At 40.8% G+C, this 72089-nt stretch overlaps 4 protein-coding genes across 4 annotated transcripts; 3 read left to right on the forward strand and 1 right to left on the reverse strand.

Moving 5' to 3' along the window:
* The first annotated feature begins 2069 nt into the window (after positions 1–2069).
* On the forward strand, positions 2070–5411 carry si:ch73-167i17.6 (regulator of G-protein signaling 9-binding protein). The gene has a single exon (XM_035157788.2). It carries the CDS (start codon positions 2764–2766, stop codon positions 3505–3507), a length of 744 nt encoding a protein of 247 aa, XP_035013679.1. The 5' UTR covers positions 2070–2763; the 3' UTR covers positions 3508–5411.
* A 4413-nt stretch (positions 5412–9824) lies between these two features.
* On the reverse strand, positions 9825–12898 carry nudt19 (nudix (nucleoside diphosphate linked moiety X)-type motif 19). The gene is made up of 3 exons (XM_035164244.1): positions 11993–12898; positions 10416–10623; positions 9825–10250 (listed from the first exon to the last, which is right to left on the reverse strand). The coding sequence occupies exons 1-3, from the start codon at positions 12770–12772 to the stop codon at positions 10033–10035; spliced, it is 1206 nt and encodes a 401-aa protein (XP_035020135.1). The 5' UTR covers positions 12773–12898; the 3' UTR covers positions 9825–10032.
* A 3113-nt stretch (positions 12899–16011) lies between these two features.
* Positions 16012–29237, forward strand: slc7a9 (solute carrier family 7 member 9). Its single transcript, XM_035153860.2, has 13 exons — positions 16012–16113; positions 16936–17058; positions 19935–20082; positions 22328–22570; positions 22947–23072; positions 23149–23248; positions 24988–25032; positions 25292–25415; positions 26216–26319; positions 26704–26800; positions 26911–27060; positions 27473–27647; positions 27843–29237. The coding sequence occupies exons 1-13, from the start codon at positions 16033–16035 to the stop codon at positions 27902–27904; spliced, it is 1578 nt and encodes a 525-aa protein (XP_035009751.1). The 5' UTR covers positions 16012–16032; the 3' UTR covers positions 27905–29237.
* Positions 29238–38854: 9617 nt separating this feature from the next.
* LOC118105946 (AN1-type zinc finger protein 3) lies at positions 38855–55923 on the forward strand. Its single transcript, XM_035154009.1, has 6 exons — positions 38855–39237; positions 45342–45382; positions 46059–46253; positions 48267–48332; positions 49727–49942; positions 53827–55923. Exons 1-6 carry the CDS (start codon positions 39155–39157, stop codon positions 53979–53981), a joined length of 756 nt encoding a protein of 251 aa, XP_035009900.1. The 5' UTR covers positions 38855–39154; the 3' UTR covers positions 53982–55923.
* Positions 55924–72089: the final 16166 nt, after the last annotated feature.

Consider the following 72089-nt stretch of genomic DNA (forward strand, 5'->3'; position numbering starts at 1 on the left):
AAGGATGGGATGTGAACCAAGGAAGAACCCAGTGAATCTTCCCAGAGAATAATTCATGGATCTTGATGAGAACAATCAGGCTCATTTAAGGACCTGATATCTGAGTGTGGGAAATCTGGGGCAGCTTGAATGAATTTAAGAGGACTGTTGGTCCTTGGTGGTGTAATGCACTGTAGTTCCTCCTTTGTTTGAATTCAAACTTATTTGATGTGTGATCGGAGTCTTGCACATTTTAAGATTTCATTTTTGGGCAAAGAGTAAAGAAAGTGTTTGGCTGGGTAAACCTTTATCTTAAATTTAACTGTGTAAAAGTCAAATGTATTTAAATAGCCCAATACCAGCCTCGATTTGGATAAGGCCTAGCAGCTATTTTCTTGACAGTTTCCAGGAATTTCACATCTTTTAATTTCACAGTCACAGTGTCAGGTCATTCTTTTCAGTGTAGCAGAAAACCATTGTGAGCCTCTGCAGGGGAACAGAAACATTTTTTTCCATGATGGGTTCACTCTGAGTGCAATCACAACACATCATGTCTGCCTCACCCGGACACTGGAATCTATCACACCAGTTTATTAGCAATCTTATTACAGGAACACAGACAAACAGACACCACGGACAACTGTACGATAAAGTCCTGTCATATAGCCCTGCCTTTATATCATCACAAGTCCAGACTGAAAATACATTTAAGTCCAAATTTGGAATGGATCGTCTCTAAATTAAGAATTAAAACAACCGGTGGCAGTTTTCTATTTTTGTAAAAAATATCTCATCACATATATACACCACATTCATAAATGCTAAATAAATGTAAATTGGGTAGAAATTCAAACCATATCATTTCCAAACCTCACTGGAAATCAATTAAGACACTAGTTTTCAAAAGACCCCTGGGAAACATCTAGTCATTCGCTTTGTTTTTCAACTCTATCCAACTGCCTGTCAGGAATTTGTCTGTTGTCAGATGCTAAGACGTGAGGCAAAATACAACACACTGACTGCTGAGTTCCTACACCATCAGTAATTGAATACCTTGTGGAGAATAACTGAAGAGTGCTTTGCCGAGAGGTGAGCGGTTGCTGTGGAAACATATTCAAAGAAGAAGTGAGATCTTAACAAAACATCTGACTCAGCCCAGATACTTGCTATATTAGTCTGACATCACTGTCATCGTTGGCTGCAGTTCAAATGTGGAGTTCACTTCACAGTACAATGGACATACAGAGATTACATTCACCTTATAAAATGTGGAGTTTTAATTATAAGCTATCATAAGTAACCATACACAAGATTATGGAGTTAGTCATAATGTTTTAGTGATTGAAACAGATTATTTTTTTCAAGCTGAAATGAAATGTAATAAAAGAAATTAATCTTTATAACTGAGCCCCTTCCCTCAGATCCTTTGACCTCCAGTCAATTCAATACATTGACGCTTTACCCAGCAGTCTCTGCATCATTAGGCCTCATTCGCTTCAATAATGCAAAAAGAGCAAAGCAGAGCAAACACCACACACCTTATCTCCCTGTCACCTCTCAACACAGCAGGAGCTGGGTAAACAACACATTACCCAGTCGATGGTGTGTGCAACTAACTGGCATCCTCTCTGCTTTAATCCCCATCAACTGTGCAGGGAACAAATGAATATGTGAGTTGTCAGTTGTGCACACATGTGAAACTTATCCAATGTCTGCCCCATTAATAAAATCAAGTGAGTTAAAATGAGGAGAGTTGTAACTGCTCTTAAACCCCCTTGATCCCGCTGCAGAGCTGCATCTCAAAATCACATCAGCCTGGTTAAGATCTGGTCAGTCATCGACCACGGCACTGTGGCTGGAAGGCAGGCGGGGATCGTGCTGACAAACGGCAGATAAAGTGGCAGATAGTGGCTTTGTGATCTGACATCACCGGCTGATGGGCATCAAGGCCCTGCCAGCTTTATAGACCAGCCAATGACAGGGTGCGTTTACTGTGAGACAGGACCAATGGGAGCGGAGCGGCTGTGTTTTTCCCTGCCCTGCCTCTCCGCCTGTCGATGAATGGCTCTGTTTTTGTGCGCGCATGTGACCACAGATGGCGCTCGCTGGTATTTAAACACCATCATCGATTGGGTGCTGAAGTGGACAGCTCCCCCACAAACACACGCACACACACACACACGAACACACACACAGGAACCCAAACCAAATCACAATGGCTCGCTTGGCTCCTCGTGGAGGATGGTCTCCCTCCCTTGTTTTTAAACTCTGACTGAAGATCTCCATTTTTCTCCTGGCGCGCAAAAACATCGCTCCAACATCCACGGGCTGCTGGACGAGAGAACGGCGCCGTTTCGCTCCACACAAACAGCAGTTAGGCGGATGTTTTCACACCTGTGGCTGAATCGGGATCATTATTCGGATTCTAAAAACAGGCGAGGTTGGATGTTTCGCATCCATTCGCATGCGTCCTGCAGGAGAGGTCCTCCGGCGCTGTGTGATCCCGAGTGGTGAAAGCGCAAAGGTACCTAAAGCCATTTACGGACGCATTAATTTAAGCCGCTCTCTGTGGCTGCTCGCAGACAGGAAAGAGCATGGATAGAGAGGAATTCGCTCTGACTGGTGCGTTGAGGGGATTTGCAGAGCTGGGGATGTGCTCCCGTGGAAACTAAACTAAGGACCAAAGCGCTGTTAGCCCTGCACTAACAGCTCGCCATTTCTCCTCAAGCCTCCTCTGGTTGTTGTTTCACCATTCTGACGAGGATATAAGTTTTCCAATCAGCCATGGGGAAAGAGGAGTGCAAAACAATGCTGGACGCTTTGAACAAAGTGACCGCCTGCTACAGGCATCTGGTCATCGCCCTGGGAAGCACCTCGGACTCCCAGAACCTGCGAGAGGAGCTGAAGAGGACCCGCAACAAGGCCCAGGAGCTGGCCGTGGCCAACAGGACTAAACTGACCTCTCTGCTCAAAGACAAGACCATCAGCAAGGAGGACCGGACCGAGTACGAGCGCCTATGGGTGCTGTTCTCCAGCAGCATGGAGCTCCTGGAGGTGGACATGAAAAGGTCCCTGGAGATAGGGCAGGACTTCCCCCTCAAGGTGCCGACGCGGCACCTCATCCAGACGGGCATGACCGGCAGCACCACCACGGTGGCGGCGCGGGCCATGAGCGTGCAGAACATGAAGTACGAGGCGGACAGCAACATCGACACGGCGGACCTGCGGGAACTGCGCTCCGAGATCACCCAGGTGAGCCAGATGATGGAGGAGATGGAGATGAAGGTGCAGGTGGCGCCGTGGGCCGTGGAGGCGAAGCAGGAGGCGGGCGCGGAGCTCAAATCCAACATGAGCTTGGGGAATTCCTCCGTGGGAGTCATCTCCATCTGCGAGGAGGAGCCCAAAGAGGAGGACGGCGGCGGCGGCAGCAGGGATGCTGGGATCGCCACGATCTGCGCCGTGGTCGGATTCTTTATCATCGTCATTGTCGCCGCGGTTCTAGGATACCTGGTCATCAACATGTCCTGAACCGTCCTGCGCCCACAGCCCACCCTGGCGATGGACGGACACCCTGCCGAGGCTGCCCACGGGGCGAGCGTCGCAGTGGGTGTAAGAGCCTGCAGCTCCACATGAAAGGGACCGAGCATTTTTATGTGGACAAGTTATTAATCTGGATTTGTGAATGTAATCGGGGGAGTTTGAGGAGTTGCACTAGATGAAAATGTAGAACAGTAGAGCCATTGTGTGTCACTCTGGGAGAATGGACGATGCACAGATAAAAAAAAAAAAAAAGTCCTTTTCAGGGGCCAAGGGTTACTTTTTGGAGGAAATGGGGGTGCGGGGAAGACATACCATTACGTGACAGTGTCTGGCCATCAGGATGATACAAGCAACACGTAATCCAAGTGGATTAGTGCAAAGCTCAAGCATAAATGTAGCCTACTGTTAAGTATCCCCCCTTGATGTTCAGCTGATTGATGCTTTGAGTTTATGACTTTATTTTCAAGCAAAGAGAAGCAGGGGGGAACCCTATAGTCAGAGAAATTATAGAAACTAAGTGAGCCAAATGTTACAGTTAACCTTTGGATGTAAACAACACTGCACTGTTCCACAGTTTGAATACAACACAGAGATCTTTAGTACAGCCAGATGTGTAGTCGGCCTGCATCTTATACTTCATTGCATCAAATCACAACGTGCTACATGAGGGACCTGAGAGACGTCCACAGTCTTTTTAATAATGCACCCGTTCACTGTAAGCCTGTTCATGTTCCGTCACAGGGTTTATTCTTCTGTTGCAATCAGTGTTGAATGTATACATTACAACATGTGAATAGACGGGTTTGTATACAGTCTACTGCTTTGTCAGATAATGTACATACAATTAAGTATATTTATTATAATAAAATCGTTTAAAATGCACTTCAAAACATTCTCTTAGTTTCGGGAAAAAGTCGCAAAAGCATTCTTTTTGTATGAATGCAAGAAGTGAATGATACTTTTTTACAAGCGAGTTCTTGGAATATGTATTTTGACTTAGAGCTAATGGTTTTAGCCCAGTTTGTAATGAATGCAAGGCCAGATAAGTGCACAGGATATTTTAAGCTGAGGATTATAGACGTAACCAGCCCCAGGTTCAAAATAGTGTTCGATTTAAAATGGAAAGCAAACACTTTAACTCCCTAATGGTTTTAGTTGTAAGAGTCTTTGAAGGTAATCCTAAGAATTGCACACAGGTGGAGTGAAGCCTGAAGGCTGCCAATTCCAAAGCCTCTGGCATGAAGAGGAGGGCTGGAGTAGTTGTCATGAAGAGCTACTACAGAACAGTTTGGGATTACCTTAACAGTTTTAAATTAGAAATTACAATCAGTTGCCAATAAAGACCTACGACCGGCTGATAGCTCAAAAACATCTAAAGATAAAGAGATGAGTGTGACTGCTTTTGGTATTTAACTTCTCAAACATTGGATGGTTTCGTGAAATAAAAAACAACAAATTGAAACGTAAAATGATGTGCAATGGATGATGGATGCATATTTTTTCCATTTGTGAGAAACGTCTGGCTAAAATCAAGATACACTTTCAATGGGCAGATGAGTACATTTGGTTGTAGCCTGACTTCATTTCACTTTATTTCTCTAACTTTCTTTCATCCAGCGCCATTTTCAGGACATTTTTTTCCATTTCTCACAGTAAAACTAATACGCTCCTACAATAATGTAATAAAGAAAAATTATATTATCCAGTCAAAATAATTACGGTTGGTAAAAATGTTGTTTCCCCTGTATCTGTAAGGATTCTGTCTGTGTTCTGTTAGACCAGCAGCACAGAGTGACCTCAGGATAACGTGTATCACCATCTACAGCACAGCTGTTGACAGACATCAGCAACTCGTCATCATCATTATTTCATAAAAGTATAATTTTTTATTACTATTGCTCTGTTGTGATATCTAATGAAAAGTCTGTTGTAATATGGCTCAACAGCTGCACATCAAATTAGCTATATACCGACTCTAACGATCACCTCCTCTATTCTTAAGGAGGTTCGCTTATAATTGTATACGATAAGTACACCCCTGGCATTTAACAACTATTCAGCCTTAGTTACAGGCTGTGTAGGCAGAAATCTCACAGGATCGAATTTGATTACGGCTGCCCTCCTCCTCCTCCTCCGAGGCCAGGCCTGACTCCTTGTGGGAGCAATGCATTCACTGCAGCACGATTACATTTTTCCTATATTTATAAAACTGTTAAATAATATTCAAGCTGCAGAAAAGGGCAGCATTTGTGATATTTCTTTGGTCAGCAGATACACTGAAATGTCTTTATCCGCTGTGTTTTATCTCCTCTCTTCCTGTCTGTCTCTCCTCGACCACTTGAGGTTCAAAACCATTAATGGAACATTGTGAAAACGCTAACTCGACTCCTAAAAGCATTGAGGTCACACAGCTGAGAGCAATTTTTTTTTTGGCAGGACTTTGATGCACGAAAAATCAGTGGCACGTCATGCTCACATCCATTCACAAAAAGGCTTTCAGACAACTTGTTTATCCGTTGTGTCATCCCGCATGGGCATTAACCTCCGTTAACAGAGAGTCAGAGACGTCTTGAAGTTCACAACAGACTAACATTGTCATCTCCAGAGATCCAAAAATATAGAGTCTATTAAATAAACATGCATGGGGAAGAAAGGAGGGTGAGAGACTAAAATAGTGGATGATAAAGCCTCCAGAAACTCTGCACTTAAAAAATGTGTCCCTCACGTTTTGCTCGTGCAACAATCCCAGATGAATGCAACTTTTGAGACTGTTTCCTGCTGAAATGATTGTGTTGCAATCTCCGTTATGCAAGCCACTGCTTAAAATAGCCACAGCATTAAAGTTTCAGAGTATGTGCTTCATTAGGTATACAAATGTACCCTATACAGGTGAGTAAATCCACTTTCTCTGCAGGTGTTTGGAGGCAATTTATTTCCACTTGTGCATTTAAGAGCCTTGTGTTCGCTTCACTCTGTCACCTGTAAAATAATAAACTAAGCAGACTGGTTCACTGGGAGGGTACACACACACACACACACACACACACACACACACACACACACGCTACACAGAGACAGACCCCTGCATCATAACCTCATCTGGATGAAGCTAGTGGGTTTCTACGGCTGTGGGTTGCCATAGAAACCCTCAACGGACTCTCCAGCGCAAACAGCTTGGAAGATTGAGCAGTGTTATTTCAACTCACCCCCTCTCTGACACCACCATCCCACACACACACGCACACACACGTACCCACACAAGAACATGCGGTGTGAGGACAGCGGCCACGAGACAAAACATCAGCATGTTTTCTCACACTGACAGAAATGTGTTTGAAAGCATGCTAGTCACAGTGATTTTATCTCAAATCCCAAATCAATAGATTTCCACTGAAATAACTAACTATCATGAGACAAATCATTTTTGATTTAACACGTAAGATCAACACAGACACATTGGGTGTACATTATACCACCTACATTGTTTAAAGAAGCAAACATAGGCCAAGATACTGAAAACAGAAAGCTGATTATGAGGACATTTGAAAACTGTGATGGTGTAAGTATTATGTTTGCATTTACACAGTTACCAAGGCCCAACACTCCCCTTATGAAACTACATTTAAATATCTTACTATCTAAATATTTAAATAATTATCGCAGCACAATTTGTATCTATATCAATATGAAAAAAGTCCAATATATATAAATATGATTATGCATTGTGTAAACACAGTGAAGAAGTATAACACACTTCATCGACCTCAGATTTGTAAAATGTTGTCAAGTGTTTGTCATTCTCTGCTAATGAAGAGTTTAAAACCACAACCTTCACTCAGGAGCAAAAATCAGCCTTTAAACCTAAAATAATTAATAATGGGACATTAATCATAACAATTATCGACTGAAGTGACATTTTTTATCTTGATGTGTGATAGTAGACAAGAACAGTTGTCAAGCCTTCACATGTAATCAACAAACCATCATAAAATGTATCACAAATCCGCCAAAGCAGTTTGAGATGTTAGTGAAACAATCAAATGAATAATGAATGAACTTGCGTTCAATAATAAATCAATTTATGAATGGCATACACAGGGTACAACCAATATGACAGAGATTATTCCTTATGAGTCATTAATTTGCCATGGGCCCAGCTGTAAGCAGGGAAGACAGCCACAGGAGAGAGGGTGAAGCCCTGCAGAGCCTCCACCGCTGACATGAGCACTCTTACTGAGAGGGACCACACCAACACGTCACCTATGGGCTGCAGGTGTCGTCTCTAAAACCCTTTTCAGATATTTAGTAGACAACCTGTTTCTATGGTTACAAGCTAAATTTGGGCAGAATAAAACCGTTACATAATCATTTTTTCTTTGTAGCGAGAAGGAATGTTAGAACAATTCTGACCAGAAAACAACGTGAAATCCATGTGAGACTTCACTCTTGACATTTCACGATACGGCGATAGGGGGGGGTCGACCACAGCTTCAACACAGAAAACAATAACAACAACAACAACAACATGAGATCTGACTGTCACGTTTGAGCTCCTTTAATCAAACAAAAACATTTTTTTTTATGAACAAACCCATCAGTATCTGGGTAAAACCTTAGATTAGAGGTCCTGTGTACAGTAAGGCACATAAACACAAGCATATAAACTGTGTGTCAATCTGTTTCTTTATATTTCTCCTCCCTGCCCTGTCAGGCTCTCTGTGCTGGACCATCAGAGAACCTGGAACTTCTCTCCCTCTCCAGATCCTGACATATAAATAATAAAAAAGGCAATAGATCGTTTTATAGATCAGTGGAATCATTTCACTGTTCCGCACTTCCCATGTGCCCACTCTGGTTGTAAAACAGAGAGCGTTTATCCTACTTAGATGAATACAGCCTACATTTTATTGCTTCATTTTAACTGAACAAAGATACTTTAATCATGACAGGATTGACACTTATAGATGAACATTGCAGAGGGAATTTCTTCATTGCACATTGCCCATGCCCATTTTACCACAAGTTGATATGGTTCCTTGGGGTCTTAATGAAATGTCTGTAACATACTTTGGTCAAAATACCACAAGGATCATTTCAAACAGCACCCTTTTTATCCTGTCTAAAACAGCCCTCCACAGAGTGACCTGTTTTGAGTGCCTGTTCCTTTAAATGCTAATGAGCCAGCTCCCCCCTCTCCCCCCATGATTTTAAACGATATAAATTACATATTTTATATGATATAAATTATCAAATATGCATCCCATACTTTGTATTCCCCTTCTGTTATCCTGGAGTTTTAATTTTCCCAATCACATAATTAAATGTCCCCCTCTGCCCATCCACTACAAGCACACAAGCAGATAGACAGAGAGAGAAAGAGAGGTGGGGGGGGCTATGAAGACCATCATTTACCCCAGAACCCCGATATTCAACGGGTACAACAACAAGCGGAGAAAGCAGAATCGCGGGCTGACCTTATATATACAGTCTATGGGGCTGACCAGCGCGGAGAAATGCACGTCCTGTGTGAACAGCCAGGCGGCTGCGGCGAGAACGACGCTGCTGCTGCTCGCAGCGGCATTCGGTCCGGTGTAAACCCGGTGTAACCAGTGGGGGCTCTGTGTGTTTGTGCCAGTGTTACAGTAGTGCTGAACACTGCGAAGTCTTCCACACTGCTGGCTGTGTGGAGTTGACACAAATTCCAGCTCACGCATGGGAGAGCGGCGGTCGCGCCCGAGCAACTGCTGCAGCCTCCCAGTCCCAACGATCCAGACAAATGCCACATGTGAGTGAATCGCGGGCTGACCAGCGGAGAAATGCTCGTCCCGTGTGAACAGCCAGGCGGCTGCGTGGCTGGGAACGGCGCTGCGCTGCCTCGCAGCCTCGCTGCGTCCGGTGTAAAACCGGAGTAGCAAGTGTGGGGGACGGGGGATGAGGTGGGGGTGGGCCAAGGCCATGTGGGGAGACTTCCAGTGCTGTTACGACACAAAACCCAGGAAGCTCAATCGAGTCGCTCAAGCATGACGTTTCTGACTTAGAGGAACTATAACAAAACGCGCGAGTGTTTTTTTCCCCGAGTTTTTGGGTTGGTAGACATGCCAGATACCCACATTAACATGTAGAAGCACTAACAAAGTGGAATTTGCATGCTATGTCCCCTTTAATACTTCTCTTCTCCCCTTACCTTTGCTTTGGCACAAAAATCAGTTATCAATCAACTGATCAATTCTTCTCATATCATATTAAGGTCTTTTGATAACGAGGATCAAAGTACAGGTCAGGTCAGTGAAACCAGACGAATGAAAGACATACAGGGGGTTCTTCGTTTATCAATGAGATGGAAAAACCAACAGAACCAGATTAAAAGAAACACATTACAATCTAATGCAACAATTAGGAACACTTGAGGTTGACAGTGTAAATGAAAAAGCGTAACAATAAAAATATTAAACCTGTTTTGTTTCATTAAAGTTTCTTGTCATTATACTGTGCACAGACGGGCGTCAGCACAAGTCAAAGCTGACTTTGAGCATCATGAGCCGAGGTTGGCTTGATGACTGGCAGCAGGTGGTTGTACTTGGGTTTGATGGTGATCTGTACAGTTGTAGAATATGGATTCAATATCACCATACGGTGCAGTGCAGTATTGTCCTGAGGTTCCTCCAGCTGAGGGTCTGTGCTTGTTTCCACCTGAGTCGTTCCTGAAGTGTCCAATGGGTAAAGTTTGTCACCTAGAAAGACAGGAGAGCCCAGGAGAGTTATACAAAGTAAGAAAATAGCCCAAAAGATGAATCTAACCAGTGACCATCTCATAAAACTAATACCTAATAACCTTATGATTCATAACACAACCTCACAGTTATTCATTATTAATAAAACAACACCAACTGAAGTACCTGGAAGCACTGATATGTGGTGTTCATCTTCTTGGACAACTACGGGCAGCCAATGCTCGCAGCCCTTAGTGGCACGTTGGCTGGAAAAGTTGTGGAGGTCATTCAGCGAGGGGAAGCGACACATGCGGCTCAGCTCGTAGAACTGTGGAGGGGGGATCCAAACCTCCTGTGCCTGGTAGCTCTGCAGGACTTCTGATGGCGTGGACCACTGAGACACACAGAAAAACAGGTTGTGTTTTATAACTGTACGACTGTTTTAGTTCAGTGCGTCAAATGGAAATCAATTCTTAGGTGTCCATATTTGTGTTCAGCTGTAATTAGGAACAAACACTGAACAACTCTACTGTAATTGACCCCTCAAAGAGTTTTGATATGTTTAAATTTCATAACAGCCACTGAAACAGTCCATCTTTAAACTTCAATTTCAGCAGCAGAACAGTCACTGTTGAACTTTATAACTGGAAGCTTGTTCACACTGAGCTCTCTGGGATCTGTCGATGATTTGTTCAAGTATTGAACACATCCTTGTACTTCAGCTTACATAGTCAGTGAACCATTTCATTCCCTAAAGGCTGTCACATACTGTCTGTATAGATGATCGCAACAGGGCAGTTTGTTGGAAGTGCTCACATGATCACAAAGCAAGATTGAGTAATTTGGGAAAATGAATGTATTACTTTTAATTTCAAAGACATACTCAATCATGTACTGACTTAATACTTCTCTGAATTGATACTAACACTAGAGCCAGACCGATTTACCTGTTAGCCAATAAAAATCTGTTTGTGTTTTCTTTTTATTTCCAGCAAGTTGATAGTTAGACTGTAAAATATCAAAGCCTCAATTACATTTATTTGTCATATAGACAAAGAAATGACATATTGGGAATCATACATTTTTGATATACATATATTGGCAGATATATCAGAATTATATTTCCTGCAAATATTGTGAAATTAGCCCCTGAAAATCCATATCATTCAGGCTCTAACCAATTCTATCGGTCTCTTTGGTTAGCAACACACAAAAAAGAAATTAAGCATCTTTTGTGAGCTGATCAATTCAATTCAAGCTTGTGATCATTTACATAGACCCATTTGTTTCAATTCACTAAACCTATGCTTTTAGATCCTGTGGTAAAAACGATGGTTTTATAGGAGCTTTTGAATATCAAAAACTACATAACTGACTATTAACTACTACATGACTACATAGTTGCTTTACTTGTTTTCTTCAGGACTTATTATATCGGCAACTGGTCTCACTTCTGGTTGTGTTCAGTTGCCTTTGCACACGCACAAGTCCTGAAGATACAATGACCTGGATGTCTGATTACTCGTCACAGATATTTCCTCAAAACATTTTCTTTAGGATGGTTTTAAGGGATGTTGTTTGGTTTTTTATATTCTATTTTGCTATGTTTCTTTTTGTATTGTTTTGTTATCTGTTGTTTTATTCCCATGTACTTTGACAAGTGCTATAGACTTAAGTTGATTATTTCTTTTCATTTTTCCTGATTTGACAGTAGCCTGTTCTTGAAACAGATCTCTGTAAAGCAACATGTGATCCTGCATCACCTGGCAGCGCACGATCTCCCTCTCGTCCTGCAGGGTCTGTGGGGTCTCGTGCAGGCAGCAGATGAAGAAAGCGGTGTCAAACCTCGCGGCGCTGTATCCGGCCACAGGAGTCAGCCAGTTGCTCCATTCGTGCAGAGCCCAGATGTTGGGCAGCAGCTGCAGCTCCCTGCACATCCTGAGGAAGTTGGAGGAGTTCTGCATCACCAGAGTCCTCCACCTGCTCAGTTCGCTGCTGCTGCTGCACAACCCGTGCACTTCACTTGTTGCCCTCGTGGCCTCTGTGCCTTTTAGTAATACGCCTTTCTCGTCCTGTTTGGACACAGCCAGCAGCACCCCGCACTCCTCGAACGTCTCCCTCAGGGCGCAGATCCTGAAGGCCACCTCTCCCGGGACAGGAGAGCCCAGGCTCAGTCGGTCCGTGGCGAACATCGGGGGTCTGCTCTCCGCCGGTTGGGTGACGCTTCTCAGACCGAAGCTGGGAGAGTCCCCGAAGGACTTGAAGATGTCGAGCCATTCGCCGGAGAAGTCCGAGGAGTCCACCTTGCCGCCGGGAAACACGTACGCGTTGGGCATGAATCCGCTTTTACTGCTTCGTTTCAGCAGCAACACGTCGTAGTCGAAGGCGGACGTGTGCGGCAGGTGTGACCGTCCACAGCTGCTGGCCAGCGGGGAGCCTGGAGCCTCCGGGGTCCTGGATGTCAAACCGGCCGGAGCGAGCCGGCGGCCTGCGGCTAAGATGAGCGTGGCCGCCTCCTTCCAGTGCCTCAGGGTCGTGTTCATCCTGAAACTCCAAGAGCGTCTTTTTTTTAAATGTCTCCAAACGCTTCTGAAAGTTGTTGTTGCTCATTCACCTGGTCCCTGTCCCCTGTTGTTGTGGTGGAAATGATGTAGTTCTACACAGACATGAGCTGCTATCGCCCCCTGCAGGCTGGATGACCGACAGTGCTGCACAGTTACAAGTCCTGCAAAAACACAATTTCTGTAATTCTTCCCTTTCTTTCGCTGTCTTGTAGAGAAATGTTATAATAATAATGAACAGTTATTTCAGTTTTATTGAATCAGGAATCACCGAAATACCAGCAGCTGTTGAGTTAACATTGGTCAACAGGTAGGCAGCATTAAAGAGATAGTTCACCCCCAAAATGTAGTGTTTGAGTCCACAAAAGACTTTTGGAATTTCAGGGGTAAACAACGTTGCAGCCAAATCCAATACAATTGAAATAACTGGTGACCAATTCTTTAAACTTTAAAAAAAGAAAATGCCTCCGTTCTGCTCCTGTGGTGTCATCTAAGTGTCCACCAGCCCAGACGTCCAAATTCGACTCGAAACATCGCATTTACACCATCTTTTTAGCATAAATGTCCTCTGTTATCCTCAGCCTGGAGCCGTGTTCATGTTCGCATGCGCACACACTTCACAAGCTCCATGCTCTCTATCAGTGACAACTCGATGCCCTCGGAACTAGTGATGCTACTGGTACATTTGTACTGGTACTTATCGTGAGTTCACGCTGATCTCGTCTTGGGCATTTCAACAGCTGACATGGGACCCTACCCCATATCAACAATAACAATAACATGAAAGAGAATAAAAATCAAGGATTCAAGTTGATTTGCATATATAATGGGATATTTTTGGACTTTAACTTAAACTTATACTTTAACATCATGGACAGCTCAAGATAGGTTAGAAATAATCCAAACATCTTCCTTAATTATAAAATTGAAAAAAAACATCTTTCATTAAAATGAGGCGAGGCTTCATTTGTCTCAGCAAAACTATCCTCCATTCAATAGACCTATGTGTTATGTACCAGTTAACATACAAACAGCTTTAAAAAATCACTCAAATTCCATTAAAACAAAGCCAATACTGTGATTAAAATAAATCTTTATTTAAGTGAATGGGTGTTCGACATTTCAATAATGGCAAATCTCTGTATGTTAATCGATTTTTCTGTTTTTCAGTCTCAGCTGTTTACAAACCTGTCGAGCTGAAGCATCACAGTACAGTAAATAGATATAGCCTATGGTAGATTTTTGTTTTCTCACAAAATATTTTCATAATATATGAAGACCCGCTTTCTCCTGTGTTCGTTTTTTGCAGCACTGGAATAACACAGTCATACGAGTCTAAATTTGAGGCTGTCAATGCACTGTGATGGAAATCTGGAAATACAAGAGGCTGGAAACACCAAAGTTATCTACGTGTACTTTAATAGGGGCTTTCTGCAGAAAGGATCAACACAGAGAGTCACAAGGATCTCAGAGTGAAGATGGAGAACAGCCAAATACAAGGATCTTATATAGGAGAACTGAGGGCTGTCTCTCTGAACCAATCCAGACTGGTTCTGTAGGCGCAGCTAGAGAGAGGAATCTAAACACAAACAACTGATTTACATGTGTTTCCTAAGGAGATAAGCAGACATACATTCCGTTCTTTGGAGGGTAAATAAGTGGCTAAAGGGTCTGGCAGTATTCAGGTCATAAACAGTTCAGACCATAAAACAACTCAGGTCATAAAAGTCTTTAGACAGGGCTGCAAAAACTTACACTCAACTACAAAATAGTTTTCAACCACACTTAGTTAATTTTTCCAATACAGCACTTAGTCAGATCCTAAGCCCCGGTGAACGTGTCTGAAACTTGCACCCTGGTATTGGTCATAAGTTCCTGTGCAGGGTGACTGAGTTCATATGAAAATTTGTTCTTGTATTAGCAGATTACCATGAGCAGGCGAGGCTGTCTGTCTGCAGCAACTGTGTCTGCAGCAAATGCCTCAGCGAACAGCAGTCACCACAGGAAGTCAGTGTGTACTAACAATGACTGTGTTAGAAAGACAAACTATCAGACTGTTATCCGTTGGTTACTGGTGGATGAACTGTTAGAATGAATGTTTGAATGAACTTCAGCCAGACGTACATTTGCTTTTACTTAGTAATAATATAAATGATGATAACAACAATAATAATATAATAACAACATAGTACTGTGCAAACCTGTAGTGTGTATCTATGTGTCATTGAGAATATATTAAACTGCACTCTGCACATTCATCAAACCATTTGACTTTTGAAGACTGAATTACTGAAATGATTTCGACATTTAGGTATTTAATCAGACATTCAACAAGCTTTTAGCTTCAACACAATTTGTGCTGAAAATCCATAGAAAACAATCCACAAATCGGCACTTTTAAAGCAAAGTGTTAATCTTTCTCTTCTTTTGTCAAAACATATAGAGGCATTCTTTTCATATTTAGCTCGACCCCTTCTCATTTGGAAGGTTACAACTTAAAGCTGGAGCTTACACACACAAACACACAGAAGCAGAGTCAACACATGGATTAACACTTCAGAAGCTTTACTCTTAAACAAAATCCAATGCTTTAGTGTAAAAGTTTGTGGTAACCCCTGATAATATACTGATAAACATTGCAGCATAATATGAAACATCTCTGGCAGTAAAGGAATGGTAAAGGGAAGTATTGAGGGGAAGGAGGGACAGAGTAGAAGGGGAATGTGACACACAAACACAACCACACACAAATGTGCATGGGCACACATGCAGGGGTGTCACATATCCGTATCAAAGAAGCATTGTGAATAAAGTCTAGTGAGCTCAGAGCGGAAGAAGGGTCGAAGAAGAGATGAAATGTCTCGTATATATTATGAGTCCCAGTTGCATTTTAAAGGGATTGATTGGCTGAATCTGAAACAACAGATGATGATATGAATGTTCATTGGGATCTGATATTGTTGAATTACTTTATAACTTGGTTTTGTTACAGTAAAACCTAAAATCCCCCCAAATAACACGTCAGCTCTGAGCTCTGATCAGTGGATTTCATTAACTCTAAACTAAACTATCTTTCCTTTATTCTCCTTCACTGTCTTCACCAACCTCCCTTTTCCTCCAGGAGGTCCAATCAGAACCCGGGATCCTCCCACCGGAGGGGCGTGCTCAGGTTTTCATTTGCACCACACATTCCTGCTTTCCTTCATTTAACTTGGCTCAGTATCAATAGAGGGGTCAAATCAATGTACCTGGGCTTGAAAAAAACAAACAAAACATCTAAAGTTCATGGAGCATCACTGAAGTGGCTTCAGTCCGACATACATGTAAGTGAAACATCTGCTGAAATACTTATTTATTCATTTGTTATTATATATCAAGTGGCTCGTTAAAAGAGTGATTTTCAAATTTAATTCAGTTTTTTATTATATCAAAAAATCATATCTTTCTTGACAAGACAGTGTGTTTGTCATGTTACAAGATGGTAATGATAAACTTCCCTTTCTTTAGTATTAAGGTCATTTTTATCTCACCCGCAATTCACAACAAATGTTACGTAACACACATGGAACAATAATAGCCCTGTGATCCATGCCCTGAGTGAAATTTGCAGTGATTTGATTTAAATTCTGTGTGTGTGTCAAATTTATGGTTGTCCTTTTATGGTATAAAATAAGAATGCAAAAGCTGCTTTTAAGTTGTACAATGTGTTTCTAAAAGGTAAAACACCTAAATCCTAAATCTTATTATTGTAATATATCGCCTGCTGTGGCTCAGAACCACTGTTCATTAGTAAAAGCTGAAGAAAAACTGTGCAAAGTCAAAAATCTGGGCAGCAGATCTGGATCAGCACCTTGTAGTGGAACAAAACACCCGTGAGATCAGAGGATTAACAATGTAAATAAATTTGCGTTGGAGTGGATTTTCTCTGGGTACTTCTGCTTGTGTGAGCCTCATTGTTTGACCAGAAGAGAGGGAATGCTGGGGCCGCTGGCAGCAGGGCACAGTGTTCCCCTCTAAATCTTATCACCCTGGGTGATGACCTTATAAAGACAGCCAAGATAAGATTTTCTAACTTTTGCAACCTACATGTGATATAAAAGTAAATGAAACTGTAATATTTTAATGCATTTTGGTTGGTTTACCAGACAGAAATGGATGACGACAGCATTAGGAAGGGGAAGGAGTCGCAGAATGGCTCCACTGACCGCAGCATGGACGCTCATACCAAAGAAAAGCAGCCCGTTAAGGCCACTGTGCTTCAGAAAGATGTGAGTGTGTGTGTGTGTATCTGTTTGACTGTCCTTGATATGTCCGGCTGTTCCTGAGAATGTGTCTCATTAGTTGTTCACACACCAGGATCAGCCCCACCAGTACATTTTCACAGAGATGGGGGTTGGGACAGAGTACCAGGCAGTACCACTGCAACCATCTGCACACATTAGCTCCGCAGTGATCCACTCACTGGTGCTTTCCTGGCCCCATAAACCCCACAGGCCATGAGGTGAATTTACATATCAGGTTAGCTGAGAAGGAAAAAGGAACTCATCATGATTAAATCTGTGTCACATGTATGTGTGGGGGATGGATTTTGATTGGAAGCATCCATTCAAAGTAAAAATGAGTAAGACACTCAGATAAACAAGAGTCTACAGAAAACACTTAGAGGATTTTCATGCACAACAACCCTTTGAGCAAAATTCAAACATGCTAACTTGTACTGACCATATTTACATTTTGATGCAGGGATGCAATACTTATGTTTCCCGTCTTAGTCTAATGTGTAAGTCTGCCAATGTGTGTTAATTACCTCTCCCAAGGATGTTGTGTTTTTGTCTGTGTTGGTTTTTTGTCTGTTAGTTAGCAGGATTATGACTAAACTACTGGACACATTTCCACAAAATGTGGTGGACGGATGCAGGCATGGGTCGGGGGGAGGATACCATTACATTTTGGTGCAGATCCGTGTAAGGGGGTTAGGGCCAAGGGTCCAGGATAACGTTTTCCAACATTTTTATTGATTCTCAGAGAATAATTCCTGGGTCTTGATGAAAAAATGAAGAGACTGATATTTATGAGGCAATTTGGTGAAGATCCAAATAAAAATGTGGATCTAGTAAATTAAAATGTGGTTTCATACGGAAACTGTTCAGCCTTGTTGGAGGTGTGTGCTCTAAAGAGTGCCCTTCTAGTTAGCGATAAAACAAAAATAATTGCAGAATAATGTCATTAGTTTTGTTATTATTGTGTCTTAAACAAAAATATTGGACAATTGTTGACCTATAGATGAAAAGATACCAAAGTCATTAGCATTAAGGATCTTGAGTTCATGAATCTCTGTACAAATTGTCATGCCAATCCATCCAACAGTTGTTGAGGCATTTGAGTATAGAGCAAATTGTTTGCCACACGGTTAATGGGTCTAGAAGCCAAATCAAGCATCAGTTATTAATCAATTAAATAAGAAACAGTTACACATGTATCAAGAGATGCACATGACCTGAAATATTTCTGTAAACACATCTTCTTGAACATTTCAGGCAGAGCAGAACAATGTTTTTCTGCTTTATATTAAGTAACTCATTAAACCTAAAATTAAAGATTCTCTCTCCTCTTGATACACATCCAATTTTTCCTCCCCTTGTTGTCTTTTTTCTCTGAGTGAACATTTTTATACTATGTTCACCAAGAAGTTGCTTACTCTGTCTTTCTGCGGTTTGGGTCTGGACAGTTGACATACAGGTGATTTCTAAGAGTTTTAAATAAAGTTGTTGGTTGTGGCCAAAAACATTGTGAAACAAAACAATGATGTTGTTGCTGTAAAACCAAATTTGTTTATTGGTTAGGGCTGCTTCAAAGTTTCATATGAGTGATATATTAATTTATATTAATGATTAATATCAGGGGCATTTCAGGGACTTTGAGGGGCCCGGGTGAAAGGGACCTGGGGGCATTGAACCAAATGCTACCAAACCAGATCATTTCAATCAAAGGATTATTTTTTCATCAAAATTATAAAGAATGTGTAAACTGTGCCTACACATAAGTAATAAGGTTGAAGTACAAACCTCCAGCACCATCACAGACACATCATACACATGTTTAGAGTCTAAACTAGACTGTCTAAACTTAAGATTAAACTTTGGTCTTTTTGCAGTCTCCATAGCTGATCATACAATTTAATGGTTCCCTGTCAAATTTCGTGCCGCCCCCCAACAAAATTCTACTACAGTGGAAACTGCTTATCGTGATCACGTCCAGATCAAATTCATCACTATAAGCAGGTGATAACAATAAACGATTTAAGTAGCTTCTTTATGATAGTCCCGAAATTTGTGGGAAAGGTAACAGCGCCACACACACACACACACACACACACCCATACATACACACACTGACCTTGTGCACACTTCTTTCACTCTCTTTCGCTGACACACTCACACACACTCAAACAGTATCATCGGACACGTGTAAAAACAATAGAATTTTTTATCTTAGACAATAAATGGAGAGGTGGAGGAGGTGGTGGGACACGCTCAGTTTGGCTCAATTTGGTTGGCAGTGCACAGTGCGAATGATAGAGACACAGAGAGGAGCAGTAAATTACTGACAGGGCTGGTAAAAACTGTAAGAAAAGACCCAAAATGAACACTGTCAGCAGCCGTGCATGGCTCCCTTTGGTAAAGGGTGGGGGGTGACGACTCTGTACCCCTCCGGCGTAATTTTCGGCCAGAAAAAAACATGACATCATCCCCAAATAATCATACACAGGGCAGCTTTAATGAAAAGCAAAAAGTCAAACAAACTTAAAGCTGCCATGAGTGATTTCTAACTTCTGGCTCATCAAGTGCATGTGGTTGAGGTGTTTATAACATAGAAACCCAGTCTATCTCCAATCTGTCCACATGACGTGTTGAGTTTGGTGAACTGGTGTGAATGTGAGTCTGATCTTCACTTGCCTTATGGCTCTGGTTTGTTCTCCACCAACTCAAGAGAGAGTTGATGAATATAATACAAAATCACAGCATCAATCCCAGAATATTGGAAAATGATTTCTGCTGAAATTCACTAAATATATAACAATCAAGAGAGCTCAAATATGAGCATTTAATAACATTTTCCTTTTGCTCTGTGTGTGCTTGGTCAGGTTGGACTGCTGAGTGGCATCTGTCTGATTGTTGGGACGATGATCGGCTCTGGGATCTTCATTTCTCCGAAGTCTGTTCTGCTGTACTCTGGAGCTGTGGGGCCCTGCCTCCTCATCTGGGCTGCCTGTGGCGTGTTAGCCACTGTGGGTGAGAACACACTGCAAATCAATACATCACTTAAATACAGCATCAGATGGGAGAAAGGTTTAATACCCTCCCCTCATGTATGAGTATATGGTGAGAATTTAAGTGGGATTACAGGAACTGGACTTATTGGTTTTTCTCCACTGTGGGACAGTATGTACAAAAGACCATAAAATACACATATAAAAAGATAAGACTGCTGTGTAAGATATTGCTTTTATGGGATTTTAGATTACTTTATAGAACATGACATGTCTTTATTATTCTAAAGCATACTTCATTCTTACCTTCTTACTTCTGTTGCATTTATATCTGATTATAACACATGTTAATGTATGGCCTCCTCCAGAGAGAGTAAGGATTCTGGTTTTAGGCTGAACCCAAAGTTGATGAACCAGGAGACAAGAAACAGAGACAAGGAGTTTAAAACAATTTGATACCATAACTGATAACAGGAGATGAATAGGACCAGACAGACATATTTTCAGGTTTAGCTTCTAGAACTGAGGTGACTTTTCTAAGATCCACAGTCCAGAGTCCAGGCACAGGCAGGCAGAGAATCAAGCCAAAGTAGGGCAGGGCGAGGCAAGCTAAGTGCGGTGAGTGTTACACGAGTGAACAGGATGATTCTAAACACCAACAAAAACAGGGATTAGCAAGTGGAGCAGGGAAATACTTTCATGTTGCAAGGTTGAGAAGCAGCACGTCTAACTACAAAGGCTGCAAACGATATATGGGTTGGAGAGCTGGCATCAATTGTTGAATTCAGTAGGTAGGTGTACAGGGGATTTTGGAGGGCAATGGTAAAAGAAATAAAGATGGATGACGTATCTCCAATAGTTAAGATATCCTGGATGGTGGTGTCACAATCATGCACATTTAACATAAATTTATCGTGGAGTTGAGTTGAAGTATCAAGGTCCCACTGATAGACACACTCAACGAATCGCGAGTGAGTCTCAGGTGTCAATCATGACGTTTCACCCTATTTTTACAGCTTCAAATATCTAATTAAAACCAAGGCTATTTGAAAAATTAACACTAAATTCCCAAAAGCTTTTATTTGATGTTTACTTTAACTTTTAATTTGGCCCATGTCCATGTCCCATGTTTATGACTTATACAACAGCCGGCCACCGGGAGGCGATCAGGATGACTTTACTTCACTCTTGGGGAGTGGTCGTGTCTCAGTCTCTAGGTGAAGACACAGACAGACAAGGATGGAACTCGGACAAAAACACGAGAGGAGAGAGGTTCAGAGGAAGGAAACACTGAAAAACAAATCAGCAGGTCAAACTGTGCAGGGAGAAGATTAGAAATCTCTCTCAGAGGAAGCAACTTGCTCACAGTACTTGTTTTTCAATTCAAAATGTATTTGTGTAGCACCAAATAAGATGCATTATTTCAAGGCGAATTTGAGACCTTACAATATTACAGAGAGAAACCGAACAGTTCCCTCAAAGAGAGAGCACTTTGGGACAGTGCAGAGAAAAACCTACCCTGGTGATCTTTGTCCTTGTAAAAAAGCTGTAAGTCATAATTCCATGACTGAAGGGCCCCAGTGGACAGAATAGCTAAATGCAGAGAAACGGACAAAACAAACAGAGCTAAATAGCTGTTGAACTGTTCAGTCGGTGTGTTTCGACATTTATCAACAAAAATATTAATCATTGTTGTTTTTTAAATGTAAAAATGTCATGATTTCCAATGGAGCAAAGCTGCACTTTAAGAACTCAGAATCTAGATATGTGGGACTCTGTGTCCTTTATTATGATGGTGGTAAATGTTAAAGTTTATTGGTTGGATTGCAAGTCTGGCAAATCGTTGACACACTAAAAAGCAATAAATATTTTTTACCGCATGTAATGGAGTCAGGTCAACGTGCCCGGGTTGTGCTTATTTTTCCATTGCCATAAAACCAAAGAAACTTTGATCATCTTGAAAAATAGGAAAATATCTCCTGAACAAAATTGATTAATTTTCACTATTTCTTTTGTAAAGTCTACCGAACCAAGTTTTGCTGCCTTTAAAAAATTTTTTTTTTAAATAACACTAGACGAAATTAGCAATAGTTTAGTGTTTAGTCTCATAGTCATCAATTGCGGTTGCATTATTCAGCTTGGGGTTGATGCTATTAAAATAAATGTATAATCTTAAAAGTACTGGTTTTAACTGTGAGGGTATGAGTTTGAATATAATCCCCCTCTGTTATCTCCCCTCTTCTTTGGGTGTGTACGTGTGTCTCCAGGAGCGCTGTGCTACGCTGAGCTCGGCACCATGATCACTAAATCAGGAGGAGATTATTCATATTTAATGGAAGGGTTCGGCCCCCTTGTCGCCTACCTTTACTCCTGGACCACCGTCATGGTGTTGAAGCCCTCCGCCTTCGCCATCATCACGCTGAGCTTCGCAGAATACGCCTCCACCCCTTTCTACCCCGGCTGCACTCCTCCCGTTGTTGTTACCAAGTGTCTTTCAGCAGCAGCCATAGGTAACTTTTACTTTAATCCCTCTGAGTTAATGGTTCAAATCTGTATAGTAAGTAGTTGTTATAGATTTTATTGTATTAAAACTGGACCGGCCACTAAAGTCTTTTGTTTTTGTCAGTCATCAAAAAAAGGCAATAGGAACATGTCGTACTGTAGAGTAACATACAAAGTTCCGAAGGCAGCTAACCACTGAAATGTTTCCACATTAAATACAAACTTACATAAAAACTGCAACAGTGCACTCAACATTATGAAAAACGCAAACTTTAGAAAAAGAAATGCAGGTAACAGAGGTGTTACAAATAATGAATCATCTTTGAGAGATGCCATGTATTTCAAACGTCTAAGTAAGAATCTTGTATTTTTTCTTTTTCTCAGTTATGGTCGTCTCAGTCAACTGTCTGAGTGTCAAACTGGCGAACTACGTGCAGAACGTCTTCACTGCAGCTAAACTCTTCATCATCCTCGTCATAGTGGTAGCTGGCATGGTTATGTTGGCTCAAGGTGGGTTTACTTCTACTATCAGTGTCTTTAATCTGCAGCCCAGCTTAAATATGATTATTTCTTTGTATCTTTGCAGGAAACACTGAGACTTTGTCAAATACGTTTGATGGTGCGTCATCGTCCTTTGGAGGATTTGGACTTGCATTTTATAATGGGCTTTGGGCTTATGATGGATGGTAACAGTCACACTTCACTTCATTGTTTCATTTTAACATGCTGAACAGGTTTGACCCTGCTCTCCCACAAAGCAATGCACGGAAGGGCCTTTTCGCGCTGTACCGACTCGATGTGAGGAGCACTGTGACCCCACTCAGCATCCATGTTGTGGTCTTTTTTTCATGTGGCAGTGGCACACTGTTTTTTTCTTTGCACAAAGGACACAGAAACACAACAGAACATGACCCTGCCTTTCAGCTGCTGTCTTGCCTCTTGCCCTTTTCCTCAGATGTGTGGCTTCTACCCTGAGTCACACTTACTGTTGTCTCCAGAGCAGGTCGTATTCCACATTATGAGTTCACAGAAACAGGGTGATCAGATACCAGGCTTTTTGAGCCCACATACACCATTGTATAGTCAGCCTCATTGACAGCAATCATCAAGGCCCTTCTAGATATAAAGGAGACATAGCCTATAATACTTTTTCAGTTTTTCTTTCCTCTAGTGTGTTAAAGTTAAAACATATGCAGGTTAAAAAAAGTCTCCCCCACAAAAGACTGCCCCTGAAATACTTTGTCAGTACGTCTGACCGATACTTCTGCATCATTGTGATGTCATGCCCCACATTTACATAATGCACACCTAGCAGCTAGTCTGGCACACCCCAAACAAAGTCAGGTAAAGTGAGAGCACAGGCTGACTTTTCTTACCCAGTGCTGGATGACCAATCACAACCGAGTGAGCCAGCTGGCCAATCAGAGCAGACTGGGCTTTATCTGGAGGAGGGCCTTAAAGAGACAGGAGCTGACCCGAGAATTTCAGACAGAGGCTGAAAAGAGGAGCAACGGCAATGGAGAGTTTGAGGAAAGTGATGCATTTTCAGAACTGCAACCTTTTCAAACAATCACCCAAATTATGAACCTGTATATGAGCAGAATATGTTTCCTTTAATGGCAGCAGTTCCCTCAGTTGTTCCCTCTGTATATTAGACAATACTATCCATGACTATACTCAAAGGGTGTTTTTTAATCTTTACTGAGTCTGTGCTTGTACAGTAAAATATGTCGGTGTTGGTTTAGAGAGTTGTTTGTGCATCACAGAGCACCAGCAGGTGAAGCCTGTCACCACCACCTCCCTGATAAGCATGGTTGCTGGAGTGTCTCAGTCACTGAGCATTATGGATGACATTCTCCTCTGAGTCAGTCACAGGTGAGTTATTTTGATATGTCTGACTGCAGGCTTTCCACAGCAATGCCTGTATCTCCGGTGTTGTGACAAGCTGGGAGTTTCTACGTGGCCTCCCGCCATCTTTATCCTGGCACAGAGCATTGTTACCTGACTGTGTGCAGTCACAGTCGCCGGTCACTTTCTCTGAGGGGGCTTGAATAGGTGACTGACTCCTGCTGGGATTGCAGCGGTGAAAGCAAGTGTCAGGTTTTAACCTTTTGTACCAATAGGGCCAATTAGATGGTAAAGCCTGTGTGAAATGTCACATTAAATACCATGTCACTGACACTGAAGATGCTGAGGAGGGATTACAGCGATTCCTTCCATAGGGTCAGCACTGCAAGTAAAACTATACGTGTTAAGTACACACTGCTGTGCAGAGGAGGGCGGTCCAGCCTTTAAAGGTCTTGCAGAGAAGATAAGCTCATCATTAAAAAACTATACAGATTTGTAGATTTTAATTATTTCATCTTGGCTTGGCCTTTATTAGCAGGATGGTACTTTCAGAGTAACCCTCTATTTGTTTTCCCAGGAATCAACTGAATTTTATCACAGAGGAGCTGAAAGACCCATACAGGTAGGACAAGGACTCATTGTCAAATACATTTTTTTGTAGTTTTTAGTGTCCCTCTACAATTCAAGTCTGAACTTAGATAAAATACGATGTATTTTTTATTGAAATTAGTTAATAGTCAGAATAAAAAGTAATTTAGTTACACTATAATTAAGTGCACCACAGTTCATTCAGGAACACTGAACAAAGTGAGTTTTTGAATAGAGAATTTCCTGTTAAAAGATTCCCTCTGTAATATGATGTTTTTGTTAATGTCTCTCAGGAACCTGCCACTGGCCATTCTCATTGGGATCCCCTTGGTTTCTGTTTGCTATGTGTTGGTCAACGTCTCTTACTTCACTGTTATGACGACCACTGAACTGCTGCAGTCTCCAGCTGTTGCTGTGGTAAGAAGGCTGCCATGGAGTCACAGTAGTTAAAGTATCCAAAGTGGACAAACTAAACACCTTTTGAGTTTTTATGACAACTGAAAGCTACCACAGGTTCTCTGTCATGTTTGGAAGAGGAGGGGTATTCAGCTGCAATATGCAACTCCACCACTAGATGTCCCTAAATTCTACACACTTACCCTTGTGGACCTGAGATGCCACAGACAAAGATATTTCTTTCATGCACTGGACAATCCCAAGATTTTGGGCTGTTTTTCTTCTATATATGTCCTTTAAACTAGTGGAAAGAAAACTTTTTTTACTACACTTTGCCTATTTGCTTCTGTCAATAAGTAACAACACAGCTCTCTGCACCTTAATCATTGTCATCACAGTTGTAAAACTTTCTCTTCTGCACAATGTTATCAGATGCAAACAGGTCAATCCCTTGTATCAACAACCAATTGTGAAAGAAAAAGGGAAATTTTCTGTCCATATCCCAAAGGGCTTTACAAAGTGGTTTGTTGATATATCATTCATCATCCAGAATTTTACAACATCTTATTCCTAAAAACACAAAAAATTGCCATGGTCTGAGTATTTTCTGATATGCAAAATCCTCTGACTCAGAAATTTGAACCTGCCCTCCTCCAACGTTCAGATTCTGGTTTTGTAATTTCCTGCATACTAGCACATCGTTTAATTAGACATTTATTTAAACATAACATTTCAGCAAAATTTTAACAAAAAGATAATGCACCTAATAATGGTTTCATGAAGTGATATGAATAACCCTATTCACCTGTGTGCCTCCTCAGACTTTTGGAGACAGAGTTCTTCACCCAATGTCGTGGATCATTCCGCTCTTTGTTGTCTTTTCCACGTTTGGTTCTGCCAATGGAAGTTGCTTCACTGCTGGCAGGTAAAAAGTCACATTATAAAGGAACCACAAAGATGTCATGTGTTTGTAGAACTGTGTAGTGTGTTTATTTGTGTATGAGACAAAAAGCACAAACAAAGTGAGAATGTTCTTATGTATTAGAGATGGAAAAACAAGTTTTTATTGTTTGAATTGTATGCAACAATTCATATGAAAGTGCCATAACATAAGTTGATATTATATAGTTCATCTGTTCAGTTAGGCAATCCCGTAAAACTCATGTGCAATACTTTTCGATTCACATATTGACATGGAATAAAGCAAAATAACCAAAACTAAATAAGTAAATAAGCACATCAAATAAATCATAAAACAAAAAGAGTATTCAACATCATAAAACATATTTATGTCTTTCTCTCTCCCCAGACTGGCCTATGTGGCTGGTAGAGAGGGTCACATGGTGAAACTTCTATCCTATATTAGTCTAAGGCGCTACACCCCATCACCTGCTCTCATATTCAACGTGAGTCGATGTGTTTAATTTTACTACTTTACGTCATTCACTGTGTTGCTATCCAGATAAGTTTAGGTAAATAAAATGTCCTCCCTAAAACTTCCTGTTTCATGTTTTAGGGGTTTCTGGCTATTTTCTACATTGTCCCAGCAGACATTAACACCCTCATCAACTACTTCAGCTTTGCTCAGTGGATGTTTTATGGTCTGACGTCACTGGCTCTCATAGTGATGCGATTCACTAGGAAGGAGCTCCATAGACCACTGAAGGTGAAGCTCTCCGGAGATCGCTCCTCTTGTATTATTTCATCCCAGCAGCTATTTCTATTTTTGCATTACTGTATTTAATTACTAAACATACAAAATAATTTATACAATTTATATTGTATCTATATTAATAGCAATTTACATTGTTGTAAATTTATATTTATATTGTCGTTGATTTGGATAATTTAATGTCTAGACACATTTAGACAACACTGGCATTATCACCCACTAGCATTAATAGCAAACACATCCAATTTAAAAATAGCTAAAGTATACAATAACAGAACACAGTTAAATTAAATATTTCCATATTATCCTGGAATAATCGATATACTTTCTTTATTCTGCATCCCAGGGTAGAAGTACAAATAAAAACTAAACACTTTATCCTGTGTAACTCTGTGATTACTTGAAGGTGCCGATTGTCCTGCCAGTAATAATGGTGCTGGTGTCCTGCTACTTAGTCCTGGCCCCCATCATTGATAAGCCAGAACTGGAATACCTCTACTGTGCTATCTTCATCTTCAGCGGATTTCTCCTCTACTACCCTTTCGTCCACGTGAAGGTCAAATGGGCTCGCACACTCATGAGTAAGCTTACTTTGTTTTTATTACTGAAATTCTAAGCTTCTGAAATATTTCTACTGGCTCATAATCATTAGAATAAAATTTAATAAAAAAAAAAAAGGTAGAAAACAGATGGATGACATGCAGTGTCACGTTGTGCTGACCCCATGGTGAACCTTACCAGTGCTGATATGATCTTTGACCTCTACTCCCCTGCAGGGCCTATTACTATGCATCTGCAGCTGCTGATGGAGGTTGTTCCTCCTGAGAAAATTGAATGAGAACGGACACGAGTGAGAACCAGGGCAATTTCTGCTGCTTGTTGTGAAATGTTGGGTCTGGTTTTGGAAACAGTGGGCCGGAGATTTGGCTCCTGGAGCTGGAGCTGGGCCACAGTCAAAAATCTGAGCTGACTCCCGTTAAATATCTGTGTGACAAAAGTAAAAGTGCACGTACTGTTTTCATGAACTCGTCTACCAGGTTACTCCTGTAAATAGATAGAACAACCCAGCCAGACAGACCATAACCTGGTGATGTCTCTCTCCACATGAAGAAGTAGCCTCCATTTAATCTCGTCGACTGCGACTGAATGTTTGGTCGAATTTTACTTTCCCTGCACTGAAAGCTAAGCTGTCACGTTAAACTATTTCCTTATGTAGTCAATGACAACAGTGCCAAAGATTTAGATATGCGCAAAATCTGCACTCGAGCAAAGGGAAACAGTAAAAACATTTTAAATGCATTAAGGAAATGACACAAATGTTCGGCAGATCATGCACCAAGATGCGGAAACATGTTTACTTAATGATGTTTGTATATTATTTAACGATGCTCTCTCTCCTTTCACACTGGAATATATTGGAACAGTACTGCATTGTGTAACCTGGTGTTTATTAAAGGTATAAATCTTTGTGAGCGTGAAGTGGACCCGACAAATAATCAATTTGTGAATCCACAAAATATTTGACTGCTGATTTATCATAATTGTAAATAATGTCTTTCATGGGGTGTAACTCATAAGAATACAGCCAAGTGGATGTGTTGGTTATGAGGTGTTTTAGTTGCCTGTGCTTTGCATAACGTCCACTGAAAATCCCCTTTCAAAAACACGGCGATGAAAATTATGGATAACACTTTGGATACAATTAGTACTGCAAAATTTAGAACACAGAAGATTGAATGAATCCACACGAGGAAACCTGCGGAGGGACAATAAAGTTTCAGAGCCAGTGAATGAATTTTTGGTTCAGTACTCACAGAGATTTGATTTGGTCTTTGTTGCCCTCTAGTGGCACTTAACGCTACATACCAGCGTTAATCTATGATTTCCTATGTGCAATCCCTGGTGTAAAAGAAATGATTTTCTCCAGTAGTGCCAGTAAATTTGCATTGGCTTTGCTGAACGGGAGGATTTTCAGATAAACTGCTCAGTAACTTCTGCCAAATGACGACTGGAACTGTCTGTGGAAGCAGCATGTGGGGTTGTGTCGCCCGTCGTGCTTGGCTCTGGGGGAATTTTGGTAAAGAAAGCTGTCGTCCTGCAGAATTGAACAAACAGGTCCCACATGAAGACTGAATAAATACTGACAAAATAAAGAACTCTTCTGGAATTGATCAAGCTCAACGTTAGATTTATGATTCATCGCACATTTACACAAATACCCAGGATTCATCCCCTTCCCCATAAATTTGGGACTCATTTTGAAATTTTGCAGTTACATTCTGTTTCATCATTATCGAATGGGCGTTGAGTCTCAGGATGAAAGAAAGAACATTTATCATCTTTTGAAATTTAAGTTTAATAAAATAGCTCTGTCTCTATCAGGTTTTGGTGCGTATGAGATGATGCAAGACAATTCTCGATTAAACGGCAGTGGAGTTTGAGGTTTGATAGTGTTACAGAATGAGTCAACTTGTTTGTAGTAGGTGGGGCATGATTTATTCTAAAGCTGATGATGTAGGGTGATGTATAGCTCTGTTCAGCCCCATGAATATCAGCTTGCTAAATAAATATCACGTTTTATTCCTGTCAAACAAAAAACACACACACATCTTTCTTGACATTTTCTATTTTCTATTTCAATTGATTATTGGTGAAATAAACATTTAAATACCAATACAACAATGCACAAATATCCAATTACGTAAATTAAGTCCTGCATTTAAAATCCTGAGTGAAAGTATAGAAGTGACATCAGGAAAATGTGCTCAAAGTATCAAAGTAAAAGCACTGGTTCTGCAGTATTATGTGTCCTACAGCTGAGATATAATCATTTTGGAATTGTTAGTTAACACTGATGCAATGTTTAAGTAAGTTGACGTGGAGCTTGTTCATCTACCTTAGATAAAGTTTGTTATTTTAATGTGGTTAAAATGGTTCCCAAGCTGGAGGTTGGAACCATCCCGAGGGTCACCTGATAAATCCGGTCAACAGTCATGTGATGATTGATTGGAAAATATAGAGGAAAAATCGTTATCACAATATTTATTTAGTGATTGGTTTTCTGTGAAATTTTGGATAATTTGAACTTTAGAGGTTTAGAGGGGACCCTCAAGTGTTGAGGTGTATTGTATGATTTTTTAAATGAAAAATCTTCATCTGTAAAGCAACTGAATTTATCTGTGAAAAATAAATATTTAGTGGGGTCAAAGACATAATATTCCTCTCTCAGTTGTTGATGTTAACCTGAATTAAAACTCATTCCTGACTAGTAAAATTCCACATGGTCATACACACACCTTTGTCTCTAAACTTTCCTAAGAGTAGAGGAACTGGTCATGTAAGCTCCATCTGTTAATTAATGCATGTCTTAATCAAACTTTGCAGTAAAGAGCAGTGGTAGATTGATTGAATGTTCCCGTGACAGTGAATGTGCACTCTAACATACACACATTCTATACATATGCTTGTAGCCTTGCCTCCATGGACACACACACACACACACACACACACACACACACACACACACACACACACAGTACACTGAAATATCATCTCATTAATGGATAGGCCGCTCTGATGAGAACTCATCTGCATATCATTTTAATCACATTACGGTGCTTTTCCAATCAGTTACTGAATTTGCATTTGGTTTAGAACCTTGCAATCATTCAGCGACCTTTCCAAAAACTGTATTATAATGTGCCGCTAATGAACATATGCTACAAGTGAAGTCTGTGATTCATCGGATTGTTTTTATATGATCAGAAAGTGAGACTCCAGGGAAAGAAACGTATTTGGTCTCTTTTTGAATTTGGTTCGGTATGAATTGTTCCTGAAGTCAAGGTTTACTTCATATTTGTGCCAATTTTGATTTATATTAGACTAAATGGGAAGAAGTGCCTTCTAGAAGTGTAATTTCAGAGTTTATGTGTTAAGTGGTTGTTGAAAATCCACTCATTGATTTTGTCACCTGCAGGCGGAGTAAAGTCAGAGGGGGAAATAATATTTTCCAAATACAGGTGGGAAAAGAAGTATCACTTTAACATCCAGCAGAGGAGTCTGTTTTGTCAACATGACCTGTTTTCCTCCATTGGAGGGCACACTTGAATAAGCAGTGGCGGTGAAGGGAGCCACAGCCGTTTCACATACACTGTGTGTGTGCGTGTGTGATCCTTTTACAGTAGAGGATCCACATCCAGATCCCTTCCACAGATTTGGGGCTCACTCCCACCTGGCACTGCTCCCAGGAATGTCTTGGCATTGGCTTTAGTGTGCAGAACATTACGAGAAAAAAAAAGCTTTTCATTTGAATTATAATGTTTTTACTGTTATTTGACTGCTCTCTCTCTCAAATGTCTCATTAATAATGTTTGACGGCATTTCTTCTGCCGTCATGAATGTGTTTGTTTTAAATATCCCTGACACGAATGCTGCCGTTTTGCACATTAGGTGCAAGCGTAGTAAGTTCAGTAATGATCTGGGGGTGGAGCCAGGGTAGCGAGATCCTGTCGATACGTGCGCTCAACCAATCGTGCGTTAGTCTCAGCGGTCAATCATAACGTTTCAGCCCATTTTTATAGTATCCAATAAATTTTACAAAACCAGACTTATTAGAAACATGAGCCCTTGACCTTACATCAGTGTGATAAGAACTTAATGACAGAAATCATCAATGAATAACATTTATTTAAGATTTATTTTGACCTCTTAGCTTATTCATGTCCCATCCACTAACATGGAGGATGCTGAGTTTAGAACTTATACTGCAGCCAGCCAACAGGCGGCAATCAAGATGATTTGGCTTCACTTATGCATTGCTGACATGCCGCCCATCTTTTATGTCTATGGTTCTTCTGTGTTGCAAAACTTTACAATACAGGAACTGAGACAACGATGAAAACTTGGTGATCTACTAGTGGAAAGTGTTTTTAATTTGCTTTAGCTTTACTTCTATTTTAGGATACATCCATTATGACATATTCTACTTTAAAATAGAGTAAACGTGATAAAATACGACATTTAATTTGAAATACCTTTTCTATGATTGTACACTCAAAGATTATCTTAAATCTAAACCACCTGGTATCTTGAGCTGCCTTATCTCTCTCTCTCTCACGCTCACACGCACACACACACACACACACACACACACACACACACACACACACACACCCAAGACAAACCTGCTCTCTGATCGTGCATTTTGCTTAGTTTGCCAGATGTGGATGAGCTGAGCCCAGGGCGGTGGAGACTGCCGCTGATGAAGTGTTAATGACATGAGGTGACCTCTGTTTTTGCTGCCAAGCTTAAGGGGATTTTCCAATTAAAATGACTCTAACAGTGACTGATCACTTAACTGGGGAGACAATTCATTAACCTGAATATCTGGGTGACTTTTTTTGTTTTGTTTTTACTGCCGTCCTTTGTCTTTCTCCCTTTGGATGCACGCTCGTCTCTCTTTCTGTTCTATCCAACTCTGCTCTATCCATCTCTTGCACCGCCTTCCCCTTGTTAACCTGTTCCCTGTCTCTCTCAATTTCAGTTTCAAATATCTTTATTGTCATTATACTCAGGTCCAAAACACTACTCCTTCAAGCCAGAGTTAAACCAGCAACCTAAAGATGTCAGGATTCCCATCCTATAGTCCTATGCTCTGCCAACTGAGCTTTGGAAAGGATCTCTCACTCATATGCTCCCTCTCACATGATTCTTTTAGACACACTCTTACTCTCTGTCTTTGTCCTGCCAGGATTTCCTCTGTATTTCATTTGATCTCTCTCCTTCTCCCCTCGCCTCGCCCTGTTATAGGCTCCTCACTAACTTTAATTGAGCAGCTTAAAGATCAGTGGCACTCACAGGTGAAACCACAGTCCATCTTACTTTATATCCACTGTGTGTGTGTGTGTGTGTGTGTGTGTGTGTGTGTGTGTGTGTGTGTGTGTGTGTGTGTGTGTGAGTGTGAGTGTTTTAAGTTGAGGTATTTGTGTGTTTGTGTTCCTATACAGACTTCCCTAATTTGTATGCACACATATGCACGGCTCTGTTTGTGTGTGAAAATGTCAGGGATCAAGAGTGGAATTCAGCATATAAAAAAGTGCTCCTTGCTAATTGTGTTGCTGTGCATGCTCCGCTCTTGCACCCGCTGTAGTTTCTGGCTGTTTAGCAGCTCTTTGATCAGCAGATAGTGAGATGGTAGGGGAGGCTGGTTTCGCTGGCTTCCCCAGCCTGATGCACGGGTGGCTTCACTCACATCGTGCGCACAGTGGGAGGCTTGACTGCTGATGTGTGTCTGTGCCTATGAAAACTCTGAAAAAGGTGACTTAGAGACAGAGAAAGAGGTGGTTAAAAAAAAGACTTTGCGAGGGAATGTTTAGTTCGGAGGGGGGCATTTTGCCCTAAATGAAGCAGTGCAAATTGCTTTCACCAGCTGCCTGGCAGGGTCCCTTCTGATGTTTATCCTGCCTGTGTGTACTTCTGAACATTGCCTATAGCCACTGCTGCTTCACAGCTCAGATATGATCTCTCAGCTTCTTGTCAAAGATGGTTTTCCTCACCTGTCATTGAGGATTTGTGCAGCAGAAAATGCCACAGATAAAAAAAAAAGAAAAAGCATTTGTACTTAGCATCATCTCATTGGATTCAATGAACACACAGCAAATACGATACATTAAGCTGCATTGCCAAGTATTTTGCAATAATGAAATAGGAAGAATGAGATGAGAAGCAGGATTTTTCTATTTTGTAACGATGAGTTACATATTACATAAATATTACTCTTAGATATTCTGTCGAATTAGACCACTTTTTCAAATCAATTGTGCTGTTTTACACTTAAATTAGGTAATCCTGTTTCTGATGTACCCCCCCAGACCTCTGGTCAATAACAGCCCCGCTGGCCTATCAGGGGATGGCATTCATATGGACAAATATGTTGACATAGATTTCCCATACAATCCATTTAAAGCATGTTGTAGAGCGCCTCCCTCTCATATCAGCAGCCATGAATCAACTTATATCGACACACGGAGTAATACGAGTGTAGCTGGGTAATTAACAAGTTCTGTGCAGGATGTGATTGTCATTGTACTTATCAATACAGATTTTAAGTCTGCGTCAGGATGGAGAGGAAACTTTGGTTAATGGTTAGATCGCACAGTGTAACCCCCAAAAATACATCAACAACACACTCGCATGTAGGCCACAGCAAAAACGACTCGACCTTTTCACCTAAAACATCAACACGATAATGGGATGTTTGTCAGATCAGAACCTCTGCTTCTTTGATCTGGAGCCATGGGAAAATGAATTTGGGGAAGTGCCCTCGTGGCAGAGACTCTCTTTAAAGAACGGACCTTGAAGGAGCAGCTGCTGTATCAAGGAAGAATTTCCCCCTGCATCTCTACAGGGCCGCGGTGCCGTCTCTCGGTGTGAGGAGCAAAGCCTGTAAAATATCCCTATCCCTGTATCCCTCCGTGAAAAAGAGAGGGGTCAAGAGACAGCCAGTGTAAGCTGTCATGCTGGATCTGATATGAGATACAGGCTTCTACATACATATCAAAGATAGCCCCGCATGACAAGGGATACAGCGCTCAGCATATGATTACACTATTCCTGGTATCTTCAGTGAGCTGAATTCAGTAAGCCGTGTTTGATCCAGTGTCTAATTAATTCCTTAAGTTCTTGTGTTTATTGCGGGGATGGGGGTCGGTAGGGGGTGGTGGTAGGGGTATACTTTATGTAAGAAGAGGGGATCTGTCTTTGAAGTGTTCTGCAAATCTCCAGAGGACGACCAAGCCCGAGGCTGGACTCAGGCTGTGGGGAGAGAAGCAACAACCATTCCCCCCCCCCACTGCGGGGCCAAAACTGGGGCTTAACATGGCCATGTTTGCTACTATGTATTAGGATTTTTATTTATTTATTCATTTGAAACAATATGTCCCATCAGAAATATGACGTCTTAAGGCGACAAAATTTCAACAAAGAAAAGACGAGCGTTTTTAAGCTGGAATTCTTGGCCCTGCTCTGAAACACTGGCTCCTTAGCAACACTGACAAAAGGAGATTCTGCAATCCTCTGCGGTATTCCCCTCCCTGTGCCTAACTAGCTAATGAACTATCAGCTATCTATCTTCTTTCCACCCAGGGCCCACTTGTCCTTCCCTGCAGACAGAAGCTGCATCTTGGCAGGTCTTGCTGAAGGGGAATCCAAACCTCCTGGCTCCGAACTAAAGTGCTGCATCTTTCTGAAAGTCATTTTGAGGTGAAAAACTGAATTCCGGGATGCTATTTCTGTTGTCGTACACAGCGCCGTCAATATTTGTGAACACGAAACAGCCCCATTCCTAAACTGCAAGCGAGATCGCTAAGGCTGTCATCATTTGCAACATCAGCCAAATTATACATCTTGGGTTTCTAAACAAATTGTAGGCTTTGTGAAGTAAATACTTGTGATAAATCTCACAAGTTAACTCACTACTTGGGTTGACTTTAAAGCCAAAACCTGCTGACCCTGGCATTTTGGTAAACTAAAATCAACATGATTATATACTGTTAATGTAAACTACTTAGCTTGAGTGCCATCCATAGAGCTACCGAGGACAAAGGAGCCCTTGTTTCATTCTCCAGGGCACACCTTCAGATGAGTTCAACGTTGGACAAACACACGTGCGAGAGCTAATGTTTGAAAAATGCAGAACAAAAGTGGAATGATTTGTCTTTAGTATCTGGGAGGTGGCTGTGGTGAGAGCCTGACTGACTGTAAAAGGTGCACTAAATGATGGAACGACTCTCCTACTCTTCAGTGTGCTATTGCTATTAAAAGGTAGCAGGTATTCTGACATGTCAAAACACAAAAGCACAGGTGCGGCTGGTGAAAATAATAACTGCTCTGCTCTATTTGTTTGTACTAGTAAGCCATGTCAGTGTTAGAGCATGTGCAATACCAGGGCCTTAGAACTAGCTCTAGTTGGATATGGCCAAAATGTGTGACACCTCTGCCTGATGAGTGAAAAATGATAAATGCCTACAGCATGCTGATATTGAGCATGCTACATTGTTCACAGCTGTTAGCATTCATCTCAAAGACCACCTGAGGCCGAGCAGAAGCTCATCAGTAATTCTATATGTATCCTGTCATGAACTATGTTGAACAAGTGGAAGTTTTGATCGGTGATGCTTGATGAAATTACAGAAGGGGACATCGGTACGAATTGTCTGTCATCCTCTTGGGACGTTTAGATCAGTGGATCATTAGCCACATTTCAAAGTCATCCAATGTTGTCCAGTGTTGGACAAACAGACTGGAGGACAGAGTCATCCTGAAGCTGAAGAGATTAAAAATGGATCAACATGCTTTTAATGTGCATGTAATGGTACCAATCAGTGTGAGGGGGCAGAGTTTAATAAATTACTTACAGACATGAAGGCCTACATGTAGTTCTTGTATGGGACAATGTTGGCTCTTTCCTGCACTAAGACATCTTGATTTATCAGCACATGTGCGGGGCTAAATGCTTTATACACTAGTACAGAAACTTTTCAAACCCCTTCACTTTTTAAATATTTCATTATAATGAAGATTTAATAGAATTGCCATTTCGCCCATTGATTTAAACCCAATTGCATATAATTGTCCAAAGGTTCAGCATTTTCTTGTATACTTTGGATAACTAAAAACTGAGTGGTCACCCCGGTCTCAAGCTGCGTGCACTCTGGAGCAGGTTTTCTCCAAGAACCTCAATGTGTTTGGCTTTATTCATCCTTTCAGTTCCCCTACTGCAGCAGTAACTAGGAGGAGGAGATCAGATGACGTTTAGCCTAAAAACATGTTGTAAATGATGCCGTTTCAAGTCAAATTTAAATGCCGGGGCTTAAGGACACTTAGATGACACCACAGGAGCAGTATCGAGGCATTTTATGTTATTTTTCTGTTGTTTTTTTTACGTTTGAAGAAGTGGTCACCAGTTACTTCAATTGTATTGGATTTGGCTGCAACACTGTTTACCCCTGAAACTCCAGAAGTGTTTCGTGGACTCAAACACTTCACCCACCCCTCCATCAGCATAGTGGTGAGTAGATAATGAGTGAATTTTCATTTTTGGGTGAACTATCCCTTTCAGCTATGCCTGTTCGGTTCTAGACCACCTCCATGCAAGGCCCTCCCCGCCCTGAATGACTCTGTGATCATGGGAACACCCAGACCTTTACGTTTTCTACCTTTACACTGCTTTATCCCTAACCGAAATATTATGACAGAGTTCCACAGAGAGTTCATTAGACAGATTGGTTTTGTTCTGAAATACATTGTGAATTGTTGTACCTTTCGAAACTATTCCCAATACATTACATGGACAATCAATAATCTATTTTCCCACAGCAAATGGTCTAAAGACTACTGTAAATTTGAATTTTTATTTCATTTTTTTATTTTTAACAGATATGTAAAAAGTTTCTAAAATATGTTTACGCTTTCTCATTATTGGTTATTGAGCCAATTTGAGCCAATTAAAATCCAATCTACAACACAATAAAGTGTACAAAACATGAAGGGGTCTGAATATGCTCTGAAGTTAATGTACTGTCACAGTCACTGTGAATAAGCATGTATCAGGACCCTGAAACTGAAGCAGCTAGATGGAGCTCAGCCATCGAATATTTTATTATTCACACCTGTGTACTACATAATGTGACATATCATAATAAATCCAGTGACACCAGGTCTAATGTTATATATATACAGTATACTGTATATATATATATATTCAAAAAATCATCATTTTTTATCTTCTGCACAACATGTGTTAATTCCATCAGCCGACACAAATGATTAACAAATGAAAAATGACTGAAAATTATGGAGGTAAGGTTACATTTCTTTTTCTATTAAACATAACTATGCTTATGGTTATAGACATGCTTTTCATAGAGACAATAAGGTGACATACCATTGTAATAAGGAGAAAACAAAATATAAGATCTATCAAGTCCTCGACCCAGATATATCAGTCCCTCCACTTTATACCAGCACTATACATTGTGCATTGAGGACCATTTGAGAGGGACTTTAACACCATTCAGGTTGTCTACTCACAGAGAGGGAGTAGGCATGAGAAGGTGGAGCAGTACTCCAGCTGAAGAATGTGTTTCTGTAAGACTGGCATACAGAATGAAGGACACATGCTTGTGTGCCCTCTCACACAGGATATCCATAAGAAATATGGACATGACTCCACTGAAATGAGTTAACTCTTTGTGGAACCTGATAATAGACTCTTAATTACCGTACATGCTTGTTTTGCAACATTGGAGGGCCTGTATGTTTTTTAGAATGAATTATGATCTTATGTTGATTTTAATATCTTTAGTTGTTTTTCTTTCTACTAGTGGGTTTGTTTTATACATGAACATCTTTTATAATGTTTGGACCCAATTGTTTTATTTGTTTGTGTCAATAAAATAACTAATTCTACTTCAGTAAATGTAGATTATTGTTGAAAAAGAGACATGACTCAGTCTTCTTCTTAAAATACCTCTGCTAACCAAACTGACTGCACCGTACAAGACCAGTGTTTTGGGCTCTATTTGTAGTTTTGTATGGATCGTACCATTGTAACTTCAGAGTACAACTACTTCTCAAAACCAACCATCACTGCCTGGGTTTCCGTCGCACTTCTCGTCTGCGACGTTTAAAATGAGCACAACTGTATTTGTGTCACTTTTTATTCAGCACAAACACACGAGTTCACCTTTTGTCTGCCCACTTCCCCCCACACGCCCCCCTCCGCGGCAGTGGTCTGTCCCTGTCTGCAGCTGATCGGCCCAGAGGATTCCCCGGTGCTTCTGTCCGTCGCTGCCTCCGACGGCTCCGGTGTCCCGATGCCGATTTAAACTGCTCCCCTTCCGCGGAGCACGGTGCCGCTCGTGTCGGCGACACGTTCCTCGTCTCGCGAAAGTGTGGAGGACAATCCGGCCGGGGTTTCAGCTCCGGTCCCGTCAGAGCCAGAGGGGGAATCTACACGCAAATACGAGGCCCTCACTCCATCCCCGGATTCACCTGCTTCGCGGAGAAGCCTCGCACGGAGGAGACGGACATGGGGGACACGGGGAGCGAGGGCAGCAAGCCGCCGAGTAACGTCAGCGTTAGACCGCCGCGCTGCCCCTGTGGATTCTGGGGGTAAGAAGGAACACCTCTGAAATGTCTTGCTTTGAAACCTCTCTCCCCCGACAGCTAGCACCGGGGCTAGCCGCTAGCGTCAGAAGCTCAAACAGGGATGAGCTGCTTTTCTTGTTGCTCCCCCCTCCTCCCCATTGTTTTGTAGCATTAGCCGCTAGCTAACACCAACCGCCCTCGGTAAGCTTCCCCCCCGTGGAGGCAGGGAGCAGGGCAGGGATAAGCCCTCCAGGTAACGTGACAGGTGGGGCAGCGCTAATAAAAACTGGATTGTTAAAGCACTGAGTTCATAAAGGAAGCAGATGGCTCGGGTTCAACCGCCAGCTGGACTGTGGTGGGAAATAGACTCTGGTGTTTTTGTTCAGGTTTGATTAAAGGCCAAAACAAACACATCAGCTTAGTGTGTTTGTGAAAGGTTTCCTTAGCACATTCATCCTCATGTGTACATTGTATATGTTGGGACACATCCATTCTCCCCAGCTCAACACACTCATAACAGACCAACATACTGTATCTATTAGATATTTATTCCAAGCAATGGTATCTTTTATGATTATGAAATGCATACACACCCACAAAGCACATTTGCAGCAGTAATCATGATTTAAATTGACACGTAATTGGTAATACTAGAGCTATTCTTATACTATTCTTCAATTTCTGATACAGATTCCAATACCTCGGTCGATACCAAGTACTTAACCCATACTAGTGTATTTGAGAAATAATTACTCATATAACATACTTTAATAGCCGCATGCTGCTATGGAAGTGATGATTCATTGTTTATATTGTATATTGAATAGCCTGGCTCAGGTTAAACCCTTTTCTAGTTTGACATAAATACATTAATCCAGGATTACACGACAATTATTTCTTTGAAATAGCTGTTAAATTGCAGCCATAGTTTATAGAAATAAAATCAATTTCAATTAGGGGCCATCCCTCAAAACTGAAAAAGAATAAGTGATTTCCAGGAAAAGAAAATAGCAGGTGTATCTGAGTGAAACTAATATACTTTATGGTATCGGATCGGTACATAGATTGACATACTTGCTGATGCCTTTCCTATCACGTTCAGCTGTATCTGAGGCAATTCCGATGCTGGTGTCGGTATCGGAACATCACTAAGTAATACAATACAATAAATTCAAATGACACTTTCAAGCTACATGAACTTGCATTTGCATCTATAATATTATAATATTGTATAATTTTATTATAACCAAGTTGGGAATAAAGGTTCCACTTTAGATAGAGGTTTTTGTGTACATTGTATGTTAACACATATAATGGGTATTTGTTGGACTTAGCTTTATTCCTAATGTTCAGCTTGGTTGGAAATGAGTGATATACTGTGGCACCTAACCAGACTGGCTGAAGATCATGTTTTTTCCCCACATTTTTATTCATATAAGCTATAAGAGCTGCCTTAGTACACTAAGTACCTCATTCGCTATTTGCATATTTAAGGGGATGATCTGTTGGAGGTGACATCTTAACCACCCACTGGCTGGATAAGCACAAGAATAATGTCACACAAATATGTTACTATTAAAATGATATCTGTCCCCAGATTTCAATACCAGAGACTTGGGCTTAGTGACATGATCTTAATAAATCCTATCTCCTGGTAGAGGTTATTTCATGTTGAGATGCATATCATTACTCTATAATCATACCTGTTCTTGACCATGCAAATAGTGATCCATGTCTTTGCAGTTTTAAGTTGGAATAGCAATTGTTGCCTCTTTCTAGCTTCACAATTCTTTGCCAAATAGTGTGGTGTGGGCTAAGGCCTCTTGCAAAGTCTAAGTTTAGGGTTTGTTTTGTGCACTTTACTGTTTTTTTGTGACTTTTATCTGTAGACTCTAAGTGTACTGTTTGACAGGATTTTTGCACAGGCAGTTTTCATACCTAAGCCACCTCTCCTTGTAAGCTTTGTTTGGAAAGTGTGAGGGCCCTTGGATCAAATCCTAGGATAAGGGAAGTTACAAACAGTCATTAGAATTGGAATGGAAAAAATGGTAGGAAACACCAGTAAGTTGTTTTTTTAAATGCTGCCTGATGGTGTTTTAGTATGATGGTGAAATGAAGAAGCAGATTGTGAAGAACTGCTTTCTCAGCTGACATCCTCTTGCTTGCTACAGTTTCAGAAATACTTTCACACTTTTCAGTGTTTCCCATGTGTTGACTTATTTGTGTTGGTCCACCACAGTATCAACATTGACCACCACATTTCCTATTTTCTAGTATTTCAAAGGGGTAACATTTAATTTTTTCCTTGTAGAGCTCTGTAAATCACATTGATTTGCTCATCTCTCCTTTCCCACTTTTTGTCTCTCTCACACACATTTTTCATCGAAATAATTAATTCCCTGTAACCTATCATTAACCATCACAACTTAATACTTAACGTTAACCTAACTTATCCATAATCCTTAAGTCTTAACCCTCAAGAAACACTTTGAAGCTGTGAAGGGCGGCCAAAAATGTTCTCACAACAGTTTGAACCAATATTTGTCCTCGCAACTATAGAAAGACATGTCCACAAACTCTCATTAGCAACAGACCTGTCTGTCATAGTCGGACTGGCTAAAAACAACACCACATTTAGTCTTTGCAAACAGCATTGATGTAGCCTACGTGTTGATTTGCATATGGAGCGGGGAAGTGAGTGATGACAAGTGGTCACTCGAGATGAATTCTGATATCAGGTGTGAACTGATGTACTCATCGCTGTCAACTCGTGATTGCATCGTCCGACAAGGATGTTAATGCCATGTCGGAACAGGGCCTAATTGATCTAAGTGGTCTCTCAACCCTGTTAATTGCCTAATAAGGTGGAGAAGACTGTATTTATTTGCAGAAAGGATAAACCTAATATACGTGTGGCTCATCACAGATGTGTTGAATGTGTTGTGTTTGAACGTTGCATCACTTTCCCCTGCAGGTGTGGATTGTTTGTGTTGGTCTCAGATAATTGTGTGCATGTGTCGGTGCAAATCCTTGTCAAGGCCGACATGTGCAGCTTAACTGGGACTTGTCGCACACACAGCAAGTTGAGCAGCCCTGTATCTCTGTCATGTCCAAACACACAGAAAAGTCACAGTTTGCTGCTACCATGGTAAGCTGCTGTGCTTTGATACTGTTCCTTTAACATTAAATTTACTCACGTGTGACTCTATATTCAGTCTTATTTACAATGTCAGATAGGCAAGTATGATTTCCTGTTCTGGTACATGTGGCAGCTTAATATACTGTCTTGTGGTGTACAAAACATAAATGAAAATCTGTTTAGAAAGAGATTATATGTTAAATAACCAGATAAGAGGGACTGTTTGCAGCTAATCTGGTGACTTTAATATCCTGAAGTAAAGGTGATATAAATCCAATTTTCCAGAGAGTAGTCTTGTTCAGTGATTTACAATGTAACATTGCTGGGCATAGCATTATACATTCAAAGAAATTAAAGGTATAGTTACCATAGTATTAACACAACATAAAATCTGTACTAGCTGACACACAACCTCGTTGTGTATATATATGCATACATATGGTAGAGTGTATACAAAGTTAAATTATATCGTTAGTTAAAGGGGTTCCTGTGCATCATATTTATATACATGGCCAAAATGTGGTTTACATATTTCCTAAAATTCAAACCTTCTTCCTGTAATGATTTCATTTTAGCATAAAAGCTGTATAACACTGAAAAGTAATGGAGATCGCTGTTTCAAATAGAGAATTGCTGGATTCTTTAAGTAATTGCCTAATCCATTAGTGTATTATTTAGCCCTATATTGCTATGTATAATAATTTGTTGTATAGAGGTATCGATTGCATAACTGGCAGAGGCTGATTGCAGAAGTAATAATATGCTGTTGGCGCATAATACTTGCAATTCCAGACTTTAGACCTTTTAAGAGTACACTTTTAATGCCACTGTAGTGACAGATTGCCCTTTTCACTGTGCAGAAGACACAACGGAGGGTTCGTGGTCAGTTTCCACCCTACACTCGACTGTTAATACCACCAACATATTCCTGGCTAATGTACATCTACATAAATTGTAATGTTAATGCGTTAAAATTGGTGGGAAATGTATCAGAAAGTCAGTGTTTCAGTCAGGGTTTCCACCTCCTCAATTGTAAACATTTTCTAGTTTTCAGTCGGCTGTTATAGTAAACTGAATATACCTGGGGTTTGGGCTGTTGTGACAAAACAAGATATTTTTATATAGTCACATAATATGCATTTTTCCTAATTTGCTGACCTTTCAAAGACCATGCGATTAATCAGATTATATCCTGATTAATCGAATAATAATGATAAAAATAAGATAATAAAAATGGTCATAATTTGCAGCCCTACTTCAGACAAAATGAAGGACAATGCAACCATTTTTCTTGAAATGTATTCCAATGTGTACCACTTAGAAAGCAAAAATTAATTTAGGCACTGTAAAACATATTCCTTGTGATTTAGGATTCCCTAAATGCTACACTGACAAAAATAAATTTGTTGAACCAACTTAAGAAATTACTAATTAATTGTGAAATTACTACACAAATTGATTATGTTCAAATTAGTTAAATTTGACAAAAACTTAATGTGAATGTAGAACTGCAGAGTTATTATCTCTTCTCCCCCGTAACACAGCCGTTCTGTCACTTTTCCCCACCCCTTATTGATAAGCCATCATCTAATAACGTCTGCCTGAGAAAACTTTATTAACAGACTTGCATCTGTATTTCTGAAGTTGTTTTTTATTTAACCGATTATGTCAGTACAGTGTTTCATAGCACTTAATTCCCTCAAAACATTTATCACCCATCTAAGCCTCTGCTCCCTTGTGTCAGTCAAACTGAATTACTGAGGCGACGCAGCCTGTCTTCCTGTCTGTTCCAATCAGGCGTTCTCATTAGTAACAGCAGTGGGCCAAGTATGAAACAGATTGATTGTGGAGCACTCTGTTTAAACTTCACTCTGCTTAACAGGCATGTAGGTGTTTCTGTTCTGCATGTTTCCTCTCACCCTTTTTATTTCCCCAATTAATGTGCGATGTGTAAGGTTGACAACAGGATATGACTTGTTTATCCAGTGCAGGCTTCCTTCCTGCCTGTGTGTCATGATGAAATTTCTCTTCTATGCCTCAATTCTTGCTTTCCCCTTTCTCTTTTCTACCTAATACCACACACCGGGCGACTGACAGACAGCCCTCAGGTTGACTGCGGCTGACCCTACATTTAGAAATGAGGACAAAGGTGTTCAACGAAGCGCCCAAAATAAATAGAATGTGACTGATAGCAGTGACCGTCACGGTCAATGCGCAGCCAGTAAGGACGAGGGCTGAAGAGGAAATGAGAGGAGCCCTCTCTGAGGAAAGCCAGAGCCATCTGCTGTGAAAGAGTTGTGCCACTGAAATCAGTGAGGCTTTAATGATCTTTATTCGCAATTAGAAATCAATGTTAGAATCAGCATTTGTTTGTGAGGGATTCGGACACCTGATCCAATTGAGCTTGGACCTAAATTTCTGATACAATACAATAAGTAAAATACAATTTATGACACATCTTTGTCAAAAGTTAGCAAAATAATGAATTAAATATCATTCTTAGACAAAATAATTGTTAGAAATCTACATCAGACAGGCAGACAACATCTAAAGGATCAAATACTTTCATTCATACTGTATGACCAAGTAGCTTCTTGTTTTTCATTTCCTATTTAGTATTACTGCAATGGTTGCAAGACAGAAAATAACTTAATTCAAATTTCAGCTGACTTTGTCTCGCCTCCTACTTACCCCTCAATGGCCTGATAGCATGGCAGCTTTGCATTCAGTGAATTATGTATAACTCTACTCTGGATCACACTCCTTATCTTGAATTTTTCTTTACCGGGATCCCATATGAGAAATTAAGTTTCAGTCTCGGACTCAGGGTTGTGGAAACGCGTTAGTCCTTATGTCTGGATAACAACCAGTAAAATGCACTTGTATCTTTTGCATCCCATTCTGCAGTTTTCTGGAACTCTCTCACACAAATGTACGACTTCTGTTTTTGATTAACACATGTGCTTTGCCTTTCTGCTCTTTTCATCAGGTCGAGCAAAACCATGAATCTTTGCTCACAATGTTTTGCAGGTAAGTTATTTTTCTGCTGTGTGTTTGTTTGGTCAATGCTGATACAGATATTATAGCGTAAAACAAATGTAGAAAATGTATATGTAAATTGGATACCTAAGATGTCATCATCAAATCCTTATAAAAGAGAAATGTAATTGAGAATATTGAATATTTTACAGTTCAACCATGAACGTTATTATGAATACAAACAAATACAAATGCAACCAAATATATATTCAACTTGAATTAAGAAATTAAACATATTGTTTGTATTCACATCTTTTCTGCATTGTTCATTCTGTAAACTAAAAGTTGCATATCAGCAAACATTAACGCAGATACTGATGATGATGTATCAGGCTCTTCTCCTTAGAAACTTTCATGAGTTGGACTTTTGCATATCTTTTTTCATCAGAATATTTTGTACCTTGTGCTTCATTTCATCCTTTAATACAATCAGTGTTAGAGGTTATAGTAGAAAATGATGTGTCCATTCACATAAAATTAGAACAGTGCTCACAGTGTGCCACTGCTTCTGTTTGAAGTTGATCATCATCCTTTGATGCACCAGAGTTCTCTCAATGACACACTTGTTTGGCCCACTGTCCAACTGAACAACCACTCCATACACCAACAGATAGATGCTTTCAAATATGTGCGTGCAAATGTCTCACCATCTGCCCTTCTTTTGTAGACATTCAGAAGAAGCAGCCAGACAATGACTGTGCCCCAAAGGCCTCCTCAAGCTCCAGCAGCAGCAGCAGCCAAGCAGACATCTTCTGTAATGAAACAAACGGCAGCATTAGTCAGTCACTGATGTCGATGCCGAACACGTCAGAGGAGCCGTCACCAGGAGAGATGGGAGTGACATCTCTACCTGCTCAGGACGGTAAGAGAGCAGTTAATTAAGTAGTGAGAAATGAATCTTATCAGGTTTGCTTTTCAGCTCAGATGGACCAAGTCCTCTTTATTATTTCAGATGTGTCAGAGTTCATTGATAAGTCTTTTCCTCCGTTTTCTTTGAACCTAGATAGTAGAGCATTTCTAATCAAACACGCCTGTGCAGAATGTGAATGTAGTGTAACATGCTCAGAATTGTCCAGTGTTTCTGTCTGTAGAAGACTGCTAGTTTCTGCAGTGCCCCTGTCCTGGCTATATTTGTCCTCATGGCACAGATAGTGAAAATGATAGGAAAGGGTATCTATTCACAAGTGAAGGTTTTAAGAGGACACCTACAAGTGCCAGGGCATCTGTCATCACTATACAGTGACAAGGTTATTTGTGGCGGCCGATGCAGGACAGGACAATAAAGTGGCCACCAAATGGATGTGTGGAGCTTGTGAAAAGGTTTGTGTTTTTTCTGTTCAAGCTGGAGTTTATTTTTTGTAGTAATATACAGAGGTTGTTGATTATTTTAGATTTAGATACAGATCATCTTATAAAACAAACTAATTTCACTCTAAGACAGTCACAAGTAAAATGTTTAGTAAAGAACCCTATAAAATGAATGATAAACACCTTGTGTTGCATCTTTTGTTGTTACTTGAAATGTTTTTGTGTTTTGGACTGGGACAGCTATGGTTCAGGTTTGGTCGAATTATTCTTCCTCCTTGACTAATATTCATACATTTTACCATGAACTCATATGACTAACAGAAAGAAATGAATACCAGCTTATTTCTTAAGGAAATATTTAATATCACTACTCAACCATGGCATGACATGTGGTTTATAATTAGCAGAGTTGCAGAATTGCGGTATTTATTAGCTCTGCCGAGGAGGTTACGCTTTCACTCCGTCTGTTTATTTGTTCGTTGGTTTGTTTGTTCGTAAGCAAGATTCCATTAAAAAAAATGTTCACGAAACTTGATGGGACTTGGGCCAAGAAAGAATCAATAAAATTTGGGTCTGAATCAGGATCCAGGATTTTTTGAAGTTTTTAACATTCTCATTGATTTCTCAGAGAAACATTCATGGATCTTCATGAAAAAATCCGGCATGTTTCAGGGACTGATATTTAAGTGTGTACAATTTGGTGCAGATCAAAACTTGTATCTTGTGAATTTAAATGTGGTTTCAGAAGGGGACTGTTGGGTCTTGGTGGAGGTACAGTAAGCACTCTGCTGAGAACCCCTCTAGTTTTTCAAAAGGAAATGTCTCCATGTGACTTTTTCTAGTATTGAACTCTAAATTAACTTTTATAACTGTGTCAGGATCACATGGCTCATACAGTGGAGACCTCTTTCCCTTTCAGAGGTCTCAGACTTTTATTTGATATAAAATACAAATAAAATTCCCCCACCCACAGTCAGCTGTCTGTCGGCTGGCTTCAGTGTGCATGCGGCAGTTTCCCTGTCACAGATATCTGTCGCTGTGGGGGAGGAAAAAAAAGCTCAGAGTTTAATAAAGGATTCCACACGCCCCAGTCTCGGTCTTTTTATGTAGCTTCCATGTGGAAAACGGTACCAGAGTATCCAGGCAACCAGCAGAAAACTCTTCTGCAGCCTGTTTCCTCAGGCTGTTGCGATTATAAACTGTGTGACTTTAAGGATAACCTTTTTTTATGAAGCTGTTTATAACACGTGACCTTATCTGTCGATCACAAGCGTTCACAGTTGCTTGGCTTCCATATTGTGATAACATGTGATTGTTTATATGTAGGTCCATGCTTTTTATGACTTTCTATACAACTTGCATCTCTATTAATTGTTATTTATTGGTCTGTTCTAAGTCAATATCAAGGTGCATTTAATTTAGTTTGACACCTTTTATGAGAGAAATTTCAATAAAGTTTTAAAAGGAAAAAACTAACGTCCTTATGTCCTCTCTCTACTTCCATTTTTCATTCTCATTTTCTCTCTCTTTGCCTCCCTTTTGCTCACTTTATCTCTCTCTCTCTCAGAAGTATCCAGCACAGACACAGTCTTTGGGTCACTCTCCACCCCCACAAAACGCTCCTTTGAGTCAGGTATGCCTCAGTGTGATGTCCTTTGTTTTGTTTTACATTGTGTGACCCAATAATATTGACGACATTGAAACGAGTTGGCTTTTAAAAAAAAACCTGCTGACTCTCTTCAAGTGCATATTTCTCCTTATGGTGTTTTCACCTTGTTAGCTGACACAATGTGCTGCTGCCTTCACACACATGAACACCCGCACATGACTTAGGACAACTGCAGAGTAGGCGAGGTGAGGAAACGGTGCATGGACATGTTGATCCCTTGTCTGATGCAGCGGGATCATGTGAGCACCATACCATAACATTTGTGCACACACAGCATCATTTCAATCTTATGCTCTGGCTGAATTGGTGTTTCATTTTTTTACCTCTTTCTATATATGTTTTTAAAGTCTGGATATATTTAAGCTTTACCAGTCTTTTATACATTATTTGTCAATATCAATACAATATCAATGTTTTGGCTTCAAATTTCTTTTATTTTTTTATTTTTTTGGACAAAAAAAACTTGCCAGTTGTTGACTAACAGTTAAATTAGATTTTCCAGCCTGTGTAAATTGGAAGCAGAGATTTACCTTTTTTTTCCACAACATGCACTTGGACATGTACAGAGACACATACTCACACACACAGAGGGATCGATGGTGAAGGCTAGGAGGATCTGGCTGCCTCAGCCTGGCCTAGTTCTCAGAGATTTATTGAGCACTGATCTGCATTCCGCCGGGCTGGGGGAAAAAGTCTGCAGGATTGATGAAAAAAGCTGAGTTGAAATTCCAGCCGACCATTGGAAATTTGCTACAAGCTCTTCCTGTCTCAGGTGCTGGGTTGAATTTAATCTAATGCAGCAGGACCATTAATCTCCAAAGCACCTTTTTATTTAACACAAAGGTGTTTTTGTCCCTGCGTGCCATCATCTGTTCTCTTGCAGTTTCAGAGCTCACTAAATCAGAGATAATGTCTTCTATATTAAATGAAATGTTATGGAGCCTATTATTGGAGAATTGTTTTCCTCTTGAAATTCTAGTCAAAGCTCCAGTCGGAGATGAATACTCTCTGGATTCACGTGGTTATGGGAATGATAAAAGCTGGAGCAGGCAAATCCATTGCTAGACTAATTATTTAAAACCATTTCTAGCAGGTCGATTAACCTTCACATGCTTTTGTATTTTTTAGAAACATAAAACAGATTTTTCATTTTCTGAAAGTCATTTAGCCGGGCTCCTGACTTTTAGTTGTACTACAGTACCATGATCCACGTTCATCGCGGATGTATCTTTTTATTTATTTGAGCAATAAAAAATGTGATCAATGTAAAATTTAAGGGTAAAAAATATGTTGTTGTAGTGTAAGTAATAGCTTTTTCTCTCTTTATTTTTTTTGTATGTGCTTATATTGGTCTGCAGCCTCTGAGTCAGAAAGCGATGCTTCACCTGAGAAGCGAGCCAGGGTGGGTGTGGTGCCAGAGAGTGAGGAGTCTTTATCATCGTCGTCATCTTTGTCTGCGTCGTCATCCTCATCCTCGTCTCGCGGTGGCTCCAAACAGCGGAGCCGCAAACGTTGCCACCGCTGCCAAACCAAACTGGAGCTGGTTCAGCAAGAGCTGGGTTCCTGTCGCTGTGGTACGATGATACAACTCTGTAAACATGAACATGCATTCGAACACACAGTGTGAACAATGAAAAGACATATGCTAATACCTCACACGTCATGGCTTGCACATGAATTAGTGACAGCCGTTATTCATGACCTTGTTTTTGTATGTTGCATGTGCACAGGGCAATACACGACTTTTGCAGTGGTCAGTATTGCCCTCACAAATAAATGTTAGTTAACTTGGTCATAGGTTTATGAAGTTAAATGCATCTAACACCTGCACGTGTGTTTGTGGTGTTGACAGGAATGTCGATGGCCATAGTGCCTTTGCTAGCCTAGGGGGGCCATTACAGGAAGCCTGAATGGTTCACATTGCACATAAAACATAAGCCAATTACCACAAACACTAATGCAGTTTAAACCAATACTTGGTTTGCTAATCAACTTGTTTGCATACAAATTGAAGTACTTAAAAAGTCACAGCTCTTCACTGCTTAAAGACCATCTGCTTAAACCCACACACTAATTTCTAAATTGGAAATTGACTTTCCTTTTTTTCCACCAGGCACAGCTTAGTGCACGGGCCATCCATCCTTAATAGTTCAGCGGTTACGATGAAAACATGCTTTTCACAGACTGAAGGGGAAATGGTGGCAATTACAGTGATTTCTGACTACTGCAGTAATTGCAGATTACTGTGCTAATGGTTGTGCAGAGTGTAAGCCAAGAAGGTCTGATAATGAGTTGATAGCACAAACACTTTTCAGACTGTAAATGGGGAAAGAAACGATAGCTCCACCGCAGTATCTGATCTTATGCTGTCACACCCAGTCGACTTCTGCTGTTGCACAGTGACTGTGATATTCATCTCACGGGATGTGAGTCTCACACACACTAAAAGCACGGCAACATAAAAAGATGATTAAGTCAAACAAGCTCTCCTCTAACATGGAGACCCAACTTTCATTGTCTTTTTCTTTGAAAGCAATAGTCCTAAAATGTCTGATTTGAGAACACCTACATTATCTTTTCCTTAAAGGAATAGTTCACCCAAAAGTGATAATTCACTCATTATCTACTCACCCCTATGCCGATGGAGGGGTGGGTGAAGTGTTTGCGTCCACAAAACGTAAACACTTCAGGGATAAACGTAGTAGTAGCTGAATCCAATCCAATACTTTAAGCAGTAACCTATTTGACATTTGTTTTAAACATTAACGTCCATGTCATGAATTTGGTCTGTTCCAAATATGGAAAACAAGGCGTGGTATTCTGGATTTCCTGTATGTTAATATTCTTTCAGTCACGCGGTACATTCTAGTCACATAATGGCTGCAATCCGTTTTCTCTTGCCAGCAGGCTGCAAGTTGTGCAGCAGCAGGGATGATGAAAACCACTTATAAAGTCAGTCTATTAATCAATGTTCCCACTCCAGTAACTGGTTATGTTTCAAGTATTTCTGTACAATATGTGTATGTGCATTTTTTATCCCCCCGACATTTAATGCAGGGTAATCAATATTTCCGTCCATCCGTCTGCAAAAATTTCGTTTACGCAGCAGAACTTGCAAAAAATTTGAATTTTTCATTAACCTTTGCAGTTATGAATCATGCTGTGAAATGGGAAGTGGTGCTGTTTGATATTTTGGGTTTCGGAAAATGTTTTGACTTTTCTTTGACAGTTTGATTCGGAGAATTTGAGAGTATTTATTGTTTCTGGAGGAAAACTCAAAAACCTTGTAGCATTTTTTTTAGAAAGAAACTGTGGCTTGAGATAGACAGGCTGTTCTTTGCAGAAGAGAACAGCTGTTAGCATTGTGCTGCTCCAGGTGGGAGCCGTTATGTCATCAAACTGGTCGAGGTTTTTAGGCTTAAATGCTCATTGCATAGCACCATCGATAACTTCACAGTAAATTCATGATAAGAGTTGTTTTTATCAGAATAACATTAAAAACTAGAGCTTTAATTTCATAATCCAAATAAAAAAATGAATAGATAATCTTTAATCAATGAATAGATAATCTTTAATTATACCTTCAGAATTATTCCAACTTTTGCCTGCTTACAATCAAGTCCTGTCACATGACAAGTGCAGCAATCGTCCCTCCTCCATAATGTTAAGGAAGATTCTTGATTTTAGCCAATCAGCACCAAATAATGTGGATGACTTTTGTTCAGCTTGCTCTCACTTTTGTGAAATAGCTTTTCTTCATTTCCACCTTCAGGAAAAATAAATATTTTAAACATCTTTAATAGTACTCAATAAAAACTTTGAACATATAAAAATTTGACTTACAAAGACAGTCTTCATTATACAACCCTAAAGCACATTTCCACTCACTAAATTTCACTCCAGGTCATTGATATTTAAAAACTGAACCCATTTCACTGTAAAGTTACAAAACGTCGGCAGGCGCCTGGTGGAAAATGGTTGATGTGTGGTGTCTACTGGAGTAACTATCATGGTCTCATATCCCTAACTTCGAAAGGAGTGTCATGAACAACTTCTAAATGTGGGGCTTATTATCAGTGGGACTTGTTAAATATAGGACAAATGGTGGAATGGAAATCTGTTGTACTGCTAAATTATTTGACAAATTAATGTCTGGAGGGAATATCAGTTGCAGTAAGCAAGGACTACACCCATCCCTTTTTAATACACTCAAACGTTACACAACTTTCTCCCTTACACTCCCATTGTGTGAACTGTAATCACTTGTAATTGCATAGCAACCAGCTGTCAAACTGGGCATTTCATCGCTGCTCATCGAGCGCCAGCAGTGTTATTATGTGTATTAATGAATGAATTTAAAACCATGAGCGCTAACGAGCTTCTCTGAGCTTAACGAGCCTCCTGCAGCGGCGGGGCCTTCTGTTGAGAGCGCTGCAGAAGAGACGGAGTCAGTGAGAGAAATGAGGGGTGTCTGCCTTTGTTCAATGGAGTCAAAAGAGGAGGCGATGAGCTTGTCTTCTCTGGTAACTAAACACTCATGGAAAGGCCGTGAATATTATCTGCTCTCCGTCGTATCCAAACTCTTGTATCTAAGATGCTTGACCCTGTCAAACACAGCTTAGCCTTGCTCGCTACTTTCAAAGGCTAGGCTTATTCTCGTTGGCTAGTTCCTTCACATTCACCTGGTAACATTTAAGTCAGTCACTGCAGTGTATGCAGTTCATTTGAATCGTATGCCTCACTTACCAATGTGCAGACAGACTGTCTGACTAGGGAGCTTATTAAATACTCAAGCAGGCCCGTGAACCATGATGGGTTCTGTTGGGCGCCCCCTCCAGGCATGGCAGGCTCAACTCGGCCAGCTTTCAGGATGTGGTATGGGTTCAGTTCAGAAGTGATGGGAAAGTGACCCTGTGCACAGTGAAGTAGTGAAAAGAGTCTCTGGGTTACTGTCTCGAGCAGAGGTTTGTTGGGTGGACACCCGCCGTCAGCTGCTCTGCTCCTTGGGTGTCTCAGGTGTGTGCCAGGTTGTCCACTAACCAGTCTTTGTCTACCTGCCTTGCTCCACACCCAACACCAAAAATAAAGGAATCAACAAATGGGTTATAACAAACCTATGGTCTTGCAAGCTATTTCAACATAAAGTATTTATAATATGAATATTGCTAATATGACGCTTATCTTTCTTTTTTGACATGTGTAGAAAATGTAATTGTTAAAAAAACTGGTGTGTAAAGATATTAAATAAAGCCTCATATCAGCCGTTTTCCATATAGCCGACTGATAAATCGATCAAGCTCTAGTTCATTTAGAGTATATCTTGTGATATTCTGTTCTGTTTGTGATTCAAGTTGTTAAAAGTTTAAACTGCAGCAGAAGTGATATTCGTACCTTCACTGAACTTGTCCAACTGACTGCTCTTTCTCTCTTGCACCCACACCCCTCTCCCACCCTCCAGGTTACGTCTTCTGTATGCTCCACCGGCTCCCGGAGCAACACGATTGTTTGTTCGACCACCTGGGCCGTGGTCGTCAGGAGGCTGTCTTGAAGATGGTCAAGCTCGACCGCAAGGTGGGCCGCTCATGCCAGCGCATCGGGGAGGAATGCTCCTGAAGAATCTCAGCGATCAGACAGTATCTTGGCACTAACAGGGATTTGATTTTTCTTTTTTTGGGTCTCTTATTTTTCAAGATTTCTGCAGGTTTTTTGGATACAAACCTCCACTTGTTTCTTTAAATTATGCTCCTTTCTTTTTACATCCCACTGTTTCCCCATATCTGGGTCGTTTCCAGCTTCTGTTTGCTTGATCGTATCCCTGCTGCTAAGATGCCTTTTGGAAAATACTCATACCCAGGAATAAAAGAACATTAAAAGAGTTAAGGAAATATCCTCTCCACATTTTTTGCAAGCTCCTGACTTCACAAGTGTGAGTGGAGCAAGAACGAATTAACGGATGAAGAGAGGAATTACAAACATTTGTCCTGGAAGCCAGTTTAAGACTGTACTCTTTACCTCAAAAATGAAAAAGAAAAACACCCAACAACAAAGAATGACGAGGATCGAGGAGTAAGGGATGGTCACCCTTTGTGTACACTTTTGCTTTGGCGCTGTTAATGGACTGTTCTTTACCTCAAAGTCAGACAGAGCTGCTTTCTACTCTGCGCCAAGCATGGACTTTGTGAAGCAAACCAAGATAGCCGGCCTCGGTTTAAGTCAGTGTCTTACCCCCTGGCCGTCCTCCACCTTTAATCCTTAACCTTTAGAAACACAAACACCTGGTAATCATCCACCTCAGGATATCAGAGCCCATTGTTTGCCCTTCCTCCCAACAACTCTTTCTCACCTTCAAACCAGGCAATCCTTTGTCTTCAGATCGTTGTGAAGTTGTTTTTCCCGTTGTAAACAATGAAATCCAAATTCAGAAGCCGCAGTGTGAGCCCAACTCAAACACACGCACACACCGATAGTGGGAACCGCGAGCTACTCGTCCTTGGATTGCACACAGATCTGTCTTCAACGTTGGGATGTGATTGATCCAAGACTTAATTTGTCGAGGATTTTCTCTGTCTTCCTTTTTTTGTCTCAACCTTTATCTTCCTTATCCTCCACGTGAAGACATTTTCTCTTCGCAGCCATCGTCTTTATTTCCGCAACATGTGGATTACGTGTGCTGGATGTGTGCAAACTTCAGGAAGAAGTACATTTACAGGACGTGGACATTAAAGTGTGCTTGTATGGTTTATGACTGGACCTGGAACGTCTGCATTGTACACATCCTCACATCACCTTAAGTTGTTTTATGTGCTTAGCTGTTGTTCTCTTTGAGCACAAACAGGCAAAGTGAAAGGCGGCGGCAGAGTTTGGACTGAAGCAGAAATTGGCAGAGCATCACTCAGAGATGCCTGATGGACTTTGTTGCTGTTCAGGTTTCCTCTTAACTTCTTAGCCCTTCATTTCACTTATCGACATTGTTTAAGGTCATTTCTCCCAATAGCTTTGAAACAAGACTTAATATTATTTTGGTTTCATTCTTCTTCCCCGTACTTAAATGCTCCTTTTTTCCTCCCTCTGCCCCATGCTTTAATTTCCTGCTGGCATGATGAGCCCACATCCTCCTCCTGCCTTTGACTTTCCTTTTCTCATCTTCCTCTTTATTGATTGCTCTGCTTTCCCTCCTTTCCCTCCTCCTTTTCTCCTCACTGCCTCTCCACCACTGTCTTTCTTGTTTTGCTGAAGATGACGAAAGAGGGATGGGGTGAGCGAGTTGAAATCAGCAAATAATTCCTGTCTCAATGTGTTCCTCGTGGAAAGAATGAGCAGAAAATGCATAATGAAAAAAATATTCTGTATCTTATGGAAAACCTTATTTAACCCTTTTTTGCATTGCAGATTTAGTTACACTTTAGTGTAGAGCTGCCTTTGTTTTGGTTGTAATGTCATGATGGGAAGATGAACGTGGAAAATTCTGAATTTTTGTTTCCATTGCATTACCCTCTGCTTCCCCTTTCCAAGTTTTTCTTTTACTGAGAAAGAATAAATTGGATTAGACAAAGTGTGGAAATCTCTGGTGTACTTATTGACAAGACAGATGGGAAGATTAAGAATTGTTTGTGAGACTTACCATGTTTTTTTCCCCCCTCCACTCTGGTCTGATTTTGCCATTGCACTCTGTAAGGGAAATGTGGCAGTAGAGTGAACATCTGTTCATATTTTGCACCTTGATTGTTTTTTAATGAATGCACGTATGTAGTGTGGTTCCTGCAACATGTCTCTGGGTCTTGGCCATGTCCCAACATCCTGCCAGTTTTTTTTTTACAGTGATGTAAACGTCTGTTTACTGCTCACAGAGGGCTGCTATAAAGCCACTCTCATTTACTTAACAAATCTGTTTGAGCGTGTTTTGCGTGTGTGCTTGTGTGTGTGTGTGCTCGCTAATGGAGAAATCTAACTAAAGAGGCTTCTGACGGCAGCAATGATTCTTGTGGGACGGCTGCGCTAATTAACGTTGGGGACAAAAAGAAAACGCACTATATGTAGTGGGGATCAAAAGACATCTTCAAGTGTTTGAGCCTGGCCGGCCGCCAGCCTGAGCATAGTCCCTCGCCCTCCTCCTCTTTCAAATGGAGCCAGAACTACACAAGTTAGCGCCTTAATGTGAATTAGTCGTAATAGAGGCTTCTCCTCTCAAGGTGGTTGAAAGTTTGAGAAGCCGGGCTGAGCCACAGACAGCATTTAGAATATCTTTAAACTTGACCTGTGTCCTCATTCTAAAAAGCAGCAAGACATTTTCAATCCTGTCGGTTTCTCTGCTTCAGTGTTAAGCCACACATGGGGTCACCTGACGTTCAGAATTACAACATTTTCTAAAACTGATACATTTTATAGTTTAGTTTTTATCGAAAAAAACTACTTGAAATATATATCTTCTATTTCATCCACTTCCCCTTTTGGGTTATTTATAAAAGGTATGCTGCACGTTGACATATGTCATATAACGACTGCAAATGCTGAACTTCTGACATTTGGATACAAATTTGGGAATTATACGTTTTTCTCTCATATGCAGACCTCTATTTATTTCTAATGAGGGGTGCACATTTCCCTGCTTTTGATTGGTTTGGAATACACTGAGGGGCTTTTCTAATCTTTTAAGTCCCCCTCAGGCTTTTTCAGAGCCCTCTCTTTGTTTTGGATTTCAGCGTCTGTATTCTCCTTTGTGCTCCATGTTGTCTTGATTATATCCTGACACACAGGATGAAGCACGATGCCAGGATTGGGTGGCAAGAAGGAGCATAGGATCTGTATTTGCTGCTGACTGCCTAGTGTTAGAGAGGGATTTGGGGGATAAGACGTTGTGGCCAGTGGTAAGTAATCTCCTTACAGCTCAACAAACAAGGACGCCAGCCATTCTTACTGCCATCACTGGCTGCCGTCAGTTATCCACATCGTCCTCATATTGAATGAGGCCTTGTTAAATGCTTTGTCTCTCTTGCTATCTGTTCCTTTCATGTCTTGACTGTTATCACTCTATCCCGCTGGCTTTCTCTCCCCAGACATGCACATTCAAAACACCACTAGTGTGAGCTGCTGAAGTGTGACTGAGCACAAGAGAGGAAACTGCTGACGTGGTTCAAAAAGCAGGCACCAGTGAGAACCAGAGGAGGAATGATCTCAGGTTTACAGTAAATCCAATGGAAGGTAACAACGTCCAATGTAAGAGCCAGATGAGTTTTCACTGTTTAATGTGTCACAGGCTGTTTTCCAGGCAGCGCCCTATGTAATATTAAGGTCACTTATTAGTCTTATTCAATCTGATTAGGGCTTATCAGTATGAAAGCAGGTCTGTAATTGCATCAGATGCATTACATCCCTTTAAGCACATATGAGGTAGCTCCCTGATTTATTATGAAAGTAAAGGACACAGACGTTGACAACTGTCAGATTTAATAACATAGTATTTGCATTTAAATCAAAGATTTGGAACAGGAATATTATGCTTCAAATTTGTAAAATATGCATTTAGTCCTGAATATACTGCTCAGATTTCTACGAAACTTTAAATCATCTTTAAGCTCATTGCTTTCGTCTTCTTGTCTGCAGCTTTCCTGTTTTGGTTCAGCCCCCCCGCTCAGGGTTGTTCTCCAGTTTACAGCCGAAAAGCTCAGATAAACCCACAATTCATTAGCTGCCCAGCACCAAGCAGAAATGTGTACTCACCATAGACTTCAAAACTGAAGCCAAAGTGTCTTGATCGCCCCCTGGTGGCTGGCTGCAGTCTGGGTAATAAACCTGGCCTCCTCCATGTTATTGGATGGGATATGGATCAAACAAAAAAGTCAATGTACACGTCTAATAAATTTGTCTATAATATGTCATTGGGGATAGTTCTTATCATACTGATGTATGTAAGTGATGTGAGTGTTCCTTTTGTTAAGTTTGGTTTGAATTGGTCATTTGATGCTATAAAAACAGGGTGAAATGTCATGATTGACAGCTGAGACTTGGTCAAGTGGGTAAGTTGGAGGGACCCCCGCTACATCGGCTCCACCCCCTGATCATGACAGTGCAGACTCTGGATCGTTGTAGCAGCCGTGCACCTGCGTCTGATAGTACTGCATTATAACAAGTCGCCGGCGAAATGGAAGGTCGTGGTCAGACGAAAAGGAAATGTGGAGCGGAGAGAATTCAGAAGAGGAAAGCTCTCGCCTCAGATGCAGCTAAATACTGCAAAATAAGCGACATGTTCGCCAGGAAGGGACCAGGTAAGTCAGGTGACACTCGCACTGTACAGCAGTATAGGACTGCAGTCAAACCAGCCTCCACTCATTTCATGGTGCACATTGTTTCCAAGCACTAAGTTACGAGCGTGTTAGAAGGATCTCAAAATAAAAGCAACCTTCCTGTAAATGGGACGTCTCATTTGTTCAGTCTGCGAACATGAAAATACACAAAATTAACGAACTGAACGAAGCATTGATAAAGAATAAATAAAATGAATGATAACAAATTACAACTGCGTGTGAAACTAGGACAAAATTGAGACTTAAAAAAATAATGATTTCTCATTACCACTGTGTGAATAATTAAACAAACTTTATAATTAAGAAAAAATTAACAAAATAACAGACTGTCATTGAGAAACTACCTTTTTTCCACAGACTCATTTCACCTCACAATGATGAATGTTTGGTTGTGGCAACAGAGAACGAGATTCTTACGGCACTTGACATCAATGACGCCATTGATAAGATGGCAGAGGGCAGTGAGTCACTGTGCCGCTTACTTGTTTACTAGTCTGGTAACCGTTACATCAGTTCTGGTGCTTTGTGTGAAAATGGAGGCCTGGAAAGGTATTAAATTCCCGGCATGAGTTATTGCTCCAGTCCCTCGTGGACGTTACACTTCTGCTAACTGCTAAAATAGTGTCTGGTGAAGAAATATGAAATAAGCCAAATCTATATCATTAAAAATCACTTTCAGATTCACCGGTATGCATTGCTGCTAATGCGATCTATGTTATTAGTGCTTGTCCTTTAATATTCCTTGCGTGTACCCAGAGACATATAAGACGCATAATCCCATCTCATACCACAGCTAATAATGGCAGCACCTGTCATTACCATCCAGACCAGCTTTAACCAGCACAAGTTGGCTCCTGCTGCAGGAGTGTGGAACAGCCGTGCTGCTGACATTTGATCAGGTTTAAGAGGAAATCAGCGGCAACGCTGGAAGATCTAATCCCAGTGTAGCCATTACCTTCAGTCGGGACATTTCTTCCCCATGTGACCTTTAAGGAAAAGGCTGACTGCACACTTCATTCCAGTAACTGGCAGACTTCAGCCGTGTGAGATAAACCAGTGGAAAGGATGAGACTTTAATGAAGAATTACAGATGGCAGCTGTGTATTACAGTGGGAGCCGGTAATGGATGAAGAGCCAGAGAAGGTTTCAGGTTTCCAATAGCAAAAAACGATGAGCTCAGTTTCACACTAATCTTTGAAGAAGTATGACTCCCTGAAAACCCATTGTTTTTCAAACCATTTAGTCACTAAAGGAAAGCAAGCTACTTTCTTTGCTTCACACAATGTTGTGTTTTTACATTGCTCCTCGTCTAAATGATGGATGTATCTCATTTTGAAATTAGACTATTGAGTCTGGAGCTATCATACATAATTTGTACAGCCATTATTTACCTGGGATTAAAGGGCACCTCCACCTATTTTACACATCAAAGTCTTGGGGACCACTACTGCATAATGTATTTGGATAAAAAGTTTAATAAAACCTTTTGTGATCTTCAGAGGAAGCTGCACAAAGTCTGAAAAAATTACCCCAAGGGAAGTCAGTTCTCTTTTTCATTGGAGCTGATGATATCAAGTTGATAAATGAAAAAAATATCAGGGTGTGGAGTTGGAAAGAAGTTTGCCAGACCGCTGTAGCCTGTTCTTCATCCTGATTGACGATGGGCTCGAGGCTCCATTCGCCACTACAAGCATAACACACCAGAATCTTCAGCCAAAGTTTGTTGAGAAGGAAGAATAAGTGCCTTCAAATGGAAGTCAAAAGGCTACTTTTCCTTGACCTTGATGTAAAGGGTCATGAGGTCAAGGAAAGATGTGACGGAGAATTTATAAGAACTTAGGAAAAGACAACCAATGTGCTAACAGAATACAGTTGAACTTACGTTAGGCTTTAAAAAAGGTACATAGTAATGTGAGCGTTCACATTGTGAAGGTTGCATCAAAGAAAAAAAAAAGCAGGATTAAGATGGATAACTTTCTGAAACAGCACTTCACTCACCTCCAGTCTACGACAGCTTCACAACAACACTTCCCTGCTCTGAATGACATGTGACTGAGCAAATCAACCAGAAGTCAAAACGACTTAGACTGAGTTCAGTGTGAAAGAATCACAAACGTACATTAAGCAGATTATAGTAACTATCTTAAAAATGAATAACTGTAACCATAATTTTGTAAATAGTTATCTGTGTAAACATCAGGAACATATATTTACTAAATAAACTGAGCCAGGTATGTTGTGGCTCAGCAGATGTTAAAGGCTTAAAGGGCAGAGCACATAATAATGCAGTGAAGTGAGGGAGCAAAGAATCACAAACAGATGTCTTATGTCCTCAATCTGGCACAAGAGCATTGCAAGGTCTATGGCCATTGTTATGGATAACCTGGGACTGTGTAGCTGTGTATGTCACTCCAGGTGAATCCACATCAGATCCAAGGCAGTCCAATATTTCAATGGGACCTTTTCAGTGTGCAAGTTTCTGTCTGTTTCTGAGTCGGGTCATTTAATAACTACACAAGGTCATCAGAAAGAGGGTGTGTGCTTGACACTGTCATATTGTAGTTTCTGCTGAATGTGTACGGTCACATGTCCATGAAGCAGACTACAGTGGTTGAGTGAAGTTTCTGTGTCAGCTGAGTAACACGGGAGAGCCTGAAGTTGATGAAGATGAGTTGCTGGCTTGTTGGCTGGCATTCTAGCTTCCTGATCATGTGTGAAGAAGGATGGAGTGAAACCTGTTGCAGATTGTTGTAAGTATAAATATGTGTTTTCTAGATGTCTAGAAACCAACACTGACTGAGAGTCAAATCGACGTTCCTTGATCTGTGTGCAGCATTTCTGGTGTGTCATACTCTTTAGGGTTTGAGAGATGACCACTTGACGCAGCACAGACTTAGTGGGTGGGTTGAAAACTTTACAAAAGAGTAAACCATTACGAAGTGTAAGTGTCCTCTCAGCATTTGACTATTTTGTCATGTCTTCAGTGCGACTTGTGGTTTGTTGCTGGCTTCACACATGAAAATAATTGACCTAACTTCTGCAGAAACATCCACAGAGATTTATTTATGAGGTTTATTTCATCTATGTGCGCAGGTGGAAGTACATCGTTCACTTGAGAGGTTGTACAACATATCTCTTAAGCTGGTATGACGTCAACAGATGAGACCGAATGAAAGCCATCAAGATGTTGACCGGAATGAAGCGAAATCCTCGCCTCTTGAGGATTTTAGTTATTTTGTCTTACTCTTCTGAAGGACACAGAGAGTGCACCACAATGATGTCACAGACTGGGATGTGCATGAGAAGACCACAGTAGTATGTTGGCAGTGGAGAAGCAGGTGTAGCTGCTGACACACAGGATAGTTTTACACTAAGCTTGAATCTTATTGGATGCTACCAAAGACATGTTACAACAGGGGGCCACGTCGTGTTTTGGGCAATAGAGGAATCCTCATGTCCCAAAGTTGCAGTTATTTGTGTCTGAGATTGAGGAGAGCATGATGTTTTTTACTTAAAACCCTCAATATGACTGTGTGGTAAGCAGAGCTTGAAATTCCTGTGACCTTACCGGCTATCCAACTCTGACTTCCAGTTGTTCAATTTCCTTAGGTGTCCAGGTGCTGTCCATTGACTAACACAAACTGGCACAGAGTTGGTTTTTCAAAATATTACACTATCAAACAGGTAATGGAAATGAAAAATGTAGACAAAGAACCAGAGTCAATTGAAGTGCACGTCTCAATGCCTTGGCTGTGACTCATTATCACCTGGTTAACTGAGGTATCACCCAGGAGCTGTGATGCAGCTGATGTTTCTCAATTTCTCTGTGGACCTTAACCTGGACTGCATCCGTGTCTGCTACTGTCATTGTCATGACGATCATGCCTGGAGTAACCATACGATGGACATGCTGGTGCTAGAGAGTGGTGCTGGTTGGCATTTCTGATGAACATGGAGAGCAGGACAGTGTTTGTAGCAGGACTCTGGATCCCCATAATACTGCTCAGGTGAGTAATCGTCTCCAGGGTGTTTTCTGTTAGTATGAGGGAGCGCCACTGTCCAGCCCTGGAGTTCAAACGCTGAGCAAGGCAACCCTGTATATGTTGCACTAAATATTTCAACAAGCTTACAGTAAGAGTCAGCTGCTCAACTGCCTGAAGGCATTAGTCATCAGTAAGCTAAGGATGAATCAGCGACCAGCTCAAAACGTTGAGTGTGTGGGGATCCTGCAGTAGTGATGCAGCACTGCATGGCTGCAAGGTTCTTTGCACCCATCCCTTGAATTGTCGACTGTAAAGTTGGGTCCAAGCAGGCACAAGGCATTCGAATTTTTCAACCTCTAGTGTTACTATCACAAGACGAGCGATGCCTGCTGTACACATCCAAACTTCCACCTTGTTTACAAGTGTGAGCATTACTGTGCGTTTGGAAGAGTAGCGGGGAGTTCTCAGAGTTTCTCTTTCATCGGGGGGTGTCTACTGGAATATGTTTGCATGCTGTACAGTTCAAAATACACCCATACACAAATACATCATCTATACAAATCATCTTTTTATCCTGCCCAAAATGCTCAATATTAGCTCTGGGCCCACCTCCAAAAAATCCCAGTCTGCTCTGATTGGTCAGCCGGCCAACTCTTTTGTGATTTGTCAACCACTTATATCATGTTGGAAATGCCACGCCCTTCAACCAGGAGCTTCCTGATTAGCTGTAAGCACAGCTGCAGCCACGGTAACAACGTTGTTTGTTACGTTGTTCCAATTCATGTTAAACTAGCCAATAGGCAGGCTTGTTAGATGTTATTGGGTGATGTAGCTGTTTAGAAAGACATAGCCAGGAATGAACATTAGGCATTTAGGCGTTTCAGGAGCAGTGTTTTCTATGGATTCTCTTTGCTGCGGACTTGTTTCCTTGTTTCCTCAACTGCACCATCCAATAATGGATGTTTTTAAATTAAACACAGTCCACATGTTGTTGTTACTTCATATAGAGCCATAACAAAATAGATGTTGCTGAAAACACAAACCAAAGATCTAAATGTTGAAATATAAACATGAAAGAAAAAATAATGTGATTCCATTATCTCCTTGTGAAAAGGATTATTCATTGTATCCTATGCTAAGGGGGATAAGACAGGAAACATTGACAGACCTGTCCTCAGTATTTAAAGAATTCGATCAGCTCTTGTTGTAGCTGACACTGAGCTATTACACTCAGTTAGAAACCTTCCTGAGCAAAAAAACACTATTTGACCACAGCAAGGTCTCTGGTTGAAATGATTGAAGAAGGTGCAGACTGCAGATATTGTGAAGGTCTTCTGCTCATCTCACCTTTAATGTTGTCTTTGGAGCATCTTGCCTGTTCAATCATGCACACTGTCGTATTGATTTCACATTTAACCGCTGATTTAAAGCTATTGGCTAAACAGCACCATGTCATGTTACTTGCACTAAATAACCATCATCAACCCGAGCATTGTTGTAAATTAGGGTCGTTTGCATTACATTGTGTATTTTTGCAGCACCCATTCTGTGTTGATTTCTTATTCCACAACCAGGTCCTGGGACGGCATCTTGTTTTCCCCCGACCAGCACTTTCCTTATTAATGTGTTGTCATCGTTTGCTGTGTGCCACTGTAAAGCCTCCTTTATTTGGCTGCCTGGGTGGCCGCTGTTATTGATTTCCTGTTTCTCAATTCTCTTAACCGAAGCCAAACTGGACAGCTTGTTTGGATCTCTCTCTCCACCACTCCCTCCCTCCCTCCCTCCTTCCCTCGCTTGTATTGTACCATGTCTTCACAGTCCTTTCTGAGACTGTGCGTTTGATCCATTCCCATAAATGTCAAGCATATCAAGATCCAAACCTCAATGCACCCTCAAGGCCAAATCTTTCTTTCTTTCTTTCTTTCTGTCTTTCTTTCATTCTTTCATTCTTTCTATCTTTCTATCTTTCTTTCTTTCTTCTAGATTACATGGACATTGGCGGTAAACCAGAACAGATATCGGTGGACCGGCTGAAACCTGCCCACTTGGACCTAACTCAACCTACTGAGGTAGCTAAGCCTCCACGGCGGGGGCGCCCTCCTGCTCACCCCCCCGTCCACCGCACAGCCCTTCGTGTTCCTCCAGTTAAACCCCCGACTTCATCCCCTGCTCATGTTTTATGGAGCCGTGCAGGTCGGGTGATTCGAGCCCCCAACGCGTTAACTTTGTGTGTGAATTCTGGGGGGACGTATGTAGTGGACACGTGATAAGACAGAATTCACCAAAGACTGTTACATTGGTTTACACTAATTGATTGCACTATGTGGTTTGCACGCTTACACACCCTGTAAGGAGCTGTGGGGTTACCAAGGTAACAAGGGCACTGGGAGTGGTTAAAAGCGGATGTTTGGTGACACCCGGAAGTGCTCTGTATTGTTGAAATGTTTGTGAAATAAAACGCACGCCGAGAGGTGCACAAAACGAAAGATCTCCGGACTACTTCATCCCATCGCCTCCTACATTATAATAATAAATTAATAGCACCAGTTAAAATGTCACTGACGTTTTGTTGGTTCGCGTTTTATCACAAGTGCCCAATGTACCAGCTGAGAAGAAGCAAATCTAGATCTCTTGTAAGTAGATGTCCTTGTTTTGCATGCAAGACACGCCAAAGTGGAATTCCTAGTTTTACTCATTCGTGTGATGTTCTGCTCTACTTCTGCCAATGGTATACTTGGTCTCTTTCCAAGACCCAGAGGTTAAAAAAGTTGAATCCAGTTTGGTCTAAAGAAGCAGCTTTGACGTCTGCAGCATAATACGCAGTGAGACATCCTGCCCACTTTGTTCTTCCGCGGATTTAAAAGACCACATAGGCTCTTTTTCTGCCAGAAAGCGTGTCTGTTGTTGGTCTTTGGTTTGCCTAAGGATAACATTGTAGCATTGTTTTGTGCGTTGCTACACCTGGGTCTCTTGCATGACTTTTCTTTTACGAAAAGCATGCTTGGTTAAATGCCCTGACAGAAGCAGAATAAAACCACAGATCTACAAACCAGAACTTGTTTTTCATAGCAAGTACATATTCTAACACAAGTACACTGATGGGTTGACAGGTGGATTTTTGTCTCCTTTAAGGAACTAAAAGTTGGTGGCATAGTGAGTTTGACCGATAGTCCTTTACTCAATTCTTGGCAAGCAAATTTCTATCCTGCCAAAAAGGAAAACATTTGGAACAAGAAGAGTTCAACTAATCATAGCTCTGGTTTCTTCACCCACTTATGGAGAAAATATTCACAAGTGGGGATGTTGTGTCACTTCAAGAGACAGTCGAACGATCAAATCACCAGCAACACTATTGACCTTGATTTAGTTTCCCTCTGTCACGGCCTAGTTTCTCAAGGGAGGACTGTTCTTGAAAGTACTTTACGAAGAAAAATGCAGTTGGTGGAAAGTTGAGATTGATGAATAAAGTTCAGCCTGTTTATTCCCACAAGTCATTTAAGTTACTTTTAGCCAGATAAGTTACCTTGTTTGTGCATTGCAGGTGGTAAATGTAACATCGTATTCATAATGTAAACAATCACAGCCAAACTGTAATTATAATCAGTGGAGCAGATCATGGCCCGCTCTGCACAAACCATAGACTATAATAAACTCTTCATTCATATGCATGTAATAAGAATATCCATCTGTGTTACATCCTGACATGCTGTGTTGATATGTGGTGAATGTCATGAACATGCTTATTTGAAATAAACGGATATGTATCATGTATTTTTGAACCGCATGTCATCTGGTGCTTTGCAGAAAATGTCACCAACTTTTCCCATCAATAATTTAATTAAACCAATTTAAACAACTCTTTGAATAGTGAGTAATTTAAATGAACCGTGTCTGTTGACATGAACTACACCTACACATTCTGAGGAAAATTACATTATTACTAAGAAATGTAACCTATTAATGACTATTTCATTGAAGACATGTTTCCACTGAAATTGTTGTTGCTATAAAGTTTTTATTTATTTATTCTGCAGCAGGTGCGAGCTTCCATCTGAGATTCACAGTATGTGGAAATCATATTCTGTCACTGGGGGAAACACATTGGTCAACACTGAAGGAATTGTTTTACCATTTCTATTTCCATTGTTACTTTGTTGGATTTAAACAGATTAATAGAAAAAAAAATAAAAAATACAGAGTAAAAAAAACATTTGCCAGGTATGGTCCTGAAATCCTCATATCACTATTTGTCGATGTAGTTGTTTTTAAGAGAACAAATGCTCTTTTTCTCCATGTGAAACCTGCAACCCATTCACAACTGGGTGCTGCAGCTGAGTCACAGGCCTGTTAGCAGCTGAGCCGAGCATCTGGGGATGCTGCGCTTCAAGAACGCCGGCAACAGCTGCTGAAAGAAAACAGATGTTTCTCAGTCACTTTTCCTGCCTCATGCAGATTCATTTTTTTTTAAGTGCAAAGAACTCTCAAGATTGTAGAGACAGTTTTCAAAGACCAACAAAAGGAGAGAGTCCTCTATGTCGAAGCTGATCTGAAACCATCCTTTCATTTTGCCCTTATGTCAGATGGTAAATTGATGAGCTGTGTTTAATGTAGACTGGGATTTAGAATGGTGTGATTTTGTCTCCTTTTGGTAAGAAAGACGTTATAGTGAAGTGAATCATCGTCTTCTCTGAGACTGTTTGCCATTCATGAATGTCAAACTTTCGTTCTTTCTTTTTTGGGTTGGTTGTGTTTTAATATTAAAATACTATTAAATTAATGATAAGCAATAATAAACCAAAAATTCCCTCCCTGGCATTTTGTTAGTTCATGTTGAGTCACAAGTGTCAAATCTGGTGTATTGTGAGACGTAATCTAGGAAAAGCTACCAGCTGAGAGAAGTATAAATAATAGAGATCTCTTGTCGTTGTTTGACATGCGAGACCCAACAAAGTGGCATTCCGAGTTTTATTCTCTTTTTAGACAGAGGAATCTACTTAAGAACTGAATGAAAGAAGCATATGAAGTCAGACAAAAGAAGAGTCCTTCGGTATCAGCTCGGGCTAAAAGACTTCCATTTCCCACCGTCTCACCTTCACACACAAGCACGCGTACACACATGCACACATGCACACTGGGGAGGGGGGGTTAGCCAAGGAAACCACATACAGTACATGGTTTATCAATCAGAAGACGACCCTACAATCCACTATCCCCCTGCTTCTCTCTCAAGTGGGAAACCAAAGCAGAAGACCATCTCCTGAAATGGGATCTTGGATATCGCTGCAAACACCCCAAGGAGTGTTGAGTGTGTGTGTGTGTGCATGTATGTATGTATGTGATAAATGTCAGCCTGGGTGGGGCTTTTCAACTTTCTTATTGCACTGGTTTTGGATTAGTTATTAGAAATAAACTACACCTCTTTTATTTCTCTGACACAAACAAGTCTAATAAAACTTGAATCCTTTTCATAAAAGATGAAGCATGAATGTCGGGAATAAAACCAAACAAACATGGGGAACATGATGTTCTGTCCATCAGTGATGTTATGAATCCATCCGAAGCCTCTGACACTGGTTTCTTTTTGGTTTTTCTCTATAGCCGACGACACAATGAAGGTGTTTTCAGCCACATATTTTTCTGTTATGAACTGCCTGCAGTATCCCAGAATGACTGAGGCTCATAAATAACAACACCACACTAATCACCTCAGGAATTACTCAGCCTCGGTGAACAGGTAACATTCATGACCCTTGTTTGCTGCCAAAGAATAATAATGTGCTTTGGCAACACGCCTATCATATTCACTGCAGATAAGACTCTGGGCTATTTTGGAAATTCTTTTGCTTATTGTTAGTGATGTGGACGGGGTCTAAATGGGAAAGGAGTAGAAAGACTGCACGAGGAGTGTGCATGTAGGAAATATAAAAGAAAAACAAACAAATAAAAATGATTGAATTGTGAGTTTCCCTTGGTTTAAACCTGCATTTTTTTGTATTTATTAGCTGCAGAAAGATGACATGACAAAGTTGTTAGCAAATAGTTTCTTATGTTAACATCCCTCAGTTATGAAGAAACATTGTTATTCATAGTCTTGTTTCTGGGCTCCTAAGTCCAATTCACTTTTACCTCTGTTGGTGCTGGACAGGCAGGGTAATTATATGTTTTACATTCATTTCTTCAGTCAAAAACCGCTGTTTGTCGCGGCTCAAAATGAACCTAAACAGTAAAGTTGTGGAATGCAGCAGAGACAGAACTGCAGATTCACTGCAGGCTCATTACTATGAGCTACCCCATTCACATTGTTTTCACTTTGCCATATAATACACTGTTGTTATAAAACTATTGATTGTAGCCACTTTAAAGGAAGAACAAAGTAGAAAGAAAAAGCATATTTGGGTCTTTTATTGGTTAGATTAAGGCCGGAGCATTCTCCGTACAGTATTAAAGACGATACAAACGCTATTTTTTGTGTTTATAAGTATTGATTTTCCAGCGACAGTTCTCTCATGGGGAGGAGGGCTGCTCAGCTTGCAGGTCATGAAGCTCAACTCCACCAAGAACCCTCTGACAGTCTGCCTTAACCAAATTACAATTAAAGAAAAACAAACATTGAACAATGACTCAAATAAAACTTTGGTATTAATCTAAAAGTAATAATCTTTAAGTACAATCTACTTGAAATCCTAACCAGTGGGAACCACTTTAAAATATTAATGTCTATTGATCATCCTCCACAACCTTATTATAGAATGAAACAACCCTGTCGGCCTCAATCAAGCCTCCCACGTCTATTCTGTCTATCAATTTAGATACAGAGCAAATGTACATTTCTAATTACACAGTGGAGAAAATGGCTAGAAAATGATTTAGTTCTTTACAAAAATAATATGCAAACGTAAAGAATGTGATACATCCTCCGACCAAATTTATAATGCAATACCTCAGTGGAGAGAAGACTCCCGGTGCCCTGCAGGCTGACAAATGTATCATCGCACGTCAGCGCCAGAGAGAGAAGCGTTTGATCAACACATGAAAACTGTCTGTCCATTTGTTTTCCTTCTTCACGAGTTCTCAAGTTGCTGTAATTTATTTTAGTATTCTCAGGCACACAGATAAATCCACAAGCATGCACTCATCATCATCCAAATTATATGTCAATTGCATGTAATTGCCATGATAATATTGCTTGTGAACTTTCCTACCAATAAAGCTCATTAAACTCAAAGTGAATAAAAGGAGCCGGAGGAAGGGGTGGGTGGGAGGAGGGTGGGATGGCAAGGACAAGCTCCACTCGTCTGTCAGGGAGCCCTGACAACACAATCTCTCAGACCCCTCCCACCCCACCGTCTGATTCCATTACCCGAGCAGCGATAAAACTCCCCAGTGACACCCGGCACCATCGAATCGGCGAGAGGCGCAGACAGAAACATAAATTTAATGTACCAGCGCTGTACAGTTAATTGTTAATTGTTGTAATATCACATTACAGGCAGCGGGTGTTAACGGTTTGCAGGGGCCTGTGGTGTGTATGTGTGTGGAGACGGGATTGAGAGGGGAGGAAGTGGGAGAGCAAATTTATTTATCCAGAGTGATCCATGATATTAGACAAATCAATCCAGGTTGGGTTTCAGGAAGGCAGCAGCTACGTCTGTGTGTGTGTGTGTGTGTGGATGCTTATATGTGAGAGACGGACAATGCCTTTCCTAAGTAAGCCATAAACTGCAGTCTACAAATACTGCCTTAAGTAGATTGTTATTGAAAACTTTGTAAACTATCTGCAAAGAAAATCATCGTGAAACGGATCAGTGTTCATAGAATATATGTGATCAAATTAAACTATACACTTTCTCTCTCAGTCTCATAAACCTTTATTGATCCTGGGAAATTTCTTGAATGTACACACTTGCTACACGTCCCTACAGTAATACATTTGAGTTTGCAGTCTCACTACAGCCCTCTGTTTTTTCCCACCGTACCAGTGTTGCCAGATGTACAGTGATTATCGTATTTGTACGATTATTTTGCCCTCTGTACGATGTACCATCAATAATGCCAAAATGTCCATGATATCATTTTGTGACACTTAGTATCATCAGTTTTAATCTGGATACTAAAGATAGTAACATCGTGTCTGTGTTTATGCATCTCTTCTCATGTGACGTCTTTCCAGCCAATCATCCTCGTGATGATGATGAACGGGACTCGCAAGCACGACGAGTTTTGCGCAGAAGATAGCACAAAAAAAAGGTGGTCCATGCTTTTATATAATCCAGTAGACTACAGTTAACAAAAGTCTTTATATTTTGCTAGATTGTTTTACTGGATAGACTGTCTCCAACATCTGCTTCATCACATGAAACCTGCTTTACTTCGCTTTATTTTCTTATGCAATGATTTGCTGACTTGCATGATACTCCGACTTCTTGCTGACTTTCAAGAATCATACCTACAGCTCATACCTACAGTGTGATGCATCGGAGCGTCACTTAGCCATGGTCACTTAGCCATGACCGTTTTGAACCACGTTTCGGAGCAGTGTTTCGAAACAACTGCGCTTCGGAATCTCGACAAAGCTTTGAAATGCCGGTACTGAGCCTCTCATCCCTGCTCTGGTCCCACTTAATAATGTTCCTCAAAATACGATGGTTTCAAGCCTCTGTATGATACTTAAACATTTCCCGTCTGGCAACACTGAGCAGAACCTTCCTATATTTTTACAGGAAGTTTAACCGAAAGCAAATGCAATTCAAAAGTTAATTTAAGTCACGGCTGCTTAATAGAGTGTGTAAACTCTAAGTGTGTAATCTGATCTGAGCAAACAAAAATCAAGTGTAATTCCTCCAGGGTCAATTCTTTGGCCTATTCTAATCTATTCTATTTCTATTCTATTCTATTCTATTCTATTCTATTCTATTCTATTCTATGAACCTCCTTGATCAGATTATTTAACATCTCTTATCATCAGTATACAGATGACACACAACTATTACCAACAGTGTCACCATCAACTATTTCTTTTTTTGCAATAACTTAACACAGAAAAAAAACAGCGAAATTTAAGGTTTGACTACATCCCGTTGTAGCAGGTCTTAGTAAAAAAACACAAAACGAAAACAACCAAACAGCTGCAGCTCATCTAAAATGCTGAGTCCTCTCTAACACTAAAGAAGTGGAGCACATTACACCACACGAGATGGTCTTTAGCCTAAATACATCTCTGATTTAGTTTTACGCTACAGAACATCAGATCCTGGTCCTTTGGGACGGGTTTACTCAGTGTTCACGGAATTGAAACCAAGTTAAGGTGAAGCAGCTTTTCGTGTCTATTCTCCCCAAGAATGGAGCAAGCTTCCTGAATAATTGAGATCAGCTAAAACTGTCAGTTCATTCAAATCAGGGCTTTAAACTCTGTGGTTTGCTGTGGATTACCAATAAAT

Source organism: Hippoglossus stenolepis, chromosome 1, assembly GCF_022539355.2.
Source record: "Hippoglossus stenolepis isolate QCI-W04-F060 chromosome 1, HSTE1.2, whole genome shotgun sequence".
NCBI lineage: Eukaryota > Metazoa > Chordata > Actinopteri > Pleuronectiformes > Pleuronectidae > Hippoglossus > Hippoglossus stenolepis.

Coding starts and splice junctions, on each gene's coding strand:
- LOC118105946 (XM_035154009.1), top strand. CDS start 39,155: ATGGGGGACACGGGGAGCGAGGGCAGCAAGCCGCCGAGTAACGTCAGC. Junction 39,238..45,341: donor TGCCCCTGTGGATTCTGGGG/GTAAGAAGGAAC, acceptor TCTTTTCATCAG/GTCGAGCAAAACCATGAATC. Junction 46,254..48,266: donor ATCTCTACCTGCTCAGGACG/GTAAGAGAGCAG, acceptor TCTCTCTCTCAG/AAGTATCCAGCACAGACACA.
- si:ch73-167i17.6 (XM_035157788.2), top strand. CDS start 2,764: ATGGGGAAAGAGGAGTGCAAAACAATGCTGGACGCTTTGAACAAAGTG.
- slc7a9 (XM_035153860.2), top strand. CDS start 16,033: ATGTACCTGGGCTTGAAAAAAACAAACAAAACATCTAAAGTTCATGGA. Junction 22,571..22,946: donor TCTTTCAGCAGCAGCCATAG/GTAACTTTTACT, acceptor TCTTTTTCTCAG/TTATGGTCGTCTCAGTCAAC. Junction 26,801..26,910: donor CACCTGCTCTCATATTCAAC/GTGAGTCGATGT, acceptor TTCATGTTTTAG/GGGTTTCTGGCTATTTTCTA.
- nudt19 (XM_035164244.1), bottom strand. CDS start 12,772: ATGAACACGACCCTGAGGCACTGGAAGGAGGCGGCCACGCTCATCTTA. Junction 10,624..11,992: donor GGGAGATCGTGCGCTGCCAG/GTGATGCAGGAT, acceptor TGTGTGTCTCAG/TGGTCCACGCCATCAGAAGT. Junction 10,251..10,415: donor CCACATATCAGTGCTTCCAG/GTACTTCAGTTG, acceptor CTGTCTTTCTAG/GTGACAAACTTTACCCATTG.